The sequence below is a fragment of the Pteropus medius genome, unplaced genomic scaffold (assembly GCF_902729225.1).
Source record: "Pteropus medius unplaced genomic scaffold, Ma_sr-lr_union100, whole genome shotgun sequence".
Taxonomy (NCBI): Eukaryota; Metazoa; Chordata; class Mammalia; order Chiroptera; family Pteropodidae; genus Pteropus; species Pteropus medius.
Genome location: NW_024350921.1, coordinates 1,296,768 through 1,368,856, shown reverse-complemented (window position 1 = coordinate 1,368,856; position 72,089 = coordinate 1,296,768). Strand labels below are relative to the sequence as shown.

Genomic DNA, 72,089 nt, shown 5'->3' with positions numbered 1-72,089 from the left:
TTGATGTCATATGGGGTGTTATAAGCCTGTTGTTCCCTTTGATGAAATATAGGACTTTGTTTGCATTACCTTGGAGAAGACATCAGGTCCTTCACCATCCTTAACTTCTCGCTCACTCTCCCTCATTGCTCACATCCACAGTGTATCTTAAATTCATTCTCTCATCACCCCTCCTCTGCCAGTGGCTTGGTTGAAGTCTCAAGGTCCCTCCACCTGAATAGCTTGTGAGTCCCTCATGGATTCAAATTTCATACAACCGTTTCGCCCTGATTTCGTTCACTCTCTGCAGAGACCCGGGACATTCCTAAACTGCGCATCAGATCTCAGCCCCACTTAAAAGTCATCAGTGACCTTCTGTTGTCTTCCATCCCAGTGTCCAAAGGGTTTTTAGGATTTTTATTTCTTGGGAGGTTACTAAGGACAAATTTAAAAAGCATTGTCCATTTGGGAAATGGCAAATGTGCACTGAGTTAGTTACCAAGTGGAAGAGAGGGGACAGATGGGGACAGTGCACAGGAGTTTTGACCTTGGAGTCCTTAATGTGCATATCCTTATGTCCAGTCATATCTGTAGTCCAATGTATCAGGCAGTGCAACGAAGGAAGAAAAAAAACCTCCTTTCTTGAATCAACAAAGTTACACCTTAAGTTCAAACTATAGTGATCAGTCAAAAGTGATAACAGAGCTTCAGTTTTCTGTTTTGAAACTTAAGATTTACAAAACCGAAATCCAACCGGAGAAATATATATGCCATGCCATTTATGCAAGTGGCGTTGGATAATTAGCTTCATCAAGTAAAAGGTCTAAGACTTTGTGAATTTGTAAGTGGCCATCAGAAAATATGCATTAGTATTTCTTATTAATACTTATTTCACTGTGAAGGAGTTTGTAGCCTATGAGTGGAATTCTAGGTATTTCTTCTCACTGAAATATAAGAAGCTGAAACAATGCAACTTGTTCATTTTCACTTAATTTTATTATGATAAAATGATGGTTCAGGTTGATAGAGGACAGTCTCCTCTCCAACACAGATTTGGCATAAGGATAAGAAGAGATGCTAACTCTGGGGCAGCTGTGTGACCTGTGCAGTCATACAGGGGCCCACACTTCAAAGGACCCGCACTTGGTTTAGTGCTCTGCTCTAAACGTTTTCATTTTGCACTGGACTCCACAGATTACGTAGCCAATCTTGCAGTGGGGGGCTTCCTGATGCCACTGCCGCCTCCCTCAACCGGCACCTTCCCTGGAAGTCACTGCCTGCCCCACAGCAGAGAGAGGCCAAAACCAGCCTGCAGCACTGGGTCTCTGGAAAGCACGAAAGCAGCACCAGATCCATTCGGGGCACTAACAGCCCACCAGCCCTACTCTGCTACCCGGTCGGAGTGCGCGGCTAACCCTGCTGCTCTGCAGCAGCACACTGGGGCTTATTGGCTCCAGTATCCACCATCGCTTTATTAAACACATTTCACAAGCGGGTACCGGCAGTTCCATCAAGGTGCCATCACAACAGCTCTGGGCTCCAGAGCCCTCTTGCGGCATCACCACACAGGAGGGTTCTGCAAGGCCTGCACTGGCCTCTTACACCCGAACTGGGCCGGCAGTTGTAAGAGTTCTCACTTGGTCAAGAACAGACTCTCCACCCCTGTGACAAGAGCAAATCGTCCTGTGCTGTTATCTCTAGACGGCAGTCAGTGCTTTACTGTTTGTGCTTTTCTATTCTCTAATTCAAGTTAAAAACAAATCATTTTTCTTTTTTGTCTTAATGAGCAACTTTAAAATTCTTGGCATTTTTGGAATTACAACTCCCTAAGTTGAAAAAAAAAAAATCCACAAACTTCACCTTCTTATGCCTAACATTTGTTTTCAAAATTGAATTGGGTTGGAACTAATGTTCTAAGAATTCTCTATTTTGTATGAAAAAATTAGAAACACCACGGGGTATCGCAGAACTGGGAATGGAAAGTACCTAAGAAAACAATTACCAGTGGGGGGAGGTATCGTCTGACACACAGCTCTCATCTGCCACTGGGGTTCATGCTCAGGGGAGGCAACATATTTCAACCAGATGGCAAGGTGATGCTAAGTTTATGTGTTGCACTCAAGAGAGGTCCTCTGTCTCTAATCTGAGCATTAAATTAAATGCATTTAAAATAAGCACTGGCTCAGAAAAGCTTGAAATACCCATCCATCATATATGAGGATTCCTCGGAAAGCCCAGGACTGCACACCTTGTGTTAGAGGCCAATCTGGACCTGACCGATGTCTTAGACGTTGTGTGGTGTAGAGGGCAAGGCTGACAGGGAGAGGGTGTCTTACACTAAACAGCCGTGACTTCCGGTGAGTCCTTTAACAGATCTGGACTCGATGCTCTCCTCTGTAAGTGGAGAGGTGAACAGGCAGACCAGCAAGGCCACAGGGAGCTCTTATGAACACTTGGCTTTGTGCTTGCTATTAGTGGGACCTTGGGCAAGTTAGGTTCCTATCTCTAAATTTCCTTTACTTCTCTGTAAAATCGAAAGACAAAACCGTAGCACTGACTTTACAGGCTTTTTGTAAGGATTAAGTGAGACCACTGTTTATAGCGCTTAGCCCAGAGTCTAGCACGTATTAAGCACTCAAAAACGTTTGGCATAATGAGATACCACTATGCACATATCAGAATGGCCCAAATCCAGAAAACTTACAACAGCAAATGCTGGAGCGGATTAGACCGACAGGAACGCTCATTCATTGCTAGTGGGAATACAAAATGGCACGGCCACTGTGTGAGACAGTTTGGCAGTTTCCTACAAAACTAAACAAGCTCTTACCATATGATTCAGCAGTCTTTGGTATTTACCTGAAGGAAATGAAAACATGTCCACACAAAACCCGCACACGGATGTTGTAGAAGTTTTAGCCATAATTGCCCAAACTTGGAAGCAACCAAGATGTCCTTCAGTGGGTGAATAGATAAAAACGAAACAGAACAAAACAAACAAACAAAAAAACTATGGTACATCCAAAGGAATATTATTCAGTGCTAAAATTTAGCTACTAAATCACGAAAAGATATGGAGGAAACTTGAACACACATTATTCAGTGAAAGAAGCCAATCTGAAAAGGCTACATACTACATGTCAATGTGGCATTCTGGAAAAGTTAAAACTATGGTGAGAGTAAAAAGGTCAGTGGTTGCCAGGGGTTAAGCGGTGGAGGGGAGGGGAAAGGATGAATAGGTGGAGCACAGAGGATTTTTAGAGCAGTGAAACTATGTTGTATGATACCATCAAGGTGGACACATATCATTATTCCTTTGTCTAGACCCACACAACGTACAGCGCCGAGAGTGGACTCTAATGTAAACTGCGAGTGCTGGGTGATGATGATGTGTCAGTGTAGATATATCAGTTCTAACAAATGTCCCACTCTGGTGGGGGATGTTGATGGCAGGGCAGGCAATGTGTCAACAGAGAGCAGGGACAGGGGTACATGGGAAAGAAATCTCTGTAGCGCTGGCTTAATATTGCTGGGAACCTAAAACTGCTCTAAAAACAATAAAGCCTATTAGAAAATGTTAGCTGTGGTTATTGTTATCTAAAATCCCTTCTAGCTTCAGATTCTGAGGTTATACGTAGCTAATATGTATTTCTTATGTGAACTTAATGTTTACTAAGCATTTGTGATATCCTGGCCTCCGGTAGTGAATATGCAGAGAAGTCATAATTCTTACCACTGCCTTTAACATTTCCGTAGCATTTTCCCCTGATTTTGGTTTTCCTCGAGCTCTTACATTTATCGTGCCTTTCCCACCCCACTCCCACGATTGCTTTGTGTGCGGCTGATTACTATTATTATCCTTAATTTCCAAAGGAGGGAACAGGCACAATGGGTCCTCATCTAGGAGGTGTTACTTGGGCACAAATAACACCTCAGGTGAAACAGGTGAGGCACAATTTGCATCTTGGCACTAAATTAGAAATATACCCAAGGAGTATTTTATTCTTGAAATAACAACCACCAAGTGGAAAAACCAGAGTGATTAACTAACGCTCCTTGGCTTTCATAATAACTTGGTAATAAATTCAGAGCTCGAGCCACCCGCTTTTAGATTGAACTACTCTGGATCACCAAGGGCCCAGAGCCTCTTTTGCTGGAATGAATCGAGTGTCCAGGAAGTTCAGTGGACTAAACATCAGAGAACATGGAGCCTCCGATTCTGCACTGTCATAGCCACATACCCCTGGCAAGCCCTTGAACCTTTCTAAGCATCAGTTCATCAGTTTTTGTTTTTGTGTTTGTTTTCAATTTGTGAAGTGGAGATAATGAACTAATTTTTCCACCTCCAGGGCAAAGGAGAAGAAAAACATAAATTTGGCATATGCAGAAAAAAAAAGACAACTCCAGTTGTGGTAACTTTATTCGTGCTTCTTTCTTTAGGTGGACTCTTGTGCATGAAGCTCGTCGGTGGATAACCCTTTATCGCCAAGGCAAAGTGGGATTGGGTGTCAGCTCACTGATGGTTATAAACTGCCATAGTATTACCAGAGACTTATTTAGACCGGTATATATTATCATGGCCACAAATCATAGAACACAGAAATTAGATATGCAACATTCAACGATTCAAAGCATCGAATACTTACTCAATTGCACATTAAGTGCTGTTTAAATTGTCTACTAAACTAATAGTTATCATAAGGTTAGCTATGTTCTTCTGCTAACTCAGGCCCCAGTCACAGAAGTGGAGTAAGTTACATGTCATGGGCTTAGTAGAGTCTACCTTTACTACGGCTACCATCATCAGTAGTGAGATAAATTAATGCCATAAGCCTCATGACTTGATGCACTGAGAGGGGTAGATCATCTCTGTGGCTTTCTTTCCCAAAACCCATAGCTCCACTTTTTCAAAGCATCAGACAAAAAGCAAAAATAAGAAACACATGACAAGGTGCTTGACCAGTACTCTTCAAAAGTGTCAGGTCATGAAAGACAACCCTGAGCAATGGTCACAGACTGGAGCAGGCTAAGGGGACATTGCAGCTAAACACATTTTGGGACCCTGCATCAGATCCTGGAACACATAAAGGCATTTGGAGGAAAGAATGATGTAGCAGAGAAAAAAAGTGTGCAGTTTTAGTTAGTGGCACTGCACTGAGGTTAACTACTTGAAAGTCATACTGCATTTTTATGAGATGTTTAACTTTGGAGAAGAGGGTGATGGGGTGAGGGGGAACTCTGTTTTATCTTTGCAACTGCTCTGTAAGTTTAAATTTATTTCAAACTAAAATGTTAAAAAAAAAAGCATGATGCTTGATTTTCTAGTTTCCATGCACAATACCAGGGTGAGACTAGAGCCAGGAGTGGATGTGGTGGGGGGAGCAGAACAGTAGCCATGCTGTTCAAATTGATGCAAAGGGTCAGTTTTACATGGTTGTTATTTCTACAAAATGTACATCCATTATTGGTTTATGCCAGAAGTGAACGAAAAACTGAGAATTGGTTTGATAAGCTCTTGCCAGCAGCTCACTTATCCCCAACCCACCACTCCTCCCTCTACCTGCCTGCAAAAGGCAAGCTCCTCCATGAAATCATTGCATGTTCCAGTTTTGTGTCAACCACTGCAAAGGCACCAACTCTTTTTTTTTTACATTGTTCCCGTGAAGTATGCCATTAGGGGCTCAGAATAATAAAAACCGCTGTCATAATTAAGCTCTGGGATGTATTTCAAAGACTCCCAGACATTAGAGATGAGAAAGACCCAGCAGGTCGCGCAAGCCCGTCTCCCTGCCAGCGCACGATGGCTGTGTGCAATTTGGCAAGTCTGTTATCGGGCTATCAAAATTCTAAACTATTCAAAAAATTACATTGTATAAATTATAATAAAAAGTTTACCTTGTTCCTGGGTTATTCTTCAGAGTAGAGGGAACAAAACCAAGTTGTGAATAGCTTCCTAAAAACAATTACTGTCCTATTTAGAATATATTTTCCAAGGTGAAAATGTGGTTATTTTCCATTCAATGTGATAGCCTGTGCTTATTGTCATGCAAGAGTTGCCACTTTGCATCTGATAATTTAAAATTTAGCACTGACCCCAGCTGTCCCTCAAATGATATTATAAATGTAGTTTGTAATAATTCCAACTTCTTTTGGCTTATATTTAAGTGCTGGATTTGAATACAGTTGTACTGTATGATTCTGTCTTTGACTCAAGCATCTAGCCCCAGATGCTTGAGTTTCCCAAGAATGAATGCTAGAACAAAACCCAGTAAGGCCTTCAAAGAATGATGCTCAAGCCACTGTACCTTAACAAGTTGCATGTGGCCTTTTCCTATCATAATTGTGAAATGACAGCGATGAACATGTGGGCATAGAGATCCAGTAAAAAGGAGGCGACAACAACTATGATAATAACAAAAGCAGGAAATATCTTCAGTGGACAGAACTTGGAGGAAGACCGAGGAGAATCACTGAAATGGAAGGCTCAATTCATAGTCTAGAAATATATCCTTGGAATATATTTCAATTATATGCAAAGTGGAAATTTGGCAGAATAAAAATGTAGGCAGATAAAGTTCAGTGAAATATGTGACCACAGCATCCATGAAGACCAGATGTTCATCTGTCACTCTTCCATGCTGGGCATAAGGAAACAAGGGCATACCAACAAAAACATATGTCAATATTTTCCATTTTTCTTGAGTTTTCTCTACTTGGTATACACTTTTCACCTTTATATAATATATAGCAAAATGCAGATCTGTGTACTATGCAAAAAAAGGGGCATTGTAGCAAAAACCCTGCCTAGCCTTTCTTTACAAGTGCTGTATTAGTTGGGCACATGATGTCTGCAATAAGTCATGGGAAAAACTCATATTAAAGAGCATATATCAAGAACCAGAAGTTCTGTATTTGAAATTCTTCATCACTCTTCTTTTAACATGACTGCATGGAAGATGTATGCAGACTGGACCCTGTTTATAAAAGGTTTATGTTCCAAATTTTCATTTGTCAGTTGGTTAAAACCAGTGTGTACTTATCTAAAGCCTCAGTGTCATAAATGATAGCTTATTTCCTGGGTTAGCTCACGAAAGTCTCATTATTAGAGCTGGTATTATGGCTTTGACCACTTCTGCGTACAGAATTCCTAAAACTTAAGCGCTGAAAGCTCCTTAGTTTCATACACCATCAGGGCTTAATGCAGCAATCCAGCACTATTGGGTTTTGAGTCTCTAGGCTAAGAATGGTCATTTGTATGAAATGGTTGTCAAAAATTGATTATTCATTAAGTCTGAGGATTATAATGTTGAAAACAATAGGTAAAGGTTCAGATATATGAAATTACCAACAGTGATAACACATCTATATGACTATAACAACAAATGGTGGGGGGGCAGATTAGAAATCAAATATTCTACAAGAGACATAAACCCTTAGTGGAACTGGATAAATAGTAAGTTCTCAAATGCTATAACTTTCTTGATTCCCCCAGGAGCATATAAGCAATATGAGCATACTTTCTGTTACTCTTCAACTATTGCTCTTATAGGTAATATGGACATTGACCCATTAAGTGGGAGAGAATTACCTTTAAATTTTCCTTTTCTGTTTTGGTTCGGGTTTTTGGGTCACCAAGAGTGTGGACAGTCTCAGTCTAGTTTAAAAGGGGTAGGAGAGTGTTCCAGCAAAATACATGGTGCTGAAGGTCTCACAAAAAGCCAAGAAAAGCACACATAAAGGCATAGAATGTCTGGTGCCTGGAGCTGGAGGGCAGGAGCCTCCAATAGTCACAGAGGCAAAAGCATCTAGATCTCATTACAGCCATCTGGCATTAACGGGATTTGTCTACACTCTCCACATGTGTGGCTTTCTGACCTGCTGGCAAAATCTTTAGGTGTTTTCCAATGGTCTCTGCCCCACTAAGCCTTCTGACTATTCCCATGATGACTGTTGGCTTCTGTCTCTACTTCTTTCTAACATCTTTTGACACGTCCCCAACACAAATACTTCGAGGGCAGCAGTTGGAGGAGAAGAGAGAATCAGGAAGGGAAAAGAGGAGAGAACCTGACTTCCTGACTTTTGCCCCAGGCTGTTGGTCAGGAGTCATGAGTAGTTGGATGGATCATGGATTGGCTATCTGTGGGCTAGGTGCCCCTCTTGACATGATTATCTGTTCTGGTCCTGTGGCATAAGCTAGGGACCTGCTACCAAGAAAGTATAACAGGAGCCAACTCTGTGACATGATTAGTACATTTTCTTATGAAGTATATATCGACAACGTGTTCTAAGTAAATACATTTCTAAATCCAGCAATGCTCAGTGTGGACAAAGGAACTAGCACTTCCTGGTGAGAAACATTAGCTATCACATAACCTCAGCCTTGCACTCAACCTTCTGCTGGGAACTGAAGGAATAACTTGCTAGTTAGTATACATTAAAAAAGAAAGACAGAATCTAGGATATTTACTAACTTCCAATTCTTTAAAGCAATCACTTTTATTTTTCTAAATGACCAGAATATTTATTTAATATAATTTTTTTTTTACATGCTGCTTCAGTTTCTTCTAAGTCATCAATAAAAGTGATCTTACTCTGCACCAAAACTTCACAGCAGCCTGACATATTCACCTCATTCATTCATTCAGCCAATGTTTATGGAGTAGTGACTGTGGAGAGGGGTTATCAGCAACATTCCCCTTACTTGGTGATCACTAGTGATACCTTGACCGACAGGTCATCTTGCACGAAAACCAGAAGAGACATCAGAAGCAAGAGCAGTTTTCCTGATGGTTTGTTTGCAAAGATACCATGTGGCAATCTGGGAAATGAGCTGGCTGCCTTGTTTTCCAAGTTCTCTAAATGACTCTTTGAATTTCACAGATAAAAAATTAAATAATATTTTTCCTAAGATTATGACATATATCAGTCAAGAGTCGAAACAGTGCCCTCACCCTCGTTTTCCCATACATACCAACCATTCTATTTGTTTGTTCCACCAGGGACTCCATTGCACGTGACCTGAGACACATTTACCCATCAATCATTCATTGAGTTGGGATTTGATTTCTCTTCTCTGGTTAACAACTTCACGGAGCCATATCTCCTACCAGGTCACATTCTAAAACATTTTCACTTCTCTAAACCTAGAACTGCAAGTCACTGTTATCCAATGAATGTACTAGCCAAATCTTTTTGGAAGTTCCTTGTTTTCCTTGAATATTCTGTGAAATATAAATATCGTATGGCAATGAAAGAGAGGCTTACATCAGCTCTTGTAATGCTCAACATTCAGCTGCACTTCCAAACCTCGTCTGGGACTTCTTAGGCAAAGGGAAAGTGTTGTTTTTTTGTTTTTTGTTTTGTTTTGTTTTTTTAAAGAAACAATCTTCTAAGATCAATGATACACAAAGCATTTTGGCTGGAAAAGAAGAGAGAAGAGAAAGCAAAGAAACAGAAGTTCTGACTGGAGGACCTTTCTGAAGCCCTTCACAAATGTGGTATGTTCTCTTGACAGGTCATTTAATTTCGTTTAGCACTTCCTATTCCTTGCCTTCAGAGATGCTTAAGCAAACATAGAAGGAAGGAAAAGCTAATGTGTCTGATGATATAGTATAACGGACTGACAACCTAACTGAATTTCCCCTGGGGTGCAAGCAAGACACTGCTCCAAAAAGAAAGAATGCAAAATCAAGGAAAAAGGGGGCCATAGAGAGCATGCCTTCACACTTAATTTCATAGAAGATCTGAAGTTGACTTCTGTTTAGATCACTGGTAGACCAGCTGGAACACGAGTGCCTAGCACCGCATTGCAGTAATCTGATCTGTGCTTTAAATAGCCATGTGGTGGCTGGCAGTGTACTACATGTGGCCATGAGAGCCGTCTATTTCAAAATGAAGCCACATAACAGGGGTCAAGTAAAGCTGATGTGCAAAAGAGCTGTTTTTCATTATCTTTCTGTGTTTCCTTTTTATATATATTTAAATATATTCCCCATTTTAAAAGGACACTAATTTGATTTGACATATTTTTGGTCGGCTAACCACATTTGGAAATCCACCTAAGTAATTTCCGAGATAGCTTCTCTTCTTTGGTTGTCTGTTTTCTCTAAAGGGACAGAATATAATTATGGCCACCCCTTCCCCCAAGTTTTTCCTCACTCTCATCACACTCCTGGGCAATCTTACATAAGCAAAGGCAGTGAGATGTAAGACATTCCTCAGGTGAGTAAAGGGGTAAGGAAATGGTCCAAGAAAAATTGTATCCACTGATTTTTGAAAAGGTAAGGAATCTTGAATCAGAAATTATAGAAACATGGTAATTCAAAAGTAGAATAATAATAATAATGCCAATAACAATAAGGATAATAATAATAGCCATAGTAGATAACACATATGAAGCACGTACTCTGTGACAGGATTGTTCTAAACACCATGCCTGTGCTGTCCTTACTTCATAGGTAAGGAGACTGAGGCGTAGAGAAGTTATGTGATGGCTCAAGACCCCACTGCTAATACTGGAACCCAGATTCCAACCCTGGCTTTCACTGTCTCTCCCTCCAGAGCCCTCTCTCGTAACTGAAAGGCCTCCGCCCCTGCTACCCCAAGTTGGCGTTTCTGGGAACTCTGCTAAAAGCCAGCTGCAGACTGGACATTGCCCAGTGACATTGTTTGGAAAAAAGTGAAGAAGCTCAGCAAGTTGCCCGAGGGTACACAGACAGGTGTTAGACTCAGAATTCTGGTGTAGTTCCCCTCACACATGGCCAGATGTTCTCTCCAACACTGCAGGCAATGGCTTCCCAAACAACACCAGGATGCCATTTCTGCAAGGCTATATCTGCTTTCTAAATAGTGGACTTTCTATTTTGCCCCCAGAATAAAACATTAAAGTGGCTTCAGACTCTATTGCCCCACACCAGATTCTAGGTCGCTGAGGTCATGAGCATGTCACAGGGACTTCAGCATACCATAGCATCCCATTTTATGCTTGAAGCTTAAACACTACGTCAAAGTGAGTGGTCAACATAGGATTTAAAAGTAGCTCACTTTGCGCAACTTGGTTTTTCTTTCATGCAACTAATCCAACATTTAGCCCTAACCGTCACAGAAATCTTTCTGTTTTTACTCAAATATGTCCAAAACATTTTCTCTCCACTATTAGGAAGAAGCCAGTTGGTGTTATGGAAAGAGCATGAAGAGTCAAACACTTAGAAACCCATCTCCAACTCTTCCTAGCCGTGTAGCCTAGGGCAAGTTACATATCCTCTCAGTTTGGTTCCCTCAACTCTCCAAGGGGCGTGACACCACCAGATAACTCTTAAAAGCTACTGGCATGTAAGAAGTGCTCAAAAATAAGAATTATCACCATTGTTAATCTTGTTTTGATTTTCATTCAGTGGAAATGAAGAGAGCACTCTTTATTTTTCTAATATGACTTTCAATGGTCTGCATTATTTAACTCACAATAACCTAGGGTGGATGGTCACTATTATTCCTCCATTTAAAAATAGGTCCACACAGTAAAGTGACTCCAAAAACCAGTTGGCTCTCTAAAGTCAAAGACTCAAACACAGATTAGGTTGGCATGCTTCTGAGCTGCGCTGGTGTGGCTATTATTGAAAGACTGTAGACAATCACTGAAATATTTAATGACACAATTGTTAAAGCTACAGTATTAGGTAAAAAAATAAGTTTACAAAATTTTATTCAGTATGACCCTCTTCTAGTTACCTGTTAGAACTATTTATACTGCTTGACTCTAGCAGTGGAATTATGGGTGAAACGCGTTTCTTTCTGTTCATTTGTACTTTCCGAATTGTCTAATAAATATGTACTGCTTTTGTAAAGAAAAAACAACTTGGAGAATTAAAAGATTTCTTTAGTATCTTTTTTTTTCTGTCCTATTGTCTGTGAATACGCCTTGGAAACTATGTTTCCAAAAATTTAGTAGGTAGTAAAATTGTAGGCTTTGGGGTTCACCATTTTATGATTAAAATAACACCCTTATGGACCAACCAGATTAATTTGGAATATCTTGCTCTTCTATGAACAATCACGTGGGTGGGTAAAAGTATCAGAAATCATAAACCGTATTAACAATGCTGTATGTAGATCGATCAAATATTACATTATCTGCAAGCATCAGATGTAGAAAGATGTAGCCCCTATTCCCAGGGGCCTTGAGATAGTTCACTGATGGTACTCGTAGTCATTCAGGCCACTTATACAGAAAGTAGTAAAAATAACTTTTCTTCCATATTCCTTTAAAAACAAACTCCTCCAATGTTACTACTGATAAATTAAGAAATATAAGAATTTCTTAGGATCCAAATGGAGCCAATTTTTAAAATTCTCTTTCTGATCATTTCATCGCCCCTGTTTCTTACTTTTCCTTTTATCTAAGGGTATTTTCCCAGATCGAAAAATGGACACCCCAAAACAAATAATGCAGAATCTAGATGCAGGGTTCTAGTGCAGTATCTGGTATGTTTTTTGATTGTTCTTAAAAAGGAAGCCGAGTATTCCCATCCCCCCAGTGGATGGCTTTCTGAAAGCCACTAGGATTCTTCTAGAATAAAACTAAAGCTATCAGATATAAGCAAGAAATTTCCTTCTCAAATACTTATCTAGAGAAGCATTTAACTTCATTATCAGGATAGAATCTTCTAGATAGGCAGTAACATCCCGACATACTGAGTCTGCTGTCATTTTCTATTCCTGTTCAAATTTCCAACAGATTTTTCAACTTGGTTGACTCTCGGGGTCTTATGTGTACGCTTGGCTGATAAGCAATCCATTTGACCTGTACAAGGTGATTTGCCAAACTTTCTGTAACCCCAACACCTAACGATGGAACTAGTACATGGTTAATGTACAACAGAATTTATATTTGGTTTTTATCAAATTTAATGCAATGAGTGCTTTTCAGATTCTGAATATTTTCAAATATGTGACCTCCTTTAAGGTAAGACAGGTACCATTGTCCCTCCAAATGGACACCAGATACTCCGTGATTCCACTCTCATGGTCCATTTTCACATCTCCGACTTCTCTGGGAAGAATAATTTTCAAAATACACAGACTTGCTCTCATTAAGGTTTCTCTGGACCTCACAATCTCTTCTACCCAGATCCACCAACTCTTTGCTCCCTTCAAAGACAGGCTTTTTCTAGAAGTTGCACAACAAGCTTTTTCCACTTTCTCACCTCTATTAACTCCTCCAGCCAATCAAATCTGGCTTCTATGCCCACCACTACACCAAGACTTCTGTTGTCATTGTCACAGACGACCGCCAAGCTTCCATAGCCAAAGTCCACCTTTTCTTCCCTTAGTCATTGTCTCCAGCGTCGAGAATGATCAAAACTCAGTCCCTCTTCATGCCATTCTCCTCCCTGGGCTTCCTTCACATCACATTTCCCATCGACACTTCCGTGTCTATTTTTGGCCTCTCTTCAGAGTCAGTCTTCTACTCTTCCATGAAACATTGGGTGTTCCAGCATAGAGAGCGTTACTCTCTCTAGCCATCCCTCATAGTGATCTCATCTGTCCCGTGGTTTTAAACCTGGTGACTCCTAAATGTGAGCCTTCAGCTCAGATTGCTCCTCTGAGCTACTGGCTGCCATATGCAATTGTTTACCAGAGTTTCAACTAGGACTTTTCACAGGCATCTCAAACATTACATCATAAAAATGAACCATCGAGTCCTCTCTCCCTCAAGTCTGTCACCCTCCTGTCTTTCTGATTCCAGTCAAATCATCTACCCATTTGCTTAAGCTGAAATCTGAGAGTGACTCCTGATTTGTCCCTCTTATCCCAAATCCGACACACCAGCAAGTTCTTTCAATTTTATCCTTCAAAAAATACTATAATGGCTCAAGGGCTGTGAATGTGTGGGCCTCCCTTGCTTCTCCAACTTCATCGTAAACATTTCCCCTTCAGTGCCCAGCCACACAAGCCACCTTGCTATTCCTCAAACATGTCAAGCTCTTTCCCACTCTCAGGCCTCCTCTCCCACTATTCACCCTCCCTGAAAACTTCTTACTGCCACTTTTCATCCAGATGGTCCTTTCATATATTTTATGTATCAGAATATTCAGAACTCTCTCCTTTAATTCAGAATTCTCTCCCTACATAGAACTTTCCTGACTATCCATCCATCAATCATGGTTTTACCTGCCATTCTATCTCGTGTATTTTTCTTTAGAGGATTCATCACCATTTCCAAATTCAGTGATTTTTTTTTTTTGTTCACTTGTTTGTTGTCTATATTCCTTCTTTGATAGCAGCTTGAAGAAAGAAAATACTATGTCTATTTTTTTTAGTAATATATACCCAATATATAGCACCACTTATGACACAATTACTATTGTTGACTAAACGGTAAATATTTTATTTAGATGAAGAATCTGAGCCAAAGTGAGGTGGAATAACTTTTCAAATTATAAGTTTAATTTCCAGGATTGGAATACAGGTCTTCAGATACTGATTTATTGCCTTTCCCACCACTCACAGACCTCCCTACACATAACCCTTATAAGGGATTCATGGTGAAGCCGGTTGACTTAGTCTTCTGCAGGGAGATTGAATATACGTATCAAATAATGTATGTTGCTTTAGAAGGAAATTCTTTTATCCAAAAAAAAATATATATATAGCTATTAAACAAATATTCATCAATAGCTATCAACTGCCAGGTATCAGTTGCTAGAAAATGCTCAAAGACTGGGCTATTGTCAGTGGATATTCATGGGGTAAGTGTGACCAGTCCATTCCACATGTGTCACATATGTCCTGGATCTAAGAAAGACAGGCCGTGACAGCAGTCACTGAGTTTCCCCTGTATCCCCACTCATCATTGGGACTTTGTGCATGCAATAGCACAAAGATGAAATGCAACTTCCTTTTCAGAGCCTGGGTATGCCTGAGACAGACAGATATGTGGATATGTATATATTTATATAGGATATATATATATACATAACAGATGTGCAAATTTTTTTATAAATATACATTATTTATATATGCATATGTGTATTCAGATGTATATCTATGACAAATATATATATATATATACAGTATTATCCAAATTCATATATATATGCATATATACTACATATGTGCATACATACAAACATATGTGGAAATACCTACACGCATGCACATATACACATAGGTTAATCTAACTTCCTGTTTGACATCTCTCCTGATATTTATATATACCTATAAAATTTTTGAGAATAAAAGGTCTCTTGAGTTTTGGGGTTGGGGGAAAAGACAATATATCAGTATTTCTTATAGTGTCTTTGTATATGCCACACCAACATGTGAGACAATAAGCATTATTCTTTACATATCACTCTTTAAAGCTATATTGTTTAAATATCTATTTGTTTGGATAGTTTTTAATGTCAACACTATTTTCAAGAATTGGTGAAATTTTAAGTGGCAGTTTCTTTTTAGAAGGAATGGAGAAAGAAATGCTAAGAAAATAGAGGAATTGCCACATAAAAGGGAACCATCTAGATTTTCAGTGAATTATTTCACAATAACTCCTGAACTCCCAGGAGAATGAAAATATTAAAGTTTTTTGCTGCATGTATTTATTTTATCCCAGTACGTCCTCTCCCCCCCTAAATTATCTACATAATACTCAGGATCAGTTCAGGATGCCATTTACTCCAACCACACTTATTTCATAAAGCCAATTTAGACTATTCTTGCCATTTGTGTGAACCAGAAAAATCATTACTTGTAGAATTCAAAATCATCTTAATTTATTTACTTATGGATACCTTACATATAAATTACATATATACACACATATATATGCAAAAGAGAATTATTACACATACCATGTGATTCTTTATATCCAGAGGCAGATCATTTCACAAAGTTCAACCGTTCAATTGCCCCTTACTTTCTCACAGTGACAGCTACACATTAGTGAAAAAAATGACCCTTCCAAAGCCAGAGTGTGACTCTTTGTACTTCTCCATTGTCATTTCAGACTTGTTCTCTCTAATAATTCCCAGTTCACCGAATGGTTCAGGTTGAGCTTAATATTCCTGAAGACAGAGCTCCTAGCACTTGAAAATATAAATCAAATTATGTGTGAACTGAACAGACCATCATCGAGTCAAATAGCTGAACTGGCTCTCAGGGAAACACAGCTATATTACTGCCCCCCAAGAGAAACTGATTTTTAAAAATTTGCTTATCTCAAGTATATTGATTTCCATTATCGACTTTATCTTTCTACCCAAACTTATAATTCACACACACACACACACACACACACACACACACACACACACACGTTGATGATAAATGATAGATAATTACCAAATACTGATACCTCCTTCACCATATACTCTTATAAGTGGATTTAATCTTCAAATTCTATATATATATATAATCTATGATATATATATATAATCTATGATATATATATATCTGAAAAGCATAAGATTAGACTTAATTTTAGGGTGATAATAAAATAACATGTACTTTTATTTTATATATATATATAAATATATATATACATATGTATATATATGTATATATATGATATATATATCATAGATTATATATATATCATAGATTATATATATATAATTCTATGATATATATATATATATATATATCATAGATTAGCTATAAAAGTGACTAAATGATCAGTAAGAGCATACTTAATAGCATTTTTAAGTCCTGCCCTCAATCCCCAAGTTGAATACCATCAGTCAGCTTCTCTGTATGGCCCCACCAGGTTCAGTGCACATGCTATCTGCTGCCTGACCAAACTAAACCCTCTGAACAAACATAATGCAGAGAGATCACAGCTTCCCCCAAACTCTGAGGGCATGACTCACTGCCCTCTTGTTTCACTTTCTAGAATGGTCACCAAAAATATCTTATTTGTCAAACTGAAACTTTATAATGCAAAATCAACACTCTTAAGATTTTAAAACTTTGTTAGGAAGCTCCTGAAAATTAATCAATATGCTAAAGAGAGAAAAAAATCTGAAACATACTATCTCAAATCAGACACAAGGCTGTTACAAAAATATGCTGTAGGTCTGCTATTTTTAAGTATATTTTACTCATTGACAGCGAACACAACTCAGCTTCCCCCCTTCTGAGGACTGCTGGTAAGTAGATCAGGAAATGTGCTTGAATTAATGTGATTGATACCTTACAATCATGAAATACTTCCAAAGTGTGAGTCTGTGTAAAAGTGTCACACACATCAGATATTCAGCCAATTGTCTTATGATAAATATATGGTAGCCACATAAGTGCATTAGAAAGTGAGGATAACCACCTGAAATTTATAAATGTTCAAACCTTTACTGAACGCAACTTGTATATGAAAATTAAATGACATATAATACAGCAGGAAAAGGCTCCATTCCAAAGTTCTGCAAAACGGAATTGTATTTACAGATGACACGAACTAATCAAATACATCTAGCATCGTCTGGAAAACTTAATGACATGCCATAACTTAATATCACAGTCAATATGCATAATAGAACCCATAATTACTTTTCTAATAATCAAGCCAAAAGCAAAGAAATAAATGAAGCAATATAAAAATGAAACAGAAGAGAAAGGAAAGTGCCACCAAATTGTTTATGATATAAACTGAAATGGCTTGAGAAAGCAGTTAAACCCCTGAAGCTTTTTATTGTTGTTATTTTTGTTTTTACTACATGCAGTCCTAACTGTCCTTAATCACTAAAATGCCTCTCCTTACTATTATTTTGCTATTCCTCCAGAAATCCCCCACTCCCATTGAAACACGGTTTAACGGAAAGTAAGAGATGTGGAGAGAAGACTCTGGCAATCTCTCCATTGGGGGACAGCTGGATAGAAGGCAACAGTCCCTCGATCCCACAGCACCTTCTAGGTGATCACCCTTAATTTACCTCTGAGTCCTGTCTTCAGAGTCACAACAGCTGTGGAGTAAAACGCTGCCCCTGGAACACAGCTCACTACCACACTGTACTTGGTTCCTTCGCTACCACCCACCTCTCCCTGGTGAAGGCTTCCAAACAGGACTGAGGTTTCTCAGATGGATTTGAGTTCAATGAAGACTGGTTCCAAATAAACCTCTGTGATATGCAAAATGTCTATGCTAGTAAATAATACAGAATTATTCCACTCTGCCCCCCACCCCTGCTGCCAAAAGCAAAAGTTTTCTTTCAAGAGGTTAAAGGAAATCACAAATCTATAAATGTTAATATACCTGTTGTAAAGATGGAGGAATTGAAGGACGATAATTAAGGGAATCAAATGATCAGAAGAACTACAACCCTTGAAATCTTGGGGAAAATTCATATTTCATAGTCTTTAATAAAGTTCCTCATACGGAACTATTTCGAGCATATGAAAAAGCACATTTCATCAATGAATTTTCACATGCTGAACATATTAGCAATATAATTTTAAATGGGAATTTTAAAATATCAAATAGAGTTATATACTAAGCTAAGGTTCTTGCTTTTTACATATTTTCAACCATATTAAGTATACAATTAACTCACTTTAAGTTCTTAAAAATCCAATCAGTATCATAGGTAATTTGCTGTGCAGATCTGCTACTTTTAAATATAGTTTAAGGTTGATGTAAAATTAACTGAATGAAATTAGGTATCCAAACTACTGTTGGTAAGAAAGTGGAAAAAGTACACATTCTTAGTTTTGTTGTGGCCCATTTTAACTGATGAGTTTGTGTGGCCCCAGCTATAAGAATAACTGCTATCCATTTTTAAGTAACGAATACTTTGCTCACAGGAGTCAGTGAACGTGTATGTGGAAATATATGTGTGCAGAGAAGAAACGGAGTAAATTCTCTGACATTTGCTTCCATTCTTAATTATTCTCCAAAGATTTTTTTTTAGGTAGCAACAGAAGTAAATGCCAAGAAGGCTTTAAATCAAGTCCTGATTTGCCCCGGCTGATGTTACGCTATCGTATTCGCATTCTGCGCGAACTCTAACCAGTGCAATTGAAAGGGAGGCCCTGTTACCTGATCCCTAAAGAACCAGGTTTTTGATAGCATTTAGATAAGGTGGAAACAGGTTGGTGTCTGGAGAGATTCTAGAACCTTCTTATCGGAGGAAATCACAAGTAAATGGTTAATTTGAATAGCAACTAAAAAGTTTCACCAATTAACTCTACCCTGGGGTCACTGAAACAAAATGAAAAAATAAAAATTTGTTGTTTTAAAATCTCTCAAGAAAACACTGGTAGCAATAGCCTGATTAGTGGTGAATCTGAATATGCCGCCCAACAACTAGAAATAGTAGCCCAGCGAGCAAAGAAAACAATATGCCCGCTGGGGCCAGAAAAAATGACCAGCCATAGAGAACAGAAGGGGTAAAATCCACGCAGTCTTTCATTTTCATGTTTTTGTAGCTTTCGATGTCAGCCACGGCCTGGACCCAGATGACGTACAGTGTCACCACCAGTGAAAACAGGACGCCTGAGAAGGATAAAACAAGAGATCTTTAGTCTTTTGGAAGATGTTTTCCCAAGAACACTCACCAATCATTTGCCCAATGATATGTTTCTAAAAATATATTTCTAGCTAAATCACCTATTTGTGTCAGACTTTTATTATATACTTTACATGCACACCATTGATGTTTAAGTTTCAAAGCACTGAGAAGAAGTGAGGGCTACAGCAGCTTTAGAACCATGGCAACAGCTGACTTGCTTTTATCAAGTACTTACTGTGTTCCGGGCACTGTATCAGGTGCTTGTGGACATAAGAGTCAAAGATTCCTGCCTAGTGGAATTTATTCTAACATTTGTCCGTCTTGACTGATGCCTGGTTTGGGATGAGCACTATCATACATTGTTTCTTTTGCTATGTACTATAAACTGGTGAAATAGGTATTCAAGGCATGCACAAACACAGCCAGTAGTTTTCAGAGTTGATTTTCAGCTCAGGTCTTTCCGACTATTGTTATATTATTATAACACAGATAACTACTGCTGCAGTTAAATAAAGCCATGGAAATAGAAAACGAGGTAAGTACCAGACAAGAAAGAGATGAAAGCCCCGAACTAATGTAAAAGAAAGCACATGATTCTTGGAAGTTGAAAAATATATACTGAAGATTGGTTACAGCATAGAAAGAATGAGGGAGGGGACTGATAATGAAAAAGATTCTGCGGATCGTAAAACCACAGGTTTGAGATCAAGAGCCTATTAAACAACAAAAAAGGATGGAGTGAAGAAGGGAGGAGGGAGGGAAGGAGAATAGGAGGAAGAAAGAGGAAGGAAGAAAGGAAAAAAGAAAGAAAGGTAGGAGGGAAGAACAAAGGAAGGGAGGGAGGAAGAAAGGGGGAAAGAGAGAAGAAAGGAAGGGAGATAGGGAGGAAGGAAGGAAGGAAGGGAGAGAGGGAAGGAGAAAGGAAGAAAAGTGCTTAACCACTAACTAGAAGGCAACATTACGATTTATTCACAACTTCAATGTAACGGTAACCCATCTGTTCAAAAATACTGTTAGAATTACGAGAATAGAGAAAATATCATACTGTTGGACCCTTGACCTGAACAAGCAATGTGACAGAAGAGCTTCACAGATGCCAAATTATGAGAATACCACTAAGCACATCCTTCTCCATGGGACCATTACTGTAATAACAGAAGGAAGCAATGGGGCTGCGCTGAGCTGCAAAGTCTGGAGAGTCAGCTAAGCTGATTCGCTACTGAGTGCATGGCAGGCTGCACACACACACCACACAGCCTGAGGGATTCAAATCTGTCCCAAAGCAAAATACACTTGAGGTCACTTGCTATTTGTCCAAAAGTTCAATTGAAACTTGTCAAAGATCTATTATACTCTTTGATTTAACAAACTGACCCTCAGGTATAAAATCTCCATGTTCTAAGTGCTAGTCTGTCTGAAAGAAAACAGAACTCTGTGACCAGGAGCAGAGACTGAGGCATATTGGCAGGACAGAGTTGCTTTTTAAGGGCCTAGCCATCAATCACCCTTCTCGAGTTAATTGTGCTGCTATAGTATTTAGGGTGTCTTCACTCTGGGCCATCAGTTTCATAAGGATCTTAAGAGGTAAACACAAAAGAAGAAGGGCTTATAAATATGTCAAGGTGCATCCATATCAGCGCTAAAACTTTCTCATAATCTTGATACAAGCTGCAGAGCAATGAAGAACTAACATAGATGCTTCCCTAATAAGAAACATCCTTCACACTGTAGTCTGTAATGTAAATGCAAATCCTGGAGCACAGAATAGAGCAATTTAACGACTGAACAACAACCATATCACAGGCAAACAGCAAAGTCATAGCCGGCGAGCAAACTCCTCACAAGGCCGTCCCTCAGATTTTGACAACAATATGGCAACACCATGTGTTGTCTAGCAACTCTGCATTTTAATAAATTTTTTTCAGCAAATATATAGACAGTGTCCTCTGTTAATGTAAAGATTTGGCTTAGTTATTTCCATACTATTTGTCTTATGCAAATGTTTACATTGCAAACCTTTGTTATTATTTGTTGATATGAGTTTTATTTTCCTCGCTTCATATGAATCTCTTATGCTTTCAGATATTTATATAAAGAAAATTGCCTTTGTGAAAACCAGTAGGCTTATACACATTATTTCAAAAGTTATAAAACCCATTTCTGAATTTAGAGTATTTAGAAAAAGTATTGCAGGTAATCATGTAGATGATTCTTAACAAGGAAGAATTAACTTATATTTAAATATTGCTGCTATTTGAAGAGCAATTAGATCCTGAAAGCAATGAATAATAGATAGCTCTATCACTACAATCTTTAACTTGTTCACTAATTGAAGATACAGTCCATTTAATTCATATCAGATCAGTGTATGATTATATCTTACCCAGGGGTAAGATGGTGGTTCCCTGCCCATTCAATCACCAGTGTTTTATACGTGTGTGTGCACACACGCACAGAGAGACAGAGACAAGGAAAATGAATTAAACATGGGGAATACTTACAGCAAAGGCCACTGGTTTAGCTGCAGTAGCAGCAAGAATTTATGCCAGGGTCCTGTATGAGGTATGTGGCTAAGAGAGAAGCCAGGAGACTGTTAAGTACAGGTAGACTAATCAAATAAATAAGTACATCGAGGTTAACTGGAGCCATATTCTTCACTTCCTGAAAAGGGAGTTACAAATGTGAAACGGGGAAAGCTAAAATGAACTCTACAGTGTTTGTTCGGAATTGAATGTATCAGTGTGAATTTATGGTTTTAGATAGATAAGTGATAGATAGATGACTGATAGACAGATGAACATGTAAGTAAAAGTGTGTGTGCATTTTAAAATGTAGCTGTGCATGTATGTCTAGATATACTTCCTGGCTCTGTTCTCTGACAGGGACTGGGATCAACGACACCCCAGAGCATGGAGTACATTGTCCATATCTTGGCTTCTAAATACCAGCAACCGGGGCATCTCAAACTGATAGCTGAATTCAGGCTGGAATAGAAAGTACAAGGTGAGTCTGGAATGTCTCGTTATACCCAAGTTCAGATGTGCTCAAAGAGTGATGGGGGTGTTCAGAAGCCAGCTCGACGGAGTTTCCCCTAGCCGATTCCAAGGCAATCTGATTACCAAACAAATGATAGTAGCAGATTATGTGTCACTGAATAAAATAGGAATCTATATGCCCACAGTGATATAAATAAATGAGTGAATAACAAGTGAGGGGAAGGGAAAGCTTTTCCTTACAGAATGCTAACGTATAAATGTAGAAGAAATAATTAAATTAGAAATCACCACTTGGCAATCATTTAAGTAATAATTCAGGCAAGAAAACGTGGATGAAATTTAGATGAGAAACAAATATTTATACAGGCTCAAAGTCTCTTCCCACAAAACAATTAAAAATTGTAAAGAGGAAAATGGTTACTTAATACTAAAGAAACCTGGTAAATACCACCTTACTCAAGTGACCAAAGTTAACATCACCAGTGACATGACAAACTGATGTCACTCACACTGCATGACTTGCAATGAGAAGAATATAGCATCACTGCTATGATATTGCAGCCCAAAATGAAGAGCCTAAATCCAATCATGAGGAAAAATCAGACAAACCAGTTCAGAACATTCTAGAAAAATTGGTTCTGTATTCCTCAAAAGAGTCAAGCTCATGGAGCTTAAAGTAGGACTTGCAAATTCTATGTACATCTTAAAATATTTCCAAAAAGTGAAATGAATAACTAAAAAAAAAAAAGAGAGAATGTGGCAAAAGTCTGTGGCTATGTATGTTATAAAGTGCGTATGTTGGGGAGTGGGAAGAGAGCATGTGTGTTTATATACCCAGAAAGATATCTTTTTTGGTGGGATATTATGACGACTAATAAATAATAATATTATTGATTTGGTCCACCTGTCAGGTAGAGCATCTCTTCTAGGGCAATACTCATACTCTGGGAAAATGTTAATTATTATCCCTTGATATCTTAAGTCCCTCATTCATAAAAACATAACAATAACTGTCTTGAGTAACAAGTGAGTTACATTTCAAATCTACCTGCCACAGGGATTTTAGCAGGAATTGAAATTACTAATAATATCTAGGTAATAATGTATTTTTAAATAAAGTTATATTTAAAGTTAATCATATATGTTGAAAGCATAATTTGCTGCCAATTAAATTTTATAATACCTATTTTTCAAACTCCAACAAAAATTCATAAAACAGCTTCCTGGAGGCATCATCAAAATGTGGCCCCAAATCCCATGAAGATCTACGACCGTTAAAAAGTCATGGAGAAATAATTAAGTCACCAGGAACACAGAAGTTGCTCTTCTTATTGGTAGTGTAGGGAAGAGCCACTCAAGCTTATGGTTACACATGGATTTTCTTACAGAGTTGAAAACTTTTCCCTCTAAAAATCATGACTTCAACTTGGAAAGCATTTTTTTCTGAAACAAAGGTCAGAAAATTTAGTCACAAATGCCATTAGGAACGCAATTGCTAATGATATACAATATGAAAATGATCACAATATGGAAGCAAAAACAGAAGAATTTCCCCCAACATCGAGTCAGACTGACAAATAACACTGAATGCCCTCAATATTTTACAGAAACAAGAATGAAAACAGAAGACATACTATAAAGATCTTTTCTGCTATATTTCTTTAAAAAACAGATTTCAAAATGCTTTCTTAGGAAAACATTAGCCGCAGAAATGAAAACTTTCTTCTTCAGAAACATAAACAAATGCCAAATGCCTATATCCTTACCTAGAAATACATGTACCTGTATTTAAAATTAAAAGCCTATGAAAACTATTTATGTATCTTCTGCAAGTTTAAAATCAAACTTGATCTTTAACTACTTCCATGTAATTGATCTGTCTTTGAAATGTGCTTGTGTCATGGGCGGTTATTGGGTACTTGGGAAAGAATCATAAATTCTAGAGAAGTCACCAGCCTCTCTTAGTCATGCTTCCACTCAAGTTCGGTGGTAATTCATTTCAGCTTTCAATAGGCATAGGAAAGGCCATAGAATGCCATATCTAACAACTCTATTACGAAGGAAGTTAAAACGAATAGCAAGTTAGAAGCAGAATAGTTTGTCTCTTCTCAATTTGGAGAATGCATACACTCTAGAGATAGGGCAACATTCAGTCTGGGCATCTACAGAGGACTAGAGAGCATGCTTCATAAAACTTTGGGGATATGACAGCAGTAGCTTATTTATTGTGTCTATTTTCAGAGGATGGAGATGAGCTCTGCAGTCATTAATTCTCTACCAAGGTCAAAAGGTTCACGCATAACTCAAACAGAAGCCCTCATAGTGGGTGTAGCACCTTAGACATCCTACAATAGAAAGGAGGTGGTAAGGGACTCGGTTACTTTTCTAGGCGGAGCTCCCTGGAAGGCAGGGGGAGAGTTCCCACTAACTACAGAAGTAAAAAACCTGGAGGTGGGTAAGGGTCCTGAGGATAGCAGTAGCACTAAGGAGATGGGAAGCATAGACCCAATGTGCCCGGAGAAAGAACTGAAAGGAAACTCGGTAAGTTATGTATGTACTATTATTTTCTAAAAGAAAATACAGCAACTCAGCAAAAATATACATAGCAGATCTTCATAGAAATGCTGAATGGCATGATGACCAATATCCCACAAGGGGCTTTTGCAGAAGATACATAAATAGTTTTCATATAAACAGTTCTTATATTAGACCACACAGCACTAACATTTTAAGGTATTAAATTAAGCTCCAACGGCTTGAAGTTTCCTCTAAGGGGTAAATAATAATAACAGTCTTTTGTCTTTGGATGTTTTTACTCAAGAAGATGACTGAGAAATAGATATAGTTTGTTTATCTATTTATCTCTTGGTGAACATTTGGGTTTTTCCTAGGTTTTGGCTATTATAAATTAAGCTACTATGAATATTTTGGTTCGCGATGTTCTAGCTCAAAGTCTTGAAATGATGGATACATTTCCTTAGACAAATGGTTCTGAGAAAAAAACTGGCAACAAAATCTTTTCACAAAACACAGTCTTATACCAAATTGATAAAATAGTGCTGGGCTTACTGATGCTACAGCAGTGACCTGAAGCACACCTGTTCACGCTTACTGCCCGCCTCCCCCAACACCCTAGCAGCCCTACTAAGCTATACTAAGAATACTGTTTTTTTAAAAAACTACCTTATGTTACCTTCCACAAACATCAATTTGTCAACAAAACTTTGACAGTTATTCAATAGTGCTCACTGAGCAATTACACTCTCCAAGTGCCTAGAGCAAAAAGATTTTTTATGACTGGTTGTTTTGAGCTCCTTCTTTAACTTTCACTATGTATTATTTGACATATATAAAATATGACATACAAATGAATATTATGAACTCTCATTATAAAATGAACCCTGTCGACTGCTCCCCAATCTAGGAACAAGACCACCACCCTCAAACCATTTTTTTTTCTCAGAGTCCTTTGGAAAGAGAGTTGCCCTTCAGATATTCAGGAAGTACCTGTAGGCTTTAATTCCAGGGATAAAATTTAGAGACCTAAAAGAGCGATTCTCTTGAGAACTGGCAAGGAATGTGACCTCCTGGGATAGAATCGTAGAGCCCCCTCAAGATATGGATAGCTTTGGAGTCCAAATGGATTATGTGATTTGAGCCCTACATGCATATAAGACTGTGGATAATATCTACAAATTAAGTTATATATCAGGTAGTTACATTTAAGTACATATTTTGAAAGTGTAAAACAGTAATGTATTAAATGCAAACACTTAAAATTGCCACAATATCTGCAAACCAGTTTTGACATGTATTAATGATTAATATACTAGTAATCTTAAAAATTGCAGTGTTTGAGGCCTTTCTCAACTTTTAAGGAGCCCTATGTGTCATGCTAAAGGAGGACATGGCCATTAGTGCAGGCCAGATCTATTCCAGAGGCTAAAATGTATACTTATTTCCCTAAACATTACATGATGGGGAAAGAAAAATTTGCCAATCCTACATTTTCTAAAGAGTAATATTGTCTTTATATTGTAATGTACTTTCAAGTCTCATATCTATTAGTTCATTCATTAAAAAAATTAGTGCTTCTACCAATGACATAACCACTGTTTGATACATGCTATTAATTTTCAGGTTATCACAGAATGTAATAACATCCATCTTCATGAATCTTGTTTTGTAGTAATCGCACAGTCCATTCACATCACAGTGGGTTGTTCTATCTCTGTTCACTATCCCCAGAACCTTCATATTATAGTTTAATGTTAATATAAATCTTTAGAATAACAATATATGGTAGCTTGTTCTATTGTATTGATTTTGTGGAAAGATAATTATGGTTCATTTAAAGTTATTTCTAAACTTTTCTGAGTAATAAATGATTCTTTTGAACTTCTCCTCCCCTCAAAAATAGATTTTTCAGGGAACATAAACTAGAAGTTCTTAAAAATAATTTAAATTGTATTTTTGTAATAGTTCTTTCTTTGTAAAATTAATGTTATTGCTTTTTCTTATAGCTAAATTATGTTCATTTTTACATCTTGTATTTCAGAAATTATAAAACTACTGACACATAACAGTCTACTGTAAATATTCTTGGCTTATCTCCATTCTTTATTTTCTCAGACTTGCTCTCCACTGATTTTTCTCCAATTTTCTGAGATAGCTTGAATAGTTTTATATAATTATAAATTTCATGACTGTATATTTTCATTATATCTATCTGATTGACAAATATTCATTGCTACCCACACTTCATCATACTACTTTCCAAATACATGAATTGCCTCTTCTCTTTCATTAAGTTGACTGAACTTAGATACTGTCCATCAGAGTTCTCAAATATTTATCGGCATAATAATTTTAGGCACTAACCATCCAATATATTCAATACTCTACTCTTTTCAGAAACAATTATTGACAGAGAATGATCATGAGGGTGTATCTATTTCTACAAGTCATCAGAGATTTAATCTGAAAAGCAGAGTTTCATTTAATGCCAAGGAAGTGTTTGTTGATTGAGTTTCAGGAAGCAGGAAGTGGTTGAAGAGAACAAGCCTACTTCTCTGTATCAGTTTATTAGTAAAATGCAAGTGCCTACCACAGAAGGCAGGAATTGATGGTAACTTATCAAGATGCCTGTAAGCTGGCAAGCGCATAATCATTATTGGCTAGATGATGATGATGATGATGATGATGATGATGGAGCTTTAGCATGAGATCCTGCTAATGGCTAGCAAACAGTGTTCTCTGAAACTTTTTAAAGTATCAGAGCACCTCACATGACTGGGCTGTTACAGGACAGGCCAAGAGGTAAGAGAATAAACTTGTCACGGTGTCTACTAGTTCTGGGATTTCATAGAAGTGAGGGAAAATATGCTTCAATCATGTCTGCCAATGTCTTACTGGAATTCTCCACCAGGTGGCACCAGTCACCCCACAGTCCCACTACAGAAGGTTTCGGAAAAGAAAACGTCAGGTGGACCCAGACTTGTGCTGTCACACTAAAGACATTTTCTGCTTCAAGGGTCCAGTTAAGCAAACCTCTTGTCTGTTCCCAACAGCCCCTTGGTTATAGCAGGTAAATATTCCTTCTAGGACTCAGCATATGTTGATCTGAGGGTTCAGATCAGTCTGTACCTATGTGCTTCTCTTTCTACACAAGAAAGTATAAAGTCCTCGGAAAACACATAACAAAATTTGTGTTTTGCCTTATCCATTCACTGATAGCTATTTCCAATTTGCCTTAGCCATTCACTGATAGCTATTTCCGAGCAAAGTGACTATTTGTAGGAAGGGTGTGGAATGAAACAGAATACTTACACAGAAATGAAATCCCTTATAGTACTGAGTAAACAGATTTTAATGACACACATTCTTTGGAAAAGGGGAATGAAGCACATGAAACTCATTCTGCCTTTCCACCATGACAAACCTAATCCCAAACCAGAGATCCTATTTATAGGCCAGAAATAATCTTGTCACCTTACACATCTGAGAATTCCCTCTCAGAGTGGAAATTAATTATACCACATAATAATGTGGCATGTGAGCAAAAGCATTCATTTGCCAGGCCTGTCACTCTGTTTTTCAGAAGAACAACACGGATACATTTTTTAAATGGGGTGGGGAACATTTATTTAAGTTAGAAGTTTAAGTTCTTCTAGAAAAGTTCCACCAAAGTAATTACTGAGCTGGCCTCTCACTCCCTAGATTTGTCAAGGCAACACCCAGACCATAACCCAGAATGTCTGTGACAAGGACACATATACCAAGCCTAGGGGGCGGGGGTGAAGACTCATGGGGAGGCAACATCTCTCCCTAGAGAAATAGCTCTATGTCTCTTTTCTCTTCTTCACACTCTCCCTCCCTTCCAAAGCCTCCATTTGGCTGAGATGCTGGACACTCATGGAACTGAGTTTGAAATGCCCCCCTTGAATTCTTCCTCTGGGAACCCATCTCCTCATTTCAGTGTCATGTATCTACCAAATTGGTGTCCCATTCGAAACCAAGTCAGGACAAGTCTGATTCTAACAGCCTGTGACACATATTTCAACTAATAAGCCATGTGGGGAAAAATAAACTTGCAAAGAAGTATCTGAAGAAGAAAAGTAATAAGGCTTTAAAACATTTCTGTAAATAAAAACTCTTCCCAGCTCTCTTCTATTTAATATTAACAAAGGTTGACTTACTCTAGCACTTGACATTTATATAAAATGTCATAAGAAGAACATTAAAATTCCACATCAAAATTTTAAGGAAGGCCTTCCCACATTATAATAGCATCAGTATCCAAAACAGTAATTTTCCTTAACAAATTCCCACATATGACAACTAAAGGCACACAGCAAGTGTACAAAGCAGGTAGTTTTAGAAACAAAAGAGTGGCCAGTTCTTCAAGACCTACTTAAAAAGGAGATCTAGTGTACTAAGCTTTTGGATTGAGCAAAAGGGAAATTTGAGCTGTCTTTCTACAGTTCATAAAAATTGGATAAATTAGTTCTACTGTAAAAAGTACATCTGGCTGGTATATCAGTAATCAATAGTTTTTATTAATTACTTTTTATTTTTCGCCTCCCACCTCCAACAAGCCAGAGCTCTGAATAAAACATTAGGTCCTGGACTTTGGTGGAATATTCTATTCCCTGTCAGCAACTTATGCTTGTGATTTTCTCTGGGGAGTCTACTTTCTACTCACTAAGAAAGGTACAGAAGCTTCGAAAAGCCATTCTGGCAAGAATTCACTGGCCTCTCTGGCCTGTTCTCACACGGAGGCCCTTTTGCTTGTTCAGAGTAAGCAGCTGTTTATAGCTTGGCTCTTTCACTATGCAGACATGGAGACAGCAGATGCAAGCACGGAGATGCGTGTGCCGTAAGTTCAGAATGCCTTCCTCTAGGCCATCAGCAATTGTGTCCTAATCCCTTCCTGCTCTTGGTCTGTGTTTCCCCAACATGCTCTTCCCCTGCTCCAACTGCTGCCATGTTCTGCTTTATCAAGAGGAAGACGGGAGGGGCCAGCCATGACAGTGAGCACCTCCTGTGAGCCATGTGCTTAGTCTCAGCCAAAGGAAAATGAACATCCAGAAAACGTCCCTTGGCTTTTGTGAGCTACTTTTTCTAGGATTAAGGCAAAAAAAAAAAAAAAAATCTCTTCTGTTATGCATCCTTCATACCTATCTCATGTAGAAATAAATGTGGTTTGCTGATAAGCTACTATAAAATCCATGGATCTTTTGAAAGAAAAGGGAAACAAGCCACAAATACGATTTACTTCTGATTCAGTATTACCTGCTAGATATGAGAATTTTATATTCCCTCATAGCCACGCACCTCTTCTACCTACACGACTTCTTTCATGAGGGTTGATAATCAGAAGGAAGAGGGTGGCCAGAGATGGATGTACTTCAAGCTCTTTGTCCCACATGGCAGAATACTCACAAAGTTCACCCCAAGTCACTTGGTTCATGTCTCTGAGAACCAACAATATCTTGAGGAACAACTGTCTGGGAGAGCAGCATACTCCCCACAGTCACAGAATGGGGCAGGAGCCGAACCACAAATAAGGGCTGCTCTCTTTCTCTGACCGACAAGATGGCTCGGCAGCCTCAGCAACTTGGGGGCCTAAAAACACAGTTAGCCAAGATGCAGAAGTGTTTGAGGCACCTCTACCCAGGTGAGACTCTCAAGCTTTACACTCAGCAGAAAAAGGTAATCCCAGTTTGTCATTCAGAAAAAGGTGATTTCAATTGTGGAGGAAAGTCTTTCTATCCTGATTTGCTGGCAAAATACTTATTTCTAGTGTTTGTGACTCATCACCCAATGCCAGTGTCCCAGAAAATCCAGACTGTGTCATTATTCTTTCTTGTGCACTGGGGGGGAGGGAAGGGTGTAACTGATGCACAGCAATCCTTGCATGGATGTCTCCTTGCATAGGCATTAGAAATACGCAGCTGTCTAATAATTTTCTCCATATTACTCAAATGTTTTGTAACGCCATGCCTACCCATTCTACCTCCTCCTGTGCCTCTCCTGTAGCCTCCAATATCACAGGGTGAGGAGACGACGCGAGTCATCCCCTTTGCATCTAAGTTTTCCAGGAGTCCACATTAAAACAAATGTCACCCATAGTTGAGGTATTGTGGAGATGTGTGATAAGAGTCACTGAAACACAGGCTCAGTGTCATACCATCCTGACTGTTACCATACATTTGGTCTAGAATCGAATACCCTCAGGGAGCACGTGGCCTGGCCTGCCTGAGGAGGTATCTGTCCAGTGTAGGGAGTGGCAACATACAAAGCCTCCAAGGCTTGCTCAGAGCCAGTTGCCAGAGCAAAGGGAATACCATGGCCCCCGCCCCTTATTCACACCAACAGCTGCAACGTTAGCATGTCCAGCCACGTGCAGAACACCCCAAACTCTTGTCTTGCTGATGCCAGAGTCGTTCTATGTGCACATATCCAGCAATGGCGACCTGGAATTTGGTTCCTTCCTGTACCAAGGCCATCTATCCAAATAAAGAGAGACTGTCCAATCTTGTTTGTGGCATTGGTAAAGCAGCCACGGCAACCATGGGCCCAAGCCGCACTGGTTCCAACTGCCCGCCAGAGCACAATGTGTTGGCAGGGGACAGTACTGGAGATGCGGTCAGGCAGGGAATGATGAAGCAAGCCCTAAAACGAAAGAGATTCTGGAATACTAGGTGCATGGAATGAGACCTTTTCGTTTTGAAAATATGAAATCTAACCAAAGAAAGCATTATAAGTTCAGTTTAACTCAGTAAATGTATCTTTCCTATCACAGTATATGCATGGTTCTCTATTAAATGGGGTACAGAAAGAATTTGGCTGGGCAACAAACCGAGTGTTTATTTCATATTTTCCTCATCCGGGTATTACCTATTAGCAATATCTGGGAATGTTTTAACAGAGAATTGAAAGATTTAAAAAATTCTTCTGTCAATAAATTCTCAAGTTTAAGGATGATTTATTGGTCCCATAACTACTCTAAAAAATTGTGTTTCACAGTAGAAATTGCTATTAGACAGTAAACTTTAGTTATTCCTGAGAACATTACTTTTCCTGCCCAAACAGATAAGATGAACAGTAATATTTTATCTCATCCAACAGAAAATCTCTCTCTCTCTGTTCTTGGGAAATGAACGGTCCTATATAGACAATGAAGAATTGTGCCATGGAGGAAATCAAGTCAAACTTGAAAGGAAGTGTCATCACAGTCATCTAGTCCAGTGGGGTTCAGACACCTGGGACACCTGCTACCTCTCAAGGGGCTTTTCCACGATGACCTGAGCAAGAGGGATCTCAGCTCCAGGCCGACATGCAATAAAAGAGTCACTGAAACAAGAAAATCCTCTCATCACAGGCACACGAGTATGTATCAAATGCTTTACCTTCTACGGGGTTCTCAGCCTAACATAATTTTTAAAAATTTATTAAAGTATAGTTGACATACACTGTTATATTAGTTTCAGGTATACAACGTAGCGATTGTACATTTATAAACCTTATGATGTGATTACCACAATGAGTGTGGTTAGGTATACTGCTATCTCACACAAATTATAAAATGATCAACAATTTTTTTCAAAACACACCCATACATTCTCTAAGACCAAACTCAGGATCAGAGTTTTCGGAGTTTAAATCAATTGCGCTGCCCATAATGTGTTAGTACCAATCTACTACTATTACATATTACATTTATTGACAAAGATTAAAAAATAAAATCAAGGAATGAGAAGAAACAAGTAATTACATATTTTAGCAGAGAGCTGTTATTTCTGGGAAGACCATAGAAAAATATGCACCTTAACTAGACCTTTGAATGAGGCAAGGGTAGAACATGGTTTGGAGGAGAAATAATATGTGGTAAAGATGATGCTCAGTTTTAAGGCTTCTCAGGGGTTTGGTCTTATGCAATTATGAACTAAAGAAGAGAGACGATAAATTATGAGATCTAAGTGAAAGAAGCCAGTCACAAAAGGCCACATGTCGTGTGATCCCATTTACGTGAAAAGCCAGAACAGGCGAACCCATCGGGACTGCAAACGAGTGGATTGTGGTTTCTCAGGGCTGGGGGACGGCAGGGGAGAAAATGAAGTTTCTTCATGGAGTAATAATAAAAATATTCCAGAATCAGATAGTGGTGATATTTGAACCACTCTGTAAATGTACTTAAAAACATTGCACTATGCACTTTAAAATGGTAAATTTTACAGTATATAAATTACATCTCAATTATTAAAAAAGAACTTAAAATATTAGGAAGTTCAAATGGGGAAATCTGAGCCCCTTTTAAAGGCCCTTGAAAAACCACTGAAGAAAAGAGTTGAAATAAAAGACAGACTAGGTTAGACAGGACTCTTGTTCTCAGAATGAGTTTTTTTTAAGCTCTTTGAGCAGAGGATCCATATCTGATTATTCTTTTGATTCCATCTGCAGAATTAAGCACAATACTTATTATGCAAAAAGTGTGCTTAGAAAAACTGTTTGTTAATTGACCATCGATTAAAGAAAGATGGGTACCATCATGAGCTGATTATAAATAAAGCTATCCATTCTGTTCTTTCCCTATGCTGTCACTATCATCTCCTGTAGAAACACTTGGTCCTTTTTATCTGATGTTACAATATAGTCGTCTGGTACAGTTTGGTCTGAGTCATACTGAAGTTTGTCTAATTTTCTAGAATTGTTGTCTTTACAAATAACCTTGGGCTTATGTTTTCAGGTGAGTATTCTGGCTTTTACTTCCTAATTAAATGAAAAAGGCTTAAAATTCACAAGACTCGCCTATTCAGTTATTTTCCTATTTGTATTACGATCATTTTAGCAAGAACTAGAAAGACTAGCTGGAACACTGACTAAAACAAGTGTAGATTTTACAAAGAAGGGAGAATGTGTTTAGATAATTTACATGAACCAACTAAGAAAACTGAATGGTGACGCTGGAGAAAAAGGTGCTGTTCACCTATGAGAAATCAATCATGAGGGTTTTCAGTATCATCGTGGGGCTATCTTTTTCAGAGCACAGAGAAAAGTTCACTTAAATCCTGATGTTACAGAGAGGCATGTTGTGACCTCTTTTTACAATCAGAAAATTAACAGGGTATGAGAGGGTAATGGGGGACACAATGGGGATACAGTGAGCAAAGATTGTGGTGCTGATTAAGTGTGTTAGCATATGGAAAACAGAAAGTCCCTGGAAAAGTGTCTGATGTATAGTTAGTGCTCTGGAAATATTATTTACAAATATTATTGTATTCTTAATACTGGAAGCCTGATACCTGAAACTATAAGTGAAAAAGACAATGATATGGAGAAAATCCATAGCTAGAAAATCATACCCACAGCATCGTACATACCTGCAGCAACATATGCGCCTCCCCCGGCTTTATAGAGAAGATGGCTGGCAAAGGGCGCTGCACAGATGATCAGAAAGCTTGCGGTCACCACAGCAACCACTGCTAGGAGCATCAGAACGGCCCAGAAACCACGGTAGACTGGAGACCCCAGGAGAAAAGGAGAAATGAAAAGTACACTTAGATGGTGAACCCAGCAGATTTCCAGGCCATGGGTCCTGACTTATCTTTCAATGGAAACCTTACCAATTGACTTCGGACTCAGTGATGTCGGCGTTCAATCATCATGCCTGGGATCTGCGCCACACACAGGCTTAAAATACTTTGGGAGCTCAGTTTTCTGATTGGATTTTATATTTTAGAAGTGGAAACACCTAAAGTTCCAGAAAATGTTCTCTTGAGTAACTACCCAGCCAGGTCCAGTAGGTGTTTCACAGCAAATGCACAAAAGATGTGACAAGGCATTCACATTTACGAACACTGCCTCTTACTTCCTGCTAAGATAATGTTTATAGTAAAAACGGCAAGCAAAACAAAGCAAAACAAAACAAAAACGATGGTCTGTAAATGGAGATTTTAAATCAGATCTATTTAAGGCATATTACTTTCTATCAATATTTATTTTTAGAATGATTCAAAATGAGGAGTTATAGTGATGCCTTATTCAAGGATCAGCAAGCCCAAATGAATAATGATGAACGGATTGTGGGTTTGGTGATATATACAGGAATTCTATTGATCAATTTTGAGCAGTATAATTACCAATCTATTAAACAAATTTATAATTTCCCAAAGACTAAAACACTAAACAAATTCCTTTTGGTGTAAGCAAGGGAAAGCTCAGTGAAACATCTTAGTCAAATTACAATTTTTTAAATGAAAATATAGAAACTTTATAACAAAGCAAAAGATGGTTTTTCTCAATTAGCCCACTCGGAAAAGATAAAAAAAATGTCAATGAACTGGAAAGTCAAAGAGAAAAGAGGGTGGGAAGATGGGAATTTGAAGAGAAGCGTTAAACAGGACGGCAGGCTGGCATTTTCTTGTGAATAACAGTCCTGAACGCAGGAATAAGAGGTCAGCATTTACCTCAAGTACCTGTGCCGTTAACTGGACAGAGGCGGCCGGCTGGCTGTGTCAGGAAGTATTCTGTTCAGGCAGGAAGCAGAGCCTGAACAAAATACATCAGCTTTGAGCGTGGGAAGGGTGACAGACTGTGAGCCACGTGTTTTCTGTCCTGGTCCTACCAAAGCTTATTAGATAATTGGCAAGTTTCACATTTTCCTCTTTAATTCACTTTATGTACTTCACTGTCTATCACAGGGAAGATTCCCTGGCAAGCACCAGAGGTAAAACAGTAGCAAGACACAGCCTAAGGAGCAAGGAGCCTGTTCTTTGCTCCCCTGATCACACTAAAACTGGAAAAGTATGGCAAACAACTGTCTGAGGGCTCTGAAAAGTAAACTAGCAAGTGGATTAAGGAGCGAAGTCAACCTTTAGCTGAGATCCACTCAGCTACAAAGAGTCTTCGGAGTGTTTCCTTTTTCCTTCTCCTGGATTTGGCTTGAGGGCAAGCCAAATTGGGAACTTTGTAAAAGGTGCAGCAAAAAGCAAAACAAAACAAAACAACCCCAGTTAAGGCCATCATTCTGGGCACAGAAGTCGGAAAAAGGATCCCCACAAGCCAGTGTATGGGGAAAACCCCTATGTTTCTCTTTATTCTCTTTTTATTCTCATAGTCGTGCTTCAAGGCCAGCTTTAAAAGTAGACCTGCACCGCTATTCCAGTGGAGGCATGGGCATTTAACATTCCAAGTGATGATTCAACTCTTTAGATAGAAGAATAGAAAAAGGGCCTCCCATGGTACAAAAACTGGAGGAATCACTGTTACATGTTTTCTCTTTCTGCTTGCTACTTTACACTGCAGTGTGATTGCATGGAACTGTGCACAGCACAGGAGGGCCAGACTGAAAGATTCCAATCCTTCCAGCCAGAAAAACAGGGTGAAGGAGTCCTAGAAGCCAGAAGGTGTGGGGAAAATTCCACAGACAAGAGAGAGCTGGAGACCCTTCAGACTCTAATTCTATGTTTGAAGCCACACAAGTAATGAGCTCAATTCCCCAAGCTACACACTGCAGAAAATGCCCACAGAAGTGTAACAAAGGCTTTGAGACTGAACTACAGCATAAAAATCACCCAAGCATGAGAAAAATCTCCAACTGCTGTGTGCTTCAAGCAGACCCAAATAGCATGGCAATGACTCCGAACACTGAAATGACTTGATCTAATACCACAGGAGAAACAATTTCAAACAACAAATTACTATTCTCAGATAATTTTAACTGCTGCAGACTCTGAAAACGTAATGTTCAAAATGTCCAGGATACAATCAAAATTACTTGGTATACTAACGACATGAAAATCTAACCAATTCTCAAAGGAACAAGCCATTACCAGATGCCAATCCAAGGATGACTCAGATGTGTGAATTATCGGATAGACTTGAAGTTGGCAATTAGAACCATTTTCTGTAAACTTTGGTGAACCATCTTGAAATGGATAGAAAGGTAGACATTCGTAGAAGAGAAAAAGAGTCCATAAAAAAGACAAAAAGTTTTAGAGTTGAAAAATACAATATCTTAAATTAAAAATCCATTAGATGAGCTCAAGAGCAGCATGGAGATGAAAGAGGAATGCATGAGTGAACTTTCATAACAAGCGATAGAAATTATCCATTCTGACCAACAGAAAGAAGAGATTGAAGACAAAAATTAATAGAGTTGCAGAGACTTGTGGGACCAAATCAAAAGACCTCACATTTGTGTCACTGGAGTCCCTAAAGCAGAGGCAAAAGATGTTAGTGCAGGAAGAACATTCATTGAAATAATGCCTGAAAACTTCCCAAATTTGGCGAAAGATAAATTTACAGATATAAGAAACCCAACAAACTCCAAAGAGGATAAACTCAAAAAAACCAGCCCGCACACATTATAATAAAATGACTGAAAACCATGAACAAAGAAAAAGTCTTGCAAGCAGGCAGAGGGAGAGAAATGACATCTTAAATATAGGAAGAACTGATCTAAGGGCTGCGTTTCTTATTAGAAGTGATGGCAGCCAGAAGTTGAACGACATCTATAAGATGCCACAAGAAAAGACCTATCGACCTAAAATCATGCTTCTGGTAAAAATATCTTTGAGGGATGAAGGTGAGAGAAAGCCATTTGTCAAGGAGGAAAATAGGATTTCTCACCAGCAGACTTCCTCTCCAAAAACATACAAAAGGAATTTCTTTGGGCTGAAGAAAATGTCACCAGAGTTCACCTGAAACTTCAGGAATGATGAAAGAGAAACAGAAAAGGTGAATAACTGCATAAATAGAGTAGACTATTTTTTCTCATCGTAATTTATTTAAAATATGTTTGAGTGTTGAAATAAAAAATATATAATCACATAATACAGTAAAGGAATGTAGGTTTTGGAACAAGAGTAACCTGCAAATTCACATTTACATGTGATATAACCTTGAACCTGTTACTCAAGCTTCCTGAACTTCTATCACTTCTGTAAAACAAGGATGTTTGTATCCATCCTTTAGAGCTATTGGGAGAATTGTTAATAATGTATGTGAAGTGCGTGGCATAAGAGACCAATAATGGCATTTATTTTGTGATTGCTTTTTTTGCTGCTATTGTTAAAATGCATTAACACTACACAGCAGGTGGTATTGTGCTCAGTAATAAGAAAGGAAATTACTTCCTTTCGAGAGCCTTACATATTGTTTTTTTATGTATCACTGACATTTGGAAATCCCTTTAGAATATAGCTTAGAGTGTAGTACAGAAGTTGTATTTGACTGCCAACACAGAAAGTTCCACAAAGTTCTCACACCTTCTCTCATGGGAAGGTTCCCTAACTATTAACCACTAGGAAGGCATTGGGCACATTTTACACCACGTGACTCTACTTCTAATTACCCAAAATTACACAAATGGGGTCAGACACCTGACACAAAGGCAGGTGAAACATGGCGACCTCTGATCCCTGCCTTATGACCTAAATTTTGAAAAGACGAGGAGTTGGGCTAATTAGTGTGATCCCTTCAGAACTGGAAAAGTGAGGGGATTAGTAGTAGCATTGAAATTAAAAGAAAGTGCTGGTAGCTGGGTCCAGAAGAGAGCCATGGGGAGCCAAGGCCATGTGCCAACAAGAGGGTAGGAATATGAATCAGGCCACAGGGAGGCAGGAGAAGTGGGTAGAGCCTCTCTACACAGACATGCAGAGAGGCTATAAGAAAAACACGTGATGAAGGAGAGAGAGAAGGACAGCCAGACAGATATGGTGACAAATGCTCCTCCAAGCTCACACTTGGCAACTGCTATTTCTGTCATTCCTTACTTCCAGCAAAAGGGCCCAACTTTTGGTTTTGAGTCCCCTGTAAAAGGCAAGAGTGACAGACCTGCATCTAAGGGAAGGGGGTACCTGGCTGCCTGGAGAGTCCTGACCAAGTGAGATTCTTTACTGTAGTCACCAACCATGTGCTTTATTCTTCTGCCTGTGCCTCCACACTCAAAATTGCATAACTTCAAGCCTATTTCAAAATTTACCTAATTTGCACACTTTCATTCCAGAATTAAAATGTTCAGTCATAATGAAAAACCATCTTGTGGAATTGGGTAGATTACTTTCACTGTTTAAAGTAAAACTGAGGCTATCAACATAAAGTGAATTGAGTGTATGTGTCTTGGGAGTCAAACATAGTATTGGGGCCCCTCTGCTTGCTGATTCATGACTCTGATGGGTAGGTAACAGCTTTTTTTAATATGGAAAACAGTATCTTTCACCTAAGTTTATAGTGAGGATTGAGAAAATATAAGAAAAGACACATGCAGTAAGCACTCAAATATATTTGCTATTTATTATTACGTATCGTAATAAAATAAAATGTTCTTGTTGACACTTTTTAATGTTTATTTATTTATTTATTTGCTTATTTTTATTTATTTATTTATTTACTTTGTTTATTTTTTTATTTTTATTTTGGTGACATTGGTTAACAAAATCTGGTAAGTTTCAAATATATCATTCAACAGTGTAAGTTGCCACTTAAAAGATATCTATTGATCTCATAGATCTAGGACAAGGATGAGCTTTCAGTCTATATATATAAATATAATATAATATAATACTGTAAGGATAAAAGTTTATTACCATATGTAAATTTTTTAGACCATATGCAAAATTTTGGTGGGAAGGGCATTTTTGTTTTTTTTGTTTGGCTAGTAGTTTATATTAAGACTCTAACACTTGAATGTATCTCAGAGAACAGCTAGTTTGTTTCCATATTCTTTATATGAGCCCATTAAAACTGGAAAACCTCTTTGAAAGCATTGGACTGTGCCAAGTGAAAACATCTCTCAAAATCCATTTGTACTATAAAATACAACTCAATGCTTAACTTAAACTATATTGAATTTCTATTACTTCCTATTAGAATATGAAGCAAGAGTTACAATGTAAATAGATTTACATATAATCTATATTATCATACTTTGATTTAATTAAAAGAAAATTTCACCTACATCTATGAAAGGCCAGAATTAACAACTATTTTCAAAGAAGTGAAGTTCTGTTCATGCTAAATAAATTGGTGAATTGACCTAACCAAGTGCTCCTTGGTCAAGTGTGGTAATAAGGGTGACAAGTAGTAATTTCTAACGACAACAGATGTTATAGAAATGGTTCATCTGTAGTCATCGGTTTATTTTCCTGAATAAACTTTTACCCTTACAATATTACTTTCACCAATTTGTTTAATAACTTCATTCTAGTAGATCTAGAATCATTAGCCTAGAGTATGCTGAAGTGCCAAAACAATATATTTTATGTAAGTATACCATTTCATATTTTTATAACATTTTCACTTATATACAATATTTTTGAGTGTTCTTTCACTCGAGGACTATCCTGTTGTTGTTTAATGGAGAAAAGAGACATCATCTTATAGACTGCCTTGTTTGTTAAACAAGAGAATATACAGAATGCAAAACTATGTTCCTGGTATCTGTTTTATTATAAAAAGTACATAATATAAAGAGTATTAATTGCACTGCAAATTCAAATATCAGATTCAAACATATATCAAAGGAGCTTATATCTCTTTGAATCTAAAAGCTCAAATTCCGAAGTGACATAAATATGAAGTGTAGGGAGACATCTTTTAAGAACCCTGTCCCAGGGAGGAAACATAAAAGTCATCCAAAACTGCAGGAAGGTGAAGGCTAAAATGGACTGGTAATTATGCATATTAATACGTGTGCATGTGTGCTTGTGTATGTTGTGCATGTGTGTAGATTACCACAGACTACAGATGGGAAGCTAATGGCAGAATTGGCTTCTGTTCTGAATTCTATGTAAACAGATAAAAAATAAAACACTATCACATTTCCTTTTTCCAGTAGAATTGTAATGAAAATTCAATAAATCCTAATTGATTCCGACAATGGGCAAAGGCAGCCTAAGTGTTAACTGTGGATTATTTGTGAATAAATTCCATTCTAAGCCATTCACATCCAGCCAATAACTCAAACTGGTGTCTCACAAGGGACCTCCGAGAGAGGCCCTGCCAGCTTGCTTGTGAATGGGCACACTGCTGACCAGCAAAGGTTACTTAATTTATCAAATGTATCTCAATGGCTCGCCAGGTACCAGGCACCAAAAACTGCTAGAGCCAGACATGACCCTTGCCCTCACAAGTCCAGGCCAGCAAGGGGAAAGCAACTAAGTTGAACTCTGTGTGCTAGGTGACTGCACAGAGAAGCACGGAGCTGGACAAGCTGTTGCACAGAGGCCACCATTTCAAGGCTGAAGGGGAGGGAGAGAAGCTCTCAGCCTCTGCCTAGGATTTCATTAGGCAGAAGGCAGGTGGATGGTCCCTCCAATCGGAGCAGGAAAGAGTTCCATGGGTGGGGGAGGGGAAAGCCACTTCATGCTACTGCCACCCAGAGGAGGAAGGGACAGAAACTAGAAACCTAGAAAGGAAGCCAAGGCCATCTATGCCACGCAGAAAGAGCTGATCCTTTATCATACAGTCCCCCAATGCCCCCGAAGGTCAGTCATCAGAAATTACAGCCAAAAAAAAAAATAACAGCCACATTTATATCAAAATATCACTCTTGCAACTGTACAGAGAATGAACTGGCAAGAAAAATAAGTGAATGAGGAAAACCAGTTGTTAGGTAGTTGTTATAGCAACCTAAGTGGGGCCTGAAGCTGGGTGGCGAGATGCTGTTGTGGGTGGTGAGAACCCAGCAAGAGTAAAGACTGTCTTCCTAGGTTTTCATTTGAATGCCAGTTTGTTCTGTTACAATATTAACAAACCTCTTGATTTCATAATGCTATAATTTACACAACAAACCCTCTTTCACACAGACTAAAGTAGAAAAGAATCAACCCAAAGGATCACAATTCCAAATTCATAGTGTTTTGATAAATTATTTTGTTGTGTCTATAAAATGTAAACATTGTATTTGCAGTTTAAGGATAAACTGAAGCGTTATTCATTTTCCAAAACTTGCTATCTTGCCTCAGACACCTCACAACGCTAGTTCATAAAGCTAATCCTATGTTTCGACACATCCTCAGGCACACACAGCGTGAAGTGCTATAAAACGGTCTAAGTGAAGCCGAAACAAAACACGCCACCCCCTCCTCCACCCTCTGCCGCAAATGAGAGCCTCCAGCATATGCTGCTGTAGCTTTAGGCTAGAGGCTTCTGTTTCACGGGCCTGCAAGCCGGGCCTGCATCTCCAAACGCTGCTTGTCTTGGCAGCGCCAGGCAGGTCTAAAAATACAGTAACGCCTGCACCACAGCAGAAGGACAGGCTGTACAGTGCGTCCGTGTCTGGGCTCGGTGACTGCGGACGCGCCAAGCCAAGTCACGTGTTCTGCACGGTCCACTGCTTTTTCAGAAGGGAAAGAACATGGAGCAACACAACGGAGTGTCCTTCCTCCTCCAGTAAGCCCTGGCATGTGGGAACAGCTGAAGCCTGGACGCCTTGGGCGGGAAGGGGTGGGTTGGCTCACCTTCCATGCCTGCTGTGACCCCAGGAAGTCCCTGAAGCAGGAGAAGGAGGGGTTTCTTCATGTAGATGGAGAGCTTTCCAGGTCTGAGAGGCCACCCATGGTCATTGTCGTGTTTGCTCCTCCTAAAGATCTTGGAGGCTACAGAGGGAAGCTTGCCGGGTGTTGGGCAGGGTGGCTTTGCAGAAGTGGTGGTGGCTGCAGTGATGAGTGAGAGTGGGATGCAGCCTGATAGCAGCAGCCGCCAGCATTCTCAAGGTCATAGTAATGAGCCAGCCAGGCTCTCAGAGTGAGGTAAAGGGGATGAGAATAATGCCATCCCAACACACACCTCTTGGGTTTAAGGATTATTTGATGCTGGGAGCAACTGTGAATTGGTGCCTACAGAAGGAAACAGTTTTCCTTAGCTGGCTAAAAGCAGAAACTTCTGAGAAATGAAGACTGCCATAAATCCCCTCTTCCAGGGGAATTTTATGGCTGCCAAGAAGATAGCAAGTCAGCACCAAGATAGGTCACCAAACCAACCAACCTCACGAAAATAGCTCTAACCATGCATTAATTTCCTCATATATTTCCTAGTCACCTTCCACAACTCACCATCCCTTACCCAAACTCCTTTTCCCTTTGTCTTGTCACATTTCCACATTTATCCTTCTTTGTTAAAAAGGTGTGCAAACTCTCAGGCCTATCTGCTTCTTTGGGTCTTTACTTTCCTATGAAGGCCTGCATATGTACATGTAATAATAAACCTTTTCCATGTCAATCTGACTTTTTACAGTCAAATTTGCAGGGCCCTTGTCACTGAACCTAAGAGGGCAAAGGAAAAAGTCCCTTCCTCTGTCACAGAGGTGTTGTGCACAAAGCCACTCAGATCCTGATATTGGACAAGGTGAGCACTCAGGGCTTTCACACCAGCTCCCAGGTCTTCTCCTGATCCCTGGGCCTCAGAGGGCCTGAACTGGTGGCCCACATCCCTGCCTGAGCTTCAGAGTCGCTTGGAGGGCTTTAACACCACACCCGAGCCAAGATTCCAAACCAGACCAAGAGAATGAGGCTCTCTGAGGGCGAGGGCGGGCACAAGCAACCATATTTTCAAGCCCCCTAGGGGAATGGAATATGCAGCCAGGTTGAGAACCACTGCACTTTTGGCTCTCTTGAGCTGCTAATTTTATTGAGAAGGTATCGTACCCTATGCAGTGGCTCAATCTTTACAGATGTTCTTTCCTCTGTCATCACAGCAATCCTTACTGTGTATTTTACAGGTGATGATGCTCAGAGAGGTTAAGTAAAGTCCCAAAACTTAAATAACCAGTAAATGGCAAGGGCAAAATTTGAACTTAGGGCTATCTGTGCTCTGTCTCAGATACCATTAGCATCTATGTTTGCTGTGTGTTTTTTTCTTTTCTTTTCTTTTTTTTCAAATAAATTGTCACTGCTCCATCTAAGTTTTCTAGTCTCCTATCCTCCCACTTTGGACCCCAGTACCTTATCTTCTAGAAATCTCCAAATTATACTGACCTTTCCTGGCAGGAAATGCTGTTATCATGCCTCTGGGCTTTTACAATACTGATTTCTCTAGCTGGAATAAGCAGCCTTCCTAAGCAGCCTTCCTACTTGATCTTTGAGGTCCAATCAAGCATCCTCTTCTCCTTGAAGGGACATAGTGCAGCTATTTCCTCATCTCCACCAAAAGACAGGAAAGCGCAGAACCAGTAAGAATATAGATAGGAGTTGCAATATCTCTTATCAGGTATGTGAGCTTAGGTAAGTTACTTAGCTTTTCGTGCCTCACTTTCCTTCCCTAAAATGTGATGATAATGATACTATCTTTAGTGTTGTTGAGAGGATTGCAAGAGTTTGTGCCGGTCAACACTGAGCAGAGTGCCTGGCTTCCATACTCAATCAGTGGTCCTGACACATGTTAGCCCCTGGACTTAGGGCTCTATATGGTATCCTTCTGCCCAGATCCACTTCTACTTCTTGACTACAAATTCCTTTAGGGAAAGACACAGTCGAGCTCGTCTTTCTAACCTAGGGGAAATGTTATGGCTGGCATGTAATAGATGCTCAATAAAATGCAAAGGAGAGAATAATCAATAATTTATCACCCAGACCCTACTAAAATTTCAAAGTAGACGGTCAAGGTTGGTGGCATATTTAAGGGCCAGGGAACAGAACGAAACTAGCTCATTCGAAATGATAAGAATCCATAAATCTTGGCCTCATTACCCCAATATTTGAAGAGTCTATAACTTAAATCTGTACTAGGGAGAAACGGGAACTTGGAAAAGAACAGCTGAGGAATCAAGTGGTGAGATGTTATCACCTAGGTACTAAGTAAGTACTGGCGACTTTCCGTACTCCTGAATACCCAGTGTACAAACATGAATCAAGAGCGCAGGAATTTCTGTGTTTCTGTCCAACTCTAAAAATGCCAGGAGAGAAAAAATTTCCTCATTCACTGATTCTCTCTTTAAAAAAAAAAATCTGATCTATACCTGAGAAGACTTGTTATTCTTTATATTAAGCCATAAAAGGAATGTTTTTGGGACTTCTTTATTTTTTTAAACAATACATTTGAATTTGCTTACCCAAAGCTTTTTTATGGACAATTGAAAATAATTATAGCAAAGTCGTGTTTACTTAGTTGTAGTTATTCTATTGTAAGTATTCTTTTTTAATATCTTTCAAATGATTTGTCTCTATGAATTTCTAACATCCTAGAAATCCCATTTCTCCAAGGAATTTTATGGTCTTTTATCACAACTACACATCCAGGAATCTTTCTCTTAGAGATATGACTCTGAAGTAGTTTCTACCATTTCTACATCAGCAAAGTTAGTTTAGGAATTTCATAACACTAAAATGATTTGATATTTCTCTTTCTATTGTTATCATAAAACACTCAACAAAAGAAGTGATTAACAACTACATTGAATTCCATGCTTTCACTCACCTGTACTCAAACACTGTTTGAAAAAAATCTACCTTGCATCCGGCACTGTGCTAGGTAAGCACATACTGGTGATATGACATGAAAAAAAGTACAATGTGTGCCATCAGTTTAATTGGAGAGAAGTAAATACACGACCAGATGAATATCAGCTAGGCCAAGTGCAAGAAGAAAACTATATTATAGAGGGTACTTGACCCAATCTTGGCATATTGCATAAGGCTTCTTGGAGGAGTTAATTCTGGAAGGGGAGAGCAAAAAGCACAAGCAGAGGAAACCAAGAAGGAAAGCAAGTGTGTGTAAGTAGCTCAGTGTGAAGGCAGAGAGAGTGAGAGATTTGGTGTTAGAGGAAGTGCCGCGAGAGAGAAAACAGAAGGCAGGTCATCATAGCCCTTGAAGGTCATTTCTCAGTGGAATAATTTGGCCCACTTTGTGTGAAACTTTCTCTACGAATGATATGAAAAATCACTGAATAATTTACATTAATATAAGCTTTTTTTCCACATGGAGCTTCAATTGATCAGTATCAACCACTGACAAAACATTGGTAGTCTGGGTTTCTGTGTGTCAGGAGGTAGTTTCAGTGTGAAAGAAAAAGCAGAAAAATACATATACACTCTTTTCTTTCTCATAGAAATTTCTACATTCTTAATTTTTCTTTCTAAAAGGGTAAAATACTGTGAGATAAAGCCACCAAAAACCTGACAATGTTTCATGGTAACCAGCCCTTCTTGTGGGGGAAAATGAAACAGGCAAGGAGAACTTATCAAAAAATTAGAATAAGAAAAAAATGAAGCAAAAAAGTTTCTAGGAAGAAAATAAAGGTATTGAAATGAAAGTAATCATTGGCTTCCAGGATGAGAGGGTTGTGCAGGCAAGTGGTAGCTTGTCCCTGCCAGCAAATGCTTTGGACAAATAGTTGGCCAGCTCAGAATAAGGCCTTGCGTAGTTTGAGATGTGAACCATGTATACAAGGAGTGCTAGCACAGCCAGAGTAAGATGAGTGTCTCGTGGGGACAGACAAGATAGCTGGGACATAGCTGGCATCTCTGGCAGGGCAAGTATGCCTCATTTACGCTAGAACAAATGTACTCACTTTGCTTATTCACAGACTAAAAGTCACATTTTCCCACTTAGCAGGAAACATGATCTTTGGTGTTCAAAGTCCTCATCCATCAGGTACAGTGCCTACGCCCCTCCTGGACATCCTGCATGGATTTGGCCTCTTCCAAGGATCACTCTGCAGGAATGTGGTAGAAAGGCCCACAGAGACCCTTGAATTCTCACTGACCTGCCAATTGTTTGCTATGTTCTTTAGAAGTGAGTCACTTAAACAGCCTCCCTAATATTCTGTTTGTTTCTTGATAAATAAGGTAGAACCAGAACTCTCAGAAGTCACTTCCAGTTCTTCTAGTTAGAGTCCCAGCAAGATGGTCAATATTTCTCTTTGATAAAGAACTGTATAGATTAAACTTTCAAGTTTCTGCTTGAAAGAACCAGCCTTCTAAAATTGTCCATTTTAAGCAGAAAATCATTAAAAAGATCAAACACAGCATTTTCATAGCTTTATTGTACATGGTCTAGTGGGTGATTCAGTTTTATTTATTTAATATTTGCAGGGATTGGATATGTCTTTGGAAGACTTCCCTCTCTAGCTACTCAGCATAGCAAGGTGTTCCAACAAATCCCCTCCATACTGCCTTAACAGTTGTTGCTCTGGAAATAGGTTAATATATTGATTTCCATAAAATGTTTCACTCCCCTGAACAATACTGACTCAACACTGTATTGATGTGAATGACAGCCTTGGCCACTCAAAGACTTGAAGGAGTTAATTCAAGTGCTAGGAAAAACACTCTCAAAAAATCTAACATATTTTAAAATAACTATATTTAAAAGTCACTTTAATTTTATTTCTATATTCCCAAACTTTTTTGTATAGAGCAATAAATAAGTAAAAGAAGCAGATGGTCTGATCAATGGGATGAGTGAAGAAAAGGGATATACTCAAAACATTGCAAATAAATTTAAATGGAATGGAATTCTAAAAAAAAAAAAAAAAAAATCAAGTAACTTATAGTAAGGCAGAAAAAAAAAACAAAAACACCAAGAATGAAAAACAAAACAAAGAGAAAACAAAAATTAAAATGGCAGCGTTAAGCCATAACATATCAATAATAACATTAAATATAAATGTTATAAATACACTAAAGGACAGCTTTGACTTAATGTATATCTGCCTAACAAAAGAATGTCAAATTATGTGGGGCAAAAATCTAATAAAACTGAAAGCAGAAAAAAATGAATCCACTGTCATAGTTAGAGACTCCAGCACCTCTCTATCAGAAATGCATAGATCCAGCAGGCAGAAAATCAGGAAGGACATAGCTGAACTCAGCACACCATTGATCAACTGGATATAACTGACATCTATAGACTACTTTGCCCATCAACAACAGAATACACATTTGTTTCAAGTTCACATGGAACATTCACCAAGACTGATCACATTCTAAGCCACAAAGCACACCTTAACAAATTTAAAAGATAAGAGATTATAGAATGTCTGTTCTCAGACCACAAGAGTTAAATTAAAAATTAGTAACAGAAAGATAACTGAAAAATCCAAAAATATGAGGATATTATAAAACACACTTCTACATAACACATGGGTCAAAGAAGAAATCTCAACATTAATTTTAAATATTTTCAACTGAGTTAAAATGAAAAAAAGTATCAAAATGTGTGGAATTCAGGAAAGAGTGCTTAGAGAAAATTTTATAGCATTGAATGCATATATTAGAAAAGAATGATCTAGCTTCAATAACCTAAGTTTCTATCTTAAGAAATTAGAAAAGGAAAGCAAATTAAATCCAAATGGAGCTGAAGCAAAGAAATATTTTTAAAGAAAATATCATTGAATATGAAAAGAGAAAATCAGTAGAGAAAAACAACAAAACTAAAAGGTGATTCTTTGAAATGAAAAAAAGAGAAAGAGAGAGGTCCCAAATTACTAATATCAGAAATGGAAGAGAGGACATTAAAAGGCTAATAAAGGAATACTATGAAATCTTCTAGGCCCACAAATTTGATAGTACAGGTAAAATGGACTAATTCCTTGAAAGACACAATCTGCCAAAGCTCAGGTAAAAAGAAATAGACAGTCTAAACAGGCCTACATCTATTAAAGAAATTAAATCTATAATTAATAACCTTCTTAAACAGAAAGCACAAGGTCTGGACAGGTTCACTGGTGAATTCTATCAAACATTTAAGGAAAAAATTATACCAATTCTCAATCCTGGAGGATAGTAGCAGAGGTAATACTTCCTAACTCATTCTATGAGGCCAGTATTATCCTAATACCAAAATCAGACATCACAAGAAAACTACAGACCAATATCTGTCATGAACATAGATGTAACCATCATCAAGAAAATATTAGCTAATCAAATCCAATAATGTATAAAAAGAATTACACATGATCAAGTAGGATTCATCCTAGGCATGCAAAGCTGGTTCAACATACAAAAATCAATTAATGTTACCATCACATTAACAGGCTGAAAAAAGATAAATCACATGATCATATCAATAGATGCAGAAAAAGCATTTGACAAAATCCAACTCCCATTCATAAAAAAAAAAAAAATCCTCAGGAAATTAGGAATAGTGGGGAAATGCCTCAAATTGATAATGCATATGTACGAAACCCCTACAACTAATATCCTACTTAACAGTGAGAAACTTGAAGCTTTTTCATTCAAATCAGGAACAAGCCAAAGATGTCCCCTTTCACCACTCCTTTTCAACATCAAACTAGAAATCATCACTAATGCAATTAAACAATAAAAGGAAATGAAAGGGATACAGATTAGAAAGGAAGAAATAAAACTGTCTTTGTTCATTGATGACATGATCGTCTATGTAGAGAATCTGAAGGAATAGAACAAAGAGGGTAAAAACACTCAGGGAATTAAGAATAGCAAGGTTGTTAGATATAAGATTAATCCGGAAAAGTCAATTGACTTCCTGCACACCAGAAATGAACAAGTAGAATTTGAAATTAAAAACACAATTCTATCTACATTAGCACCCAAAAAAATGAAATACATAGGTATAAATCTAACAAAATGTGTATAAGATCTATGTGAGGAAAACTATAAAATGTTGATGAACAAAATTAAAGAACTAAATAAATGGAGAGATGTCCTATGTTCACAGTAAAAAGACTCAGTATTGTCCAAGATGTCACTTCTTCCAAACTTGACCTGCAGATTCAATGCAGTCCCAATCAAAATCCGAGCAAGTTATTTTGTGGATATCAATAAGCTGATTCTAAAGTTTATATGGAGAGGAAAAAGACCCAGAATAGCCAACACAACACTGAAGAAGAACAAGGTCGGAAGACTGAAACTACTTGACTTCAAGACTTACTATAAAGCTACAGTAACCAAGACAGTGTGGTATCAGCAAAATAATACACATGCATAGATCAATGGAACATAATAGAGAGCCCATAAATAGATGCATAGAAGCATAGTCAACTGATCTTTGACAAAGGAGCAAAGACAATAAAATGAAACAAAGAAAATGCTGTTGGAGAAAGTGGGTATCTACATGCAATAAACCGAATCTAGATACAGACCTATACCCTTCACAAAAATTTATATATATATGTACATATCTTGGCATATATATATATTTGTGTATATATATATATCTTGCCATATGATCTTGCAATCACCCAAACAAGCTGAAAACTTGTGTTCACACAAAAACCTGAACACAGATGTTTATGGCAGCCTTATTAATAATTGCAAAAGTTGGAAAAAACTGAGTTGTTCTTCAGTAGGCGAATGGCTAAATGAACTGTGGCACAACCATCCAATGTAAACTTATTCAGTGCTAAAAAGAAATGAGCTATCAAGCCAAGAGAAGACATGGAGGAAACAAATGAATATTATTAAGTGAAAGAAATCAATCTGAAAAAGCAACATACTATATGATTCCCACTATATGACATTCTGGAAAAGGCAAAACGATGGAGACAGTAAAAAGTTCAGTGGTTGCCAGATACTGAGGTAGAGAGGAGGTATGAATAGACAGAGCATAGAGGATTTTTAGGGCTGTGAAATTATATAATATTGTAATAATGGATACATGTCATTACCCATTTGATCAAACCCATAGAATATACGATGCCAATAGTGAGCCCTAAGATAAAATATAGACTTGGGGTAATTATGAATGTATCAATGTAGGTTCATCAATTGTAACAAATGTACCACTCTAGTTTGGGATGTTGATAATGGTGGAGACGTGTATGTGCAGTGACAGAGGGTATTTCAGAAATCTCTGTACCTTTCTCTCAATTTTGCTATGAACCTAAAACTATTCTGAAAAATAAGTCTTAGAATAATAATAAAAAAAAAGAAACAGCTTAAACAGCTTAGCAGACTTGATTTTAAAAAATCATCTAACTATACGCTGTCTGTAAGATGCTCACTTCAAATATTTATACAGGAATGTTGAAAGTAAAAAAATGAAAAAATATACACATGCAAATATTAATCCAAAGAATGAAAGAGTGGCTGTGTTAATATCAGATGAAGTAGATTTTAGAATAAAAAATTTACTGGCAACATTACAAAATGATAAAAGGGTCACTCTACCAAGAGTATATAGCAATACTAAGTGTGTATGTACCTGACAACACAGCTACAAAATATGTGAAGCAAAAATTGTTATACTACATTTACAAATTGGAAGACTCAACATAATAAAGATATTAATACTCCCCAAATTGATTAATAGGTAATTCTATCATCTAAGAAATATTTTTTATAGATCTAGACAAGACTATTCTAAAATTTATATTGAAAGGCAAAAGATCTAGAATAGCTAAAATAATTTTGAAAACGAAGAACCTAGTGGGAGGAATCATTCAACCCAACTTCAAGACATAGAGCTAAAGATGGTATGGCATTGGCAGAGGGATAGACACATAGGTCAATGGAACAGAATACATAATCCAAAAATAGTCCCAGACAAGAATGAATTGACTACTTTTGACAGTGGTGCAAAAATAATTCAATAGAGGAAAGATCATCTTTTCAACAAATAGTGCTAGAACAAGGAGACATACATTAGAAAAATACTAAATTGTACACTTTATACAAAGAGTAGCTCAAAATGGATCACAGATTTAAAGGTAAAACATAAAACTATAAAACTTTTGGGAAAAAAAAAAACAGAGACAAGTCTTCAGGACCCGAGGTTTGGGAAACAGTTCTCAAACATGACACCAAAAATATGATCCATAAGAGAAAAACTCCATAAATTGAACTTCATCAAAATTTACTACATGAAAGGCCTTAAGATTATAAAATATCAAGCTACCAACTGGAAGAAAATATTTGGAAACCACATATTCAGTAAATGACTCACAGCTAAAATATATTCAGAACTCACAGTAATAAAATTCAATTAGAAAATATGTTGATAATTATTGAAGCTGGGTGATGGCAAGACATGGATTTATTATACTCTTTTGTCCACGCCTGTCTATGTTTGAAAATTTCTATAATAAAATAGTTTTTAAAAATAAAAAGGAGGGAAAAAACAGAATCTAGGACTAACATTTTAAAGTATGTAGCAGTCTGAACATAAGATTTCTTTTTTTTATTTTGCTGTGTCACAGGTGCTGTCCATTTGATAGACTTCTTTACTGGTTGTTAAATAATTTTAAAAGGACCATGCCAGAATCAGACAAATTTTCACCTAATCTCCTTGCTGTAATCATGTGGAATATAGCAAACCTCCTCACTGGGTTCCCAGGTTCCACCCTTTCCTTTCCAGTCTGTTAACAACACAACAACTGGAGAGATTCTTTTACAAAATAAACCAGGTCAAAGTCCTCCATTAGTCCCCCTCTCTTCTCACTCAGAGTATAAGCCAAGGTCCTCACACTGGCCCAACTTCTCCCAGTACCCTCCAGCTCTCTGACCAACCCTTCAACTCTCCCCTCACCCACTCTTCTGTTGTGTAGACTTTATTTCTATTCTTTGCACACATCAGGTATGCCTGGCCTCTGGGCCTTTGCATGTGATGTTCCCTCTATCTGAAACACTCTTGTTCCAGACATCACATGGCTCACTCTCTCACTTTCTACAGGTCTGCACTCAAATGTTACTTTCTCAGAGGCATGCTTTCTTCTGACCACATTGTAGAGTTTGTTTCATACCCAACCCTGCCACTACAGGCTCCTTAGTCTGTATAATGTTTCATTTTTTTTCCAGAGCACTTACATAGTACGATCTTCCAACGTACTATGTAATTGGCTTATTTACGTTGTTTTGTCTTTCTTCCTCACTAAAACGTCAGTCTCATGAGGGCAGGGATAGCCATCTGTCTTGTTCTCTGCAATTCCCCAGAACCTAGAACAGTGTCTGGCACAGAGTACGTACTCAATAAGTATTTGTTGAATAAATTTTAATTGGTATTACAAAATAAATAGTGGTAAATCTTGGCCAGTACAGATGGTAATATTAACTGTCTTGTACTAGGATGATGGTGAACATGATAATAACAGTGAACATTATTTATGAAGCCCTAACTTTTTGTAGAAACATTGCCAAATGCTCGATGTGACTGCCACACACACACACACACACACACACACATTCAGAGAGCAGGAAGCATTTCATGAAGGAGAAGCTATGTTGAATTCATGAGCCCTGATGATGACTTATTTCAGTACTCTAAATTGGTATACTGTCATAAAAATAGCTGACATTTATTGAATACCAACTACATGGCAACCACTCTGCTAAGCCTTTGTATTATTATCTCTTTTCATTTTAACAACTGTGTGAGGTTGTTACTATGCTGATCTTCCTCTCACGAATGAGTGCAGGGGATTCCGTGGAGATCAGGAAGCCAGAACCAGGAAGTGGTGACCCCAGGTAGTGAACACAGATGCACTGACTGGAACCCCAGCTCAGAACCCCCATGGAACCCTTACCACAAGCCAGACTCTGTGCTAAACACACTCTGTACAGCATCCATCTAGTCCTCAAAAAAGGGATCAGGGAACAGTGACAATTTAGCTGGACAGCAGAGCCCCATTCAATCTAGGGCTAGCCAACGCAAAACACATCACTTTCTCTATGAGGCCTCCTTGGTCACCCTGTTTAATACTGAGATCCCCTCCACATGCACTCCATCCCCTTTTATTTCTCCAAGTTCTCAACCAAGTTACTTTGTTTACTTTTTGCCTCCCCACTACAATGAAAGCTCCATGAGGGCATGAATTGAGGGCTGACTCTGAAGCATCCAGAACAGTGCCCAGCATGTAGCAAGCATTCAATAATTTTTTTTCATTGACTCTAGTTCATACTCTCTTCTAAGAAAAGGTCCAAAGCTTAGAGCAGAAGCAATAATATTTAAAGATAAGAGGCCTGTACCAGCTCTTTGCTCCTATTCAGTTTGAGTATTTTGCATGAAAAAGGCACAAGGAAACTAACCATTATTTATTCGCTTTTGGGCCCAGCATTGGAGCTGGGCACAGAGTGTAGGCAGTATGAATATAATTCCAAATAAGAGCTTTGGCCCTGGGTCATAAATACTAGGAATAAATGTCTGGAATATCCCAGTGGAGGTGATTTTGTATCCACCACACCAGGACATGTAGTGATGTTTGGAGACATTTTTGATCATTGCAACTGAGGGGTGCTACTGGCATCTAGTGGGTAGAGGCCAGGGATGCCACTAAAGATCCTACAAGGCACAAAACAATCCCACAACAAAGAATAATTTGGCCCAAAGTGTCAATACTGCCAAAGTTGAGAAACCCTGGTCCAGAGCACCAAGAAGTGCCCTATCATTAGAGGCTATTTCTCCCTCTGAGTGTGGCCGACATTTTTGCAGAAATCACCAGAAGCCTCTGTAGAGGCTGGAATCTGTCCTCTATGAAAGGAAGCCAAGCCACACTATTATAAATGACCATACAGTCTTGTTTACAGAGAGCATCCACCTTCATTATTGAAAGGGTATTATATAAACTGCCAAACAATCCTTGGATGTCCATGAATAAATCGTAGTAAACAATAATAACACTGTCTGAAAGAGTGATTTTTGATTTCAGCTTTGAAGTTGGGCCCTGGAACTGGAAAGCATACTGTATCCTCGTGAGTTGCCATATTTAAAAGCTGAGCAAACCTCCCTATGAGTGGCACTCCAACCTGAATGAGAGGGAGCCCACACAAGGGTCACAGAGGCAGAGCCAGCCAGAAGTCAGGGACTGCAGCCACCTGTAATATCATGCTGTGTCTATGGCCATGGCTGTGTGATCCCAAATATCTGAATGAACAGTAGGAAATTAAGTGCATGTTAAGGCATTTCTAAATATCTACTTGACATTTATGACAAAAAAAAAAAAAGACTGAATTATATTTTCCATTCAATTTTGCAGTGTATATTTTTTTTCTACACTCCCAAAGCTGAGCAGAATAAAGTATTAAAGACTATTTGGTATGTTTAAGACAATGTCCAGATTCACTATATCTGAACATGAAAATAATTGGTAAACAAAACCCAGCTACACCAGGATAGCAGGAGGCCATCTGGAAGCGGGAGGCCTCCCCAACGAAATTAGATACCTATGATATGTTGATATGTCTCCTCCATTATTTAGGTATTAATATTAACTTTAAACTCAAATCTGAATTCATTTCTGTGCTTTTTCAAACAGTCAGATAAAACAACATTCATTTTTATATTTGATCTTATGTCGCTTTGTATAGTAAAGCAAGATGTGTATGTGTGTTCACAATTATTTCCTAAGTACTTGGTACTCTAACGCTGTGCTCTTGGAGTAACTATTCCAAGGGTTGGCTAATAACAAAGGTATCATTTCCTCACTGCCCACTCCCTAAATTTCCCAGGGTGAGGTTTCACATACCCAGCATTCTGTGGTCTTGCCCCTGATAAAGATCACTGCTTTCCGACCTTGTCTCTTGGGAGAAGAGGAGGAGGAGGGAGCCTGGGCTAGAGATTGGTTCTGGGGAGGGCCCTCAGGCAACAGAATGTGCAGGAATGTGGAATGGCTTCCTGGAGGAGGCAGGGGATTGCCAGGGCCCTCTAGTCCATTATCAGAGGGTTACCCAATTAATTCCTTCCTTCCCCCTTCTCATTCTCATTCACTCTGCATTTGTCATTGGGGACCACTACCTCCTTCCCAAGACTCCCCGCTCCACCAGCCCCTTTGACAATACACCAGCCCCTTTGACAATACTCCAGCCTCAAATACAGGAGTATTTGAGAATGAAGCTTCTCAATGCTTCATTCTTTTACTTCTTTGTGGACTATCCTTGTTTCTCTCCTTCTCCCACTAAGTATTGTTATTTTACTGCCTCCTTTCCTATGATTTTTTTTCAAAAACCACCTCTGCAATGCCTTATCAGTATCTATTGGGCTAAAGGAAAATTAGTTTTGCACATCGAGCTACTTGAATTATTTCAAACTGGTTTTCCATCATCAATCCAAATCTATCATATCAAAATCCAAACTAAATTTTCATCCTCCACTTCAAAATATGTCCCCTCCTCTTGATCATCATGTCTCTGCCCCCTTACTGAATTTCCTAAGTTGAAATCATTCACAGTTCAGCACCATTTGGCAAGCATGTTGGTCTACAGCACAGCAACAATGAAGACAATCTATTCAAAATGATTAACACATATTATAAAAATTGCTACACATGTATAATTATTTTTAATGTGGATGTTGCATCTAACATTTCAAATTTAAAAAACCATTAGGTAAAAACATAAAGAAATGTGTGCTATCTTAAAAATAGAAAAGTGAGATACACATTTGTATTTATAATGAATAAAACTATTTACAATATGCATATAAAAAGGACTGGAAAGAAATACTCTAAAATAATATTTATTGTTTAGGGAGAAGTGAGTATATTACCTTTTATTGTATATTGTATAAACTGAGTTACATGTTCTTCAAAAGAAAATTTCTTCAACATCCTAGATTCTTCTAGCTTTCTTTTGTTTGCCTATCAAATTTTATGCATTAACTCTTTAAATATCACTGACATTTATTATTCTCTTTTCATCTTTGCTGTCCTACCCTCGTTCAAGTCCCGATGACTTATAGGCAGAATTATGATGCTAGTGGCCAGAGGAGGAGCTTCGGGCTGGTCCTGTCAACACTGTCCCAGTCTTTCTTCCTTCTGCTGCTCCACTACAGTGGCTAGAAAACCAGCAACTCCAAGTCCCCACCTAACAGGCACCATGTGATACAATTCTGATGAAGAAAGCAGTGTTAGAAATCTACTGAAGAATTCTAGGGACACTTCTGCTCTTCTGACGATGGAAGAACAGGATGTTGACTGTCCACCTGCCAAGGATGGTGGAAGTAAATGTTGAAAGGCACTGGGGCCCTAACAGCATCACTAGGGCAGCTGCCTCTGAACTTATTGTGGGAGAAAAATATCCCTTATTTTGTAGCTACTGTCTGTTTTCTGTTACTTACAGCCTAAGGTGTTGCTGACCAATAATATGTTGCCTAGTTGCCTTCCTGATTTTAGTCTTATGTCATATGTACTTATGTACTTCACTCTATATTTATGTTATAATGGTGATGGGGAAAAAAGACCAGAATAGAATACTAAATACATAAACACTGACAATAAAAGCAAAGGACAGCTGACATGTGAAAACAATGTTGAAGACCTAAAAACTACAAAAAATATGAGTAATATATTTTAAGAGTAATCTAGGTCCATTTAGTAAAGTTTAAAAAATTCCTACATATATTGGTTGTTATGTAGGGTGTTACCACAGTACAGTCATGAAGACTTCCAATACTCTTATGTAGAAACAGTCATTATATAAAAATATATTCAGCCTACAGTGGATACAATGGTGAACCAAGCATTAAAGACTTCACTGTAGGAGTTGAGAGTTGAATTGGAAAGAAAATACACACACAAAACAATCACAGAATAATTAACATCTGTGCTATGAATTATCAAATTAAAGCATGTGTTTATAAAGGAGAGCCCAGTCTAGTCCAAGTATTAGTGGGTTAGGGAGCCAGCAAAGAAGGCTTCCTTATAAAACTGAAGTTTGAACTAGCTGGGAAGATAGACCTGCTTTGTTAGCGAAATGATGGGAGGAAGGGTTGAAAAGAGAAATAGTATTTGGGGATGAGGGATGGCACAAATAAAGGCCTAGGGCCTAGAGGACAAATACTGATTCTGAGGAACTCAAAGAAGGTCATGGTGGCTGGCCTGCGTGTGAGCGTTTTTCCAGCTCATTAAGAAAATATGAAATCATGTTTGACATAGTCTGCTTAGAAAGAAAGCCAAGTACGAAATTTAGTTTTGAAAATTTTTCCACTTGGAAAAAAATTAAATTGAAATAGTTAACTGCTGAAAATATTACCTGTAATTTTAGTTTTGTCATTCTGTACCAATAGTTAAACATCTACTAAGTACCAGCCACTATATTAAGTTCTGGGGATGTAAATATGAGTATGTAACATTCTGTGTATATAGGGAGTTGCAATAGACAATGAAGGAAAACAAACAATTATAGTGAAGTATAATGAGCATTTTGATGGAGGTGTGGTCACAGGCTGGGGGACATCAAAAATAAATGATTAGTTTGCTCAGGGATTGAATTATCTTGGAAACTAATCTATGTCTAGCACATGATTATCAAGTGATACTAAATAAATGAACTGTGACTGAGTTTAAGCATGAAACGAACCAGAAAAGCTAAATTGTGACAGACATCAAAAGGTATGGAGTTGTTTAATGGACTTCGAAGTATACAATCCTACCTCAAAAAACAATCTCAGAATTAGATTACCCCTCCAGGCTTGGGCAACCATTAAAATAACTGGATTTCAGCATAACAGAATTTTTGATAATATATTTGAGATTTTAAAAATTAAGGAAACACTGAATTAGACCTGACTGTATACACAGGTCAGGATCAGATAGAAAGGTAGAATAAACCAACGATATATATTTAACTTATTTTTTCATTGAGAGTCAACTAAATGACTTATACTTAAAAAATTTAAGCATTAAAATTAGCCTTTTCATTCACTGCATTTTATAAAGTTATCAATAAACAAAATCTAAAGACTTGAACTTTTGCATTAGTTCTGGTAATGACCCCGTGTGACAACGGGATCATGTGGTTTCTCTGTGTCTAAGTCTCAGTCTCCATGTTATGAAATAGAATAATTTTATCAGTAGCATCCAATGATTCTAAAACAGTCTTTCCATAAAAATCATATACCACTATTATTTTCACCGATTTCAATATTGGCTAACTGTAACTGTAAAAACTCAGAAGAATGTAAACCATCTTTCCAATAATTTTCCAGGCCAGCCAGAATAGATCAAATTTTACAAACAATACTTTAAATTTATCCAAAATAAACTGGCAAATGTATCACGCCTGATAATTATGAAGCTGCATGAAGCTACAGAGTGGCTACAGAGTCTAGTGAAGATGGTGTGGCCCCCTTGACTGGGAAACACACACTTTCAATTCAGGTAGAATCCTTTTGATGAAATCTATGCCCTTCTCTTGGATAAAGAAAATGATTTAAAAAAAAAAATCACACAAATATAATGTCAGATAACACTGTACAATATCATGAAGATAAATGGAATGTGTATGTACTATCTGTGCTGTAGGACATACCTCTTCCATCTCAGTAATTTTTACTTAAGGTGTTTGATAAAGTTGCGTAAAGTGGATGAGCTACAATATGTGTGCCAAAGAGGAGTTTGATAATTTTATTAAAAATTGGAATAAGGTTTTGTCATTAGATCCAAAAAATGACACAGTAATTATTGCAGTGCTACATAATAATTCTAAGTATAATTACAGTATAATTTTTCTGACATGCATTTACTATCCATCTCCCTCATAATTATTATGCATAGATTATGTTACCTTGTTTTTCAAGTTTTCTACTATCTCCTTGAGGTTCAGACTTTTCAAATATGTAGATGAATTTTAAAATATATGGGGCCTCTAATACCTGCCTCATCGTAGGATCTCAGCATATGAATATCAACAACAAAACTAACATTTATGCAAATAACTAAAGTGCTAGAAAACCAACTGTATACTACATTTTAGTTCATTTACTAAAAGTAAGAACATTGGGGAAAGATTACCTTTTTTGTAACTTTTTGTAATATAAAATGGTTTATTGTACTCTTTCCTATGCCATCTCTTCTCTTAGCAGCGAGAAAGTCCACAGCATACATAAAACAAGAGGTTTTGAAAAATGTAAATAAGATGTCTCACTTAGGTTTTAATGGGGAAAAAGCAGCTACACTGCACATATTTTCAAGACTAACAGTCACAGTCCTTTTGACTGTGTGTAACAAGCCGCCCCAGTGGAGGACAAGCACAGCTACAGATCAGCTCACCTCTTTTCCTATCCAGACCCCACATCACTCCATAAAATGTTGTACTAATGATGTGATATAAGCAAATATTACATCCTTTAACAAACTAAAAATAAAATTATAATGTATGGAAATATATGTTTTACAGAAAGATGAAAAAAATGGATGAATGATAGAAGTTCTATTGTGGTTAATTTTATGTGTCAGCTTGGTTAGACCATAGTGCCCAGTTGTTTGGCCAAACACTCATTTAAATGCTGTTGTAAAGGTACTTGATAGATGTGGTTATCATTTAAAATCAGTAGACTATATGTAAAGCAGATTATCCTCCGTAATGGGGGTGGGCCTCATCCAATCAGTTAAAGGTTTTAAGAACAAAGACTGGTTTTCTGAAGAAGGAGTGATTCTCAAAACTGCGACACAGAAATTCTACCAGAGTTTCCGTTCTTCAGACCCAAGACTGTAATATCAACTCTTATCTGAATCTCCAGCATGCAGACTGGCCCTAAGATTTCAACCATGCCAGCCAGCCTCCACAATCACACAAACCAATTCCTTAAAATCTCTCCCTCAACATCTGTCTCCTATATTGATTCTATGGAGAATCCTGACTAAGATAAGTTCATTCAAAGCATTAAATATATTAGGTATTTTCTGAAAAACAAATATTTTGGAGCTCTGTTTATGACATTAGCAAATTCTATACTAACCCTTGGTTTTAAGATTAGGATAAGCGCTCTTTATGAAAAACTTCATGAAACCAGCTCAGAGTAAAGTTAACATACCAAGTTTATGTACTTTCTATAAAACTAAATTTATATACTATATATTATGTGCTTTCTATAGAAACTAAGATTTATGTTCCTTCTGTAGAAAAAAAAAAAACAGTAGGAAAACACAAAAGAAACTAATAACACCTGACTATCTTCCTTCTATGGGATATCACACATAACAGAGTTCAGTCACTTTGTAGGAATTCAGTAGCATAATCCTATGTGTAACAACTGCAAAAAATTATTTTAAAAGGAGGGTGTATATTACAATATTTTCAATTGTCAGACTAGTTGTAGGTTAGTTAAATCCTTAAGAAGCAGATCCTGTTAATGAATATCATGATTTCCATATCAGAAAATGCGCTTTTAAAAAATTATCTTTATAAGTAGCAAGCAAATTATAATGGCTTTACTTTTAAAGTTATATTCTATTAGAATGATAAATGGTGTGTTAAAAATGACATCCTATTCTTTTGCATAAAACAGATTGATATCAGAAAAAAGTGTTGAAACTATAGGACATTCTGAGGATAGCAGTACTTACTAACTGCAGAGTCGTAGGAGGTAGAATTGTGCTCGCCCCTCATGAAGGGATATGGCGACAGGTAAGCATGCATGCAGTTCTTGGACAGTGGTTGATTGGCTAGGAAGAAAACCAAAACAGTGGTATTTGTTATTGAGAAGCTGAGCAAAGACTTGTGCTAAGAGAAATATGGAGTCTGGGGGTACACAAGCTAAAGAAAACTGCAGATGAGATCAAGAAATTCAGAGAATTGCTGACTGAGAAGGGAAGACTTTCCAAAGACCTCACATTGAGAAGAACCTAGAAAGTGGATTTAACCAAAACATCCAGTTCATGACATAATACAGTGCAGAGAATGCCTGTATTATCTATCACCTTAAAAGTGAAGGCACCACATTTCATTTCTTCAGTTCCTAATACAATACCATATTCTTCAGTTCCTAATACAATGCCTAGCACACAGTAAGTATTCAAAAAATTATTGTTTTTAAACTCTAATAAACTTAAATTTAACCTTGATGAGTTCCAATTATATAAAATTTCTTCTACATCCTATTTTTAGAGAAAAGATGGAAACGATAGATAATACAAGTTAATAATTCAAACACATTTTTAGCATTTGAAGAGACCACAAGAAGAGAACTTTTATGTTGTTTGAAAACTTGAAAATTTTTATTATGGATATTTTAAGGAGGAATAAAATATTCTTTCTTTCTCTAAATCCTTGGCAAAATCTTCCTCTTGTATGGCCTGATTTATCCACTTTATCAAAGTCTAAATAATTTTTATTGACACATTGCATGTTCATTTTCCTCTCTGAAATGACTATAAGATAGTCTACCAATTATGCTTCTCAAAATGTCATTTCACTGTTACTTTGCTCCTTTTACATATGCCAAGTTGCCATCAGCTTGCTTAAGTCTTCCATGACCTCCTATTTTTATTATACATTCCAAAATCTTGACTTTCATGCAAATATCATATTTTGATTTATTACACGAGTATTTCCACCCACGATAAGCTTTAGGGTAATAAACAGTACTTTTATTCATTGGATGAAATAAGATAAAGGCTAGCTATCTTCAATGAGCTGATTTTCAAAGATTAGTACAATACAATGAATATGGTTGAAAGAATGCATCATATTTTTAAGATGCTATTCCACTTCAAAAAAGAACTTTAAAGTTTCTATGAGAGAATGAAAACATCAAAAGCAAGGCATGTCTTGATATTGCCCACAAACCTGGTTGAATCCCAAACAGAGCAAGCTTTCATCTGTCACAGCTGACAATTAAGTTTTCTTATAAAAATATTTTTTAATGTTGAACCTATGAATATGAAATAATACATCTCTAATTCTGGATTTTCTAAAAAAATAAAAATGTTTATTTGTAATACAGCCACAACGGGTACTCAAAAACAATACCAAAAATAATATCACATGTTAGGGTTAGTGTGTTTTAAACGTGCACAAGGAAATAGTAAATAATTCAGTTTAACCATAAATATCCAGACTCCTATTTATAGGTTAAAATAAAATAATTATTGTTATGGCCATTTTTACTAACTGAAAAGGAGTCACTTCATGAAACTTTCAATGACACCCTATTGAGATTCTACAACAAGAATCTATCCTATTTTGTAAAGGACGTATACTAAATAAGAAGCTGCTGACTTTTATTTTAAAGGCAAAGGAGAAAATAAAGTGAAATTGTACTTACTGTACCAGAACTTCCAGATACTGGAATCATTCTCTTCCACAATCCCATTAAACCAACATCTCCAGAAGAATCCTTCATGGTGGAAAGTGACATTCTCTATCTGCACAGAACATAAATGAAGTAACTTGCCATCAACACAAGGAACATAATCTAAATTGTTATGACCAGGAAATTTTTTAAGCAATGCATTTTATCCAGTAATAATGATCAGTAGCTTTTCACATATCTCTTCTATGAAGAAATAGATATTCCACTGCTATGCTCTGATTTCAAGAGGATACACAAGGCTTTCCACACCACTACCAAATACATCAATATTTTGAAAAAGAAACGCACATTCTGTTCACCTGAACACTTCCCCACTTCAGTCACAAGAAGCCAATAATCCGATCCAAAAGCCACCAAAAAAAGTAAAACCCCCAAAGCACCAAAGAGAGCCCCAAAGAAGATGGTGACATTTAGTCTCATTTTCAATCCAATGGTTTCCCTTTAAATAAGAAATGTTAAAATGGCAGACACCTAGCTTCTCAATAACAATAACAACAAAAAGAATAGAGTTTTGAGTAGGCAGAATCTTCTTGAGAAGCCTCTCCTAGTTTCTGTTTTGGTGGCTTCTCACTCACAACCAGCTGGTAGATTGTATTCCCTTTGCTCACCCCTGGAGGGACTCCAGCCCAGCAGCTGAGAATGGCCATCTATTTTAGGAAACTGATTGAGGAGCTGTCTCTCTCCCAAGGGGATCAAAAAATAGCTGACCTTCCCCTGACTGTAGAGAGGAGTGTCAGAAACTGGCTAGGATGATCATCATCCATAGAATTGGAGAGAAGATGAAATGGTATAAAATCATTCACAGTATCGGCTCAAAATCTTAAGTGTCTGAAAAAGCTCCTCTTGGTCTAAAGTGGCCATTACAACCCCAAAGACACTTAAACCTCTCTTTGAAGACATAAAAATCACAGCCATAGAGAACCACAAAGACTTCTCTTGAATACAACTGAAGTTGTAACTAATTCTTAATTCCTTTTGAATGTGTATGGGATAGAAAATAATTTGTGGGTGAAACGGTCTAACACAACACTGAATATAGTTCGGGTTTATAACTTAGATATTCATATGTGTACTTAAAAGATCAAGAATATGGTAACATAAACTACTTAAAGTATTGAAAAGTACTTTTATGCAGCACATACTATTGACATAAAAACAACACTTTCTACAGTAGTTCCCAGATATTACAAAAGTTATTCCAAATAATCATCACAAAAGTAGACTGATGAAGAGAAGTCTAAAAAATATATAGTTTTCTGGACCAAGATGAAAGAATCTGGTCTGCTCTTTTGTTTTCATTATAAATATCCAGTTTCCTCAATAGATGAGTCATACACCCATGCAATCCAGCTAATAGCAATGAATCTACACTTTCTTCATGCCTTGTCTCTATGGTTTGTTTCTTTTCATTTCCCTGAATATTCCAGAGTATTTTTTAAGTATTTGTATAATATTTTAAAACTTGTACTGTCCCTATGGCTATTGCCTTTATATTCTCAATAGTAACATGAGCCACTGCATCTTCCAACCAGGCATCTGAACTCTACCAATTTCCTTCACCACTTCCTTTATCTGGCATGGGACAGATCTTTAGATGTATATTTGGTGAGGACAAAAAGATGCCCCCTCACTAAGTATGTAGGACATTGGCCAGCTCTAGTTATATGCACTCAGAGGTGCCCAAAGGTTATGACTAAAATTCTGAGTCACAGAATCAGTGACTTTGAGAGTTAAATGGAATTTGAGAGTTCACCTCAGCTGATCTTTCACCTAATACTCAAATCTCTTTTAAAAGACTCCCCACGTCATCAAGCCATGCCATTTCCAGCCTGTTGGACTTAAAGACATTGATAATGTTTACCCAGCTCTGCCTTAATTTCACCAGAAGCTGCTTCTCTCAAGTTAATTAATCCTGTTCTGTCCTCTGATTGCACATGTGACAGAACTTTCTGATATTTTGAAGAAATAATTATCTCATGACCCCTCAAACTGGAATCCCAACTCCACCCCTAAATATAGGTCTTTCTTTTTTTTTCTAAACTAAAGATCCTATTCCTTTAAACAAACCTTAGACTGACACAACTCCAAATCTCCTTGCTGTTCTGGTTCTTTGCTACAATAAAGATTTGGTTGAAGTGAGGCACAGTGAAATATTCTGGGTATAGTCTAAGAACTTACACCACTTTTCTTATTTGGATGCTGTGATAAGTAGAATAATGGCCTCCTAAAGATGTCTGCACACTAATCATAAAACTAATCACAAAATCTGTGAATATGTTACCTTACATGGTGATAACCTGGATCATACAGGTAGGCCCAATATGATCACACCAATTCTTAAAAGAAGAGAGTCTTTCCAGACAGAGTAGTCAGAGAAAGAAGTGTGACCAGAAAAAGGGTCAGAGAGTTGCTGGTTTGAAGATGGGAGAAGGAGGCCATAAGCCAAAGAACTTGGGGGCTTCTAGAGGCTGGAAGAGGAAAGAAAAACAGATTCTCCTTGAGAATCTTCAGGAAGGAACACAGCCCTACCAACACCTTCATCTGAGGAACTTCTGACATCTGGAATTGTAGAATTTTAAATCTGTGTTGTTTTTGAGCCACTAACTTTGTGTTAATTTGATATAACAGTAATAGGTAACTAATAATAATGCTATTCTATAATTAATGCAATATGAGATCAAATTAAGGGATTTCGGGGGTGGGGGTAGGGAGAGGGAAGTACATTTCAAGAAGCGTATAAGCTTGAGAACTTGTGAGGGTTCAGGCATTTTATCAGATATTCAAGTAACATACACAAGCCCTGACATTGAGACATTCATGAACTCATGGGAAAAAAAAATGATTCATCAGAACTAAGTACATGGAAGTTGTAATAAGTTTCTGGCCATCCTAGACACATTCTCCTGCTCACCCACACACCCCTCTCTCAGGATTGGTGTGGTTGTGGTTGTGCAGTAGTGGTTGTAGGTGACAACACTGTTTAGATAGGAGGAAGATTCTTTTTAGGAAGGTTTTATTTATATGTCAATGGTTTGTGGTAAAAATCTATGCATCAATACTAAATCCTTAATACACACATTCACAAATATGCACACGTACAAATTACTAGATTTTTAAAATAAGTAGAAAAGAGCATAGAACTTTTGTTATTGTTACATTTCACCTCAATTTTTGCCTTTGTCACAGGAAAAAAAAAACCAAAAAACATCTTTCAGGATTAGGCCCGTCCACTAACACTTTCTCACCATTTCTGGTATATCCAAAAATGTATAAACATTATTATAAAAAGTTTATTAAACCAGTTATTTATGTACCTATCTATTTCAACCATTCTTTCATGTGCATCTATTTGAGAAAAATATCAAAGAATACTTAGACATCATGAAACTGAAATCCTTTAGCTCAATTATCCACAGTGCTTATGGTAGTGCTTAACATGTAACAGGCATGAAAATAAAATAAAAATCAATTCACATTAGGACTCTTGGCTGAAATGCAAATACATGACTCCCTAAGCTGTACAACTGGCAATTCATCCCAAAAGAAATGGCCCTGATCTGGCCTGGCCTGTTGTTTGTGAAACTTGGAGAGATGGAATTTACCAGGGTGTGTGCTTCCTCTGCAGATGCTCACGAATCATCTTTTAAAAAAATCTATATTAGATTCTTATTGAGAAATGAATTGGAAGTTACAATCTAGGGTTAAAAAGTGTCTTTCTTCAGATAATTAGACCCTTTGCCTGTCATTTGAAACTCTTCTATATTTCCATGATTCTAAAATATTTCTAACAACCATTCAGTATCTCTTCCCCAAGTTCTCTCAGCAGCCTAAAAAGCTGTCTGTGCACCAGGAAGGTTGTTAAATACCTGTTATGTACTCATGCTCTCTGTAAATTCTAACATGAGTTCTCTTTCCCTTTTCGCTCTCTTTTCCAGTGAAAAGCCAGGGGGTGGGGAGAGACAGGCCCACTGAGCGCCAGCCTTAATTCATAATAATCCTATGATAAAACAACTCACCCTTACTGTACGTATCGATCCCTCACGTGAATACTAAATCTATGTTTGTGTAGATATCATTACCACACTGCAGCTGCAAGGCCACAAGTATAAGCATGGTGTCTCAGGTTCAAACCTGTGAGAGATAGTGATTGTGGGAGAATAATACTAACTAGTACTCATGTAACTAAATATAAATTTAGTATCAAAATACACATTTACTATGTGGCAGACACCATGTTGAGCATGTTAAACACGTTGAATACAACTAAGTCTTCGGTAAGCAGAATATGAAATGACCAGTTTCTCTGCAGGAGTCCGTTACCTTGGTCAGGAAATTTAGCATCTAAGTCATCCCAGTGGTTCTTGGTCACATGAAGGCCAGAGGTTTCATTCTTTTTTATGGCCGAGTAATATTCCATTGTGTATATGTATCACTTCTTCTTTACCCAATTGTCTATCGATGGACATCCAGGTTGCTTCTATCTCTTGGCTACTGTAAATAATGCTGCACTGAACACAGAGATGCACATGTCTTTTCGTATTAGTGTTTTGGATTTCTTTGGATAAACACACAGAAGTAGGACTGCTGGGTTACAAAGCAGTTTTTTTTGTTTTGTTTTGTTTTTTTAAGAAACTCCATACTGTTTCCCATGGTGGCTGCACCAATTTGCAATCCCACTAACAGTGCATGAGAGTGCCCTTTGCTCCACATACTCACCAACACTTGTTTGTTGATTTATTCTGAAATCTTACCATTTGTGACAACATGGATGGACCTAGAGGATATTGTGCTAAGTGAAGGAAGTCAGGCATAGAAAGACAAATACTATATAACTTCACTTACATGTGGAATCTAAAAAACAAAATAAATATTGTAATAACTATGTATGGTGTCAGGTGGGTACTAGACTTATCAGGGGGATCACTTTTTAAGTTATATAAATGTCTAATCAGTATGTTGTACACTTAAAACTAATATAATATTGAAACTATAATTGAAACTGTAGTCGAAATTTTTTTTTAATTAAAAAGGCCAGATGTTAGCAAAGAAAGATCTGCATGGGGTCTCAATGCCAAAGGCAATTCACAGTAAATTATGGGTTATGTCTGTTTATATTTTAAATGTTGCCCCGCAGCTTTGGTACAACTTTCAACCTTGAGTTCTCTGTGCTCCCAAAGCTAATGAAGAGGCTAGGTGCTGAGTGAGTACCTGGGAGTGATTCTCCAGGACAAGGAGGACCTGGGGCCAATGATGGGAACTGCTGTACCACTCCCTTTCCCATATCTTTTAGAATGAGCATTTCATTGAATTACTGAGTGAAAGCTTTCTTTCAAATGCGTAATCTTGGGCAAATCATTCAACTCTGTGACTCAGATTTTTGTTTGTTTTTGTTGTTGTTGTTGTTTTGGGGGGGTCGATTTTGGTTTTTTTTATATATGGAAAATGGGAGCAATGCTTCAGAGGATGATTAAGCAAGAAGAAATGTGTCAAATGAGTTGGTACATCATATATGAGGCTTCTCTTCTGCCTTTAAATGAAGATCGTTCTTGAACAAATTTAAAAACAGAAAAGAAAAAAAAAAAAGTAAAATAAAATAAAGCTCCCTATGCTAGCATTCCAGATCTTACTCAGGTTTATTTCCACAGATTAACTTCTCACCAAATGACCCCATCCTCCCTCTGGGGCAGCAGCAGTTCCCCAAATCTGTGACTAACTCTGCTTCCCTGTGATCAGAAGTCTTTTCCCTTCCATCTATTGGATGAACTCTTCATCAATCCATTCAACAAATATTTACCAAGTACTAAGTAGGTGCTACATGTTCTAGGTGTTGAGTTACCATGAGTGCAATCTGAGGAGATTGTATTATATACTACTTGTAACACTTTCCCATATTTGTTTAATTACATTCTCGCTCTTCTAGAGTTTTTGAATTCCTGTCTTAAAAAAAAAAGAAAAGAAAAAAAAAGGCAAGACATGTTTGTTTAATAAACAAATAAATCAAAACCCCCTAGAAAATTTGTCCCATTATTCTTCAAGATGTTACTGGGGATGTTGGTCCTTCACCTCTGTAGTGTGTCCCCTTTATGAAGCCCAGGAGGAAATTTCTAAATGCTAAAAACAAGTGTTTCCACAGACCACGACTGTTATTTTTAATCTTAGAGACACTATTAATATTGATTCATTTGACGAATATTTATCACCTGCCTATTCTAAGACAGAGTGTGGTGTCCTAGAATGCTGACCGTGAATAAAACCTGCTCTCTCACCTCAATGAGCTTATATTCTCGCAGCACTGCGCGTGCTTCTCTTTACTTTGGAACCTGGAAAGCTCAGAGGCCAGCTTCTCACTCCCCTCCTTCACCATGACTTCCTTAGTTTCCTTCCTGTGTGCCCCTGACTTTATCTCATACACATCTTTTTAATTTGTTATTTTGTATGTATTTACATAAGCTGCTTCAAATATTTTGAGAACAACATAAAGACTAAACAACGAAGCAGACATTTTGTGAAATCAGATGTTAGAAGACACATCCTGTCTAGCTAAGAAGACTGATTTTGTTTGTTTCTTCTATGCTGAGAGCTCCTTGAATTCTTTGGTCATCCCTAACTTTCTTTCACTCATCCTGATTATTTCAACTGTCACAATTTCATTTGGAGAGCCTCCTGACTTCCTGGAAATAACCTCCCTTTTAGAGTCTCTTGTCACCTAGAGAAATTGTGGCAAAATGTTTTTAATTTTTTAATTAAAATGAAGTTTAAAAATCAATCTTTTAAAATCTAGAATGTATGAAGATCATTAACATTCCAAGATAGTGTAGTAAATGCCCCCCTTGTTTTTCTACAAGTTAAATAAAACTTGATAACCAAAAGCTAGATGATTATAAATAATGGAAGTCTTCGCTTGTTTTGATCCAATGTCCTTTCATTTAATTAACTGATTTTTTATTGGTAAATACATAGAAACTTAGCAAAAATCCCAAGGCATGTTTAATTTGTGAGTAATAACAAGAAAAATATTTTTATCCCTAAGGTCATAATTTCCAATCCAGATATTGCAATAGCCTTAATTATCTTAAAATAGCTAATGAAACTATTTAAAAATTCTCAAAACAAAATTAATTCTGGATCATTTTGCTGAAAAAAATACAAGAATGATAATACTCAGACCCATCAACACTGAACAAATCTGTAAATAAATATAGAAATCAAATTCTCAAGGTTTCCACAGACTGGGAATCAATTTTCCACAAAACTGGCATGGAATTTGGAGATTTTAGGGTAGATTCTTTTTTTGTCATAGAATAATACATTATAGACCCACGACACTTAACTGTCATTCCAACATCTAAAATCTCTGAAAACCGAAAGCCTTTGGCAAAGCAGACCTGACTGGTATAAGCATGTATATACACTAAAGTGTGAATTTTCGTAGAGTTGATTGCTTTAAGTATGAATGTATTAGTTTTCTAAGATCCTCAAAATTCTGAGATCTAAACAAATCAGATCTTAAGGGTTACAGATAAGGGATCGTGGTTCCACAGTCTTAGACAAAAGGCAATAGACTGAGGGATGACCCTAAAATCAACTGTTTCCCTATGATCATTATTGAAACAGATCTTACTGCCAATGAGCCATCACCATGTCTCTGTCATTTAAATGAACTTTTCATCTCTGTTTTGTGTTATAGTTTTTGGTTCTTGTGTATTATCCTACCTGCTACCTCCTCCATTCACCAATATGATAACAGGACCATAATCTGTAATTTTAAGAGATTATTCACAGGCCTTCTCATCTTACACATAGTGCATAAAAAACAAATGAATTCTACAGAAGTAATCAACTGTTCTGTTTTTGTTTACGGCTACATCCCTAACACCTAGCACAATGCTTTAGGTAGGTGCTCAGCAAAAACTTAGCTGATCAATGTCTAACCAATACACTGTATACTTGAAACTAATAATAAAATAAAATTAAAAAAAACTTAGCTGATCAAATAGCAATCTCAATGAGTTGAACGGAATTGGGTTGAACACTGCCATCTGCTGGCTACAGGCAAAATTTGCATGCCAAAGTATACTGTCATCTGTTGGGATTTTCATACAATGCAAATTCTGCAGTCAAGGATTTACTATTTTCACAGCATTTGATGTTGAACAGCCTTACCTAAGATTTCTCCATCAAAGTACCGAGACCCTGATAAATAACTTACACTGAACACAACTGTAGCGAAATCCGTAGGCTCATTTACTTCATTAATCAAGGCTGTTTACACTCCATTAAGTTGAACTACAGACACAAGTAACTCACACAGAGGGAGTTATATCACAAAAATATCCTTCACTTTGAAGAAGGGTTTGCTGTCCGGCTCTGGGTTCAATTCCATAAGGATCTCTATTAGTGCACTTAAGGACATCAGCTCCTGAAAGGAAAAATATCTTAGCCATATTTGTTAAAACCCTGCCCTCAATTGCAATCAACAGACAATAAAACATTTCAGAAACAAAACTGGAAGCTAAAGAGAAAATTCTTTGATTCATAAAACTAGAACCAAAAATGATTTAACTTGTGGGAATGTGTCTATTATGTAAACAAATACATGTTTTAAACAATTATAATTTCGATTTAATTTAATCATTCCTTTGTTTAGTTGTAATTCTTTCTGAGGGGACATGTTACATTCTCTATGTCAGAAACCAAGTAAATGAAAAGGTTCCCTTCTCCTGTCCCTTGGTTGTGAAAGTGCTTTTCATCAATCTTGAGTGCAAGGACTTGAGTCTTAATTAAGAGAAAGACATTTTTATTTATCCTTGGCCCTGAGGTACACTGCCTTCTCTTTAAATACCTTTGCCACTGGGTCCTTCTGTCAGTAAAGATGAAGATGGACTTTTAATTTCCATTCCCAATGACTTTCCCAAGGAGGGACTTGTAAGAGGCTCAAATGAGCCCAGAGTCTGTAAGACAATTCATCACACGCCCCAAAGGAAAAACAATCCAATCAGTGAGAAAGAAGTGTGAGGTGGTGAGACACATTAGGGCCTTGGTGCCCCCAGGTTGCTTTGAGGAGAAAATAGCTGGTGTTGCAAAGGAATGAAAATGCAATCAGAAGCAGGCCAAGAGGGGAGAGGCCATAGGTTGTCTGCAGGACTGCGGAAGGTGCCACTAAGTTTCT

General features: G+C 37.7%; 1 protein-coding gene across 2 annotated transcripts; it reads right to left on the bottom strand.

Moving 5' to 3' along the window:
- Positions 1 to 17,297: 17,297 nt before the first annotated feature.
- TMEM182 (transmembrane protein 182) lies at positions 17,298 to 67,371 on the bottom strand. 2 transcript variants are annotated; one of them, XM_039840125.1, is made up of 5 exons: positions 67,241 to 67,371; positions 62,873 to 62,972; positions 61,173 to 61,271; positions 34,360 to 34,497; positions 17,298 to 19,462 (listed from the first exon to the last, which is right to left on the bottom strand). In XM_039840125.1, exons 1-5 carry the CDS (start codon positions 67,259 to 67,261, stop codon positions 19,242 to 19,244), a joined length of 579 nt encoding a protein of 192 aa, XP_039696059.1. In that variant the 5' UTR covers positions 67,262 to 67,371; the 3' UTR covers positions 17,298 to 19,241. The 2 variants fall into 2 exon arrangements, with proteins under 2 accessions (XP_039696059.1, XP_039696060.1); XM_039840126.1 differs by lacking the exon at positions 67,241 to 67,371 and adding an exon at positions 63,176 to 63,340.
- Between the last annotated feature and the right edge of the window lie 4,718 nt (positions 67,372 to 72,089).

What these genes read in the sequence shown, in the direction of transcription:
- TMEM182 (XM_039840126.1), bottom strand. Translation starts at nt 63,340, where the DNA reads ATGAGACTAAATGTCACCATCTTCTTTGGGGCTCTCTTTGGTGCTTTG. An exon ending in TCAAAATATTGATGTATTTG is followed by an intron (nt 62,973 to 63,175) that starts GTAGTGGTGTGG and finishes TGTTCTGTGCAG; the next exon opens with ATAGAGAATGTCACTTTCCA. An exon ending in AGGCGCATATGTTGCTGCAG is followed by an intron (nt 19,463 to 34,359) that starts GTATGTACGATG and finishes TATCCTTCTCAG; the next exon opens with GCGTCCTGTTTTCACTGGTG.